The sequence below is a fragment of the Ixodes scapularis genome, unplaced genomic scaffold (genome assembly GCF_016920785.2).
Source record: "Ixodes scapularis isolate PalLabHiFi unplaced genomic scaffold, ASM1692078v2 PGA_scaffold6__148_contigs__length_123643588, whole genome shotgun sequence".
NCBI classification, from domain to species: domain Eukaryota; kingdom Metazoa; phylum Arthropoda; class Arachnida; order Ixodida; family Ixodidae; genus Ixodes; species Ixodes scapularis.
Genome location: NW_024609881.1, coordinates 62,864,760 through 62,932,538, shown reverse-complemented (window position 1 = coordinate 62,932,538; position 67,779 = coordinate 62,864,760). Strand labels below are relative to the sequence as shown.

The following is a 67,779-nucleotide window of genomic DNA, read 5'->3' as shown; positions in this document are numbered from 1 at the left end:
GCCTCGTTGTGCCTCCGCCAGCTGTTCGTAAGGAACTGCAGGTCGTTCCGTGGAGCAGAGGTTGACCCCAACTCTTGAGAGTGCGCCAGCTTCGGCGTTATCCGTGTCCTTAACGAAGCAGATGTCGGTGGTGAATTCCGAAATATATGCCATCTGCCGTATCTCACACGGAGTGTGTGCTGTGCTGTTGGAGGCTAGCGCGTAGGTGAACGGCTTATGGTCTGTCAAGACGAAGAAGCTTCGACCTTCCACGCAGTGGCGAAAGTGCTTGATGGCAAGGTATAATGCCAGCAGCTCACGTCCAAAGGTGCTGTATCGCCGTTCTGTTGGAGTCAGCTTCTTCGAAAGAAGCAAAGTGGTTGCCAGTTGTTTCCGTCTTGTTGTTGTAAAACCGCTCCAACAGCTCCATTCGAGGCGTCGATCATGATGGAGAGGGGTGCGTCGCTTTTGGGGTGGCTGAGAAGGGTGACGTTGGCAATAATATTTTTCACTGTCTCGAAAGCTTGGTTGGCGGTTGGCGTCCATTGGAGTGGCGCTGCCTTTACTTTGGTGGCCGGCAATAGGTCGTAGAGGGGCTCGCAAACTTGAGCGCACCATGGTATAAACCGTCGATAAAAATTCACGAGGACGAGAATGTTCCGAAGTTTCTTCGCCGTCGGGGGTTGTGGAAAGCTTCGGATGACTTCGACTTTCTCGGGTAATGGCTGAATTCCACGGCTATCAACGTGGTGGCCAAGAAATTCAAGTTCGTTGACGCCGAATTCACTCATGGTCGGATTGACGACAAGTCCGTATTCTTGGAAGCGCGAGAAGAGTTGTCGTAGATGTGCGGCGTGCTCTTCCGTAGTGTTGCTGAATACAAGGATATCGTCGATGTACGCGAAGGTGAATGACAAACCTCGGAGGACTGTGTCGAAGAATCGTTGAAAGGTTTGTGCAGCGTTGCGCAGTATAAAGGGCATTCGCAAGAACTCTTACAAACCAAACGGTGTGATGACAGCCGTCTTGGGGATGTCTGCCGGTTCTATGGAAATCTGGTAGAATGCCTTTACGAGGTCCACCTTGCTGAAAACCTTCGCGCCCTGCAGAATTCCACCGAAGTCCTGAGTATGAGGATGGGGTAACGGTTCGGCAGAGTACACTGGTTTAATGATCGGTAGTCCCCACAGGGGCGCCAGTCCCCGGTTTTCTTCGGGGCCATGTGAAGGGCCGAAGACGACGGACTCGAAGATGGCCTGATAAAACCAAGTTCATGCACGTGTTAGAATTCGTTCTTGGCTATCTTCAGGCGGTCGGGAGCGAGTCGACGTGGTCTGGCGAAAACCGGTGCCCCTTTCGTCACGATGTCATGGGTCACGGTGTGTCGGATGGCTCGATCGGGAGCAGGTGGGCGAAACACGGCAGGAAATTCGTCGGCGATGGTTTGCCAAGGAGAAATCGTTTCTGTTCGTGGAAGAGCAAGTTTAAGAGGAGGGGACTTCGACACGATAACTTGGACGCCTAATTGCGTCTCGGTGTCAAGGAGTTGATTTCTCCTCAGGTCCATGGTCAGTGCGAATCGCCGCAGAAAGTCTGCTCCTATGATCGCCGGCCGAACATTCGCAATGATAAAAATCCAATGGAATGTCCGGCGGAGTCCGATGTCCAACGTCAGGGACCTTTCGCCGTACGCTTTTATCGAGGATCTGTTAACAGCATGGAGCGGTGGCGACTCTTGGCGGCACCGGCGGTCCTCCAGCGTAGGAGCTACCACGCTTACCTCAGCCCCAGTATCCGCCAGGAAGCGGACCTCTGTGCTGCGTTCCGTGACGTAGAAAGGCCGGCCTGAAGTTGGGCTTTCGACGCTGGCTCCGTTCAGCGGGTGCCCATGTCGTCTCCCAAGTAGTTACACGGTGGGCGGCATGCTCTGGCTCGGGATCCGTATCTCTGGTGATACCAGCATACTCTTGGAAGGTGGGACCCAGCTCTTGATTCACTTCGGCGCTGGGCAGCGTTAGGTCGTGGATTGACGGTCAAGGATCGGGAAGGTCGTGATTGGAGGTTACAAATCTCACGACTGAGCTCACTCACCCTGGCCTCTATGTTATCGTTGAAGCTGAGGAGTCAAGCGAGCTAGGATCCGATGTCGCTCACAGTAGTGCGCGGCGTTGAGGAGGTCTCTTGACGCACCCCTGAGATGGCAGGAGAGCCTACGTCTATGATTTGGTCGGCCATACGAGCAAGCCTGGAGATTAAGTCGGTGGCAGATGTACTCAAAATCAACCTGACTTGGCTTGGTAGGCGTTGGAGAAAAAGTTATTTAAATATGGATGTTTCCATCGTCGAGGCTTTGTCTCCAAGGAGGTGCTCCATGCGTCGCAATAATTTTGTAGGTTTGCGGTCTCCCAGCTCCTTCGCAGTCAACAGCTACTGGAGACTCCGTTGCTCAGATTCTGTGGTGCGACGAATTAGCTCTTTTCGTAAAGTCTCGTAGGGCTGGTCTGCGGGTGGAGGACGCAGAATGTCGGGAACCACGGATGCGGTTGACTGCGGGAAGGCCGCGACGACGTAGTCAAATTTGATCAGAGATGAAGTTTTCCTGCTCTTCCGGAAAATTGATTCCGCGGTCAGGAATTACAGCTCGGAATCGGACGACCAGAACTCTGGGAACTTGGTGCTGAGAGTCGTCGCCCCCAGTGTCGTCGGGGCTCCGGGAGCGGCGCCATCGTCTCCGAGGCTCATGACGGGGGCACAAAGCTGGACTCACGCAAAGAACCAGGGCTCCAGGGCAGCGTAGCTGTGCGTGGTCGGTGGTGGCTCGATCCGAGGTCACCAGTATGTAGGAGTGGAGGCTCGGCAAATCACACTCTACATATTTATTTACAATATTTACACTGTACGTTTCGACTAGGTCACCGACGGGCCCTTTGCCGTATTCCACATTCCGTGCAGCTCGTGGTCCAGGCACCTCGTGTCCTTAGCTCGTGCCTGTCCCGTGAGCTTGGCGCCGTTCAAGCGCTGGATCGCTGCCGATAGCTGCCGCTACAAGGTAATTATCCAAAAAAGCTTGCGGACATAAATACGAGGGGGTCCTAATTGATCACCCTTGTTATGAATCTGGCGGTTCAGTCGCTTTGCACAAAATAACCGATGGACGTACTCAGATTAATAGTAGAGATTATTTGTCACAGTTAGTGGATTGAGCTACCTCTTGGGTAACCGGTGAAGTATCCTACAATCGATATAATGACCACATATTGTGATTTTGTTGAGAATAACAGCACTACCTCAATACTTTGTTGTTTAAATGAGAACTTGCTGCCTTGTTGCGTCTCCAACGTATTGACGGGTGAGCCGCGGGTTTCTTTCAAATGTTGCTATATTTCCTGACAGCTGAAAGAACACAGGGCTGGGCCTTGGCACTAGCGACACCATGCAGGCATATAATCCGTTGGTATTTCTGCTACATGCAAGTAAACGCCCCCTGTCTTGTAAAACAAAAATTACCAACTACTTTTTGTTTACAGTGCCAAGCTCTCGCGTGTTGTACGGTTTCTTATATGACTGCTTACATGTGCTACATTTGCTTTTTTTTATTTTGAGTGGCGATGTGGAAACAAACCCGGGGTCCACTAATATTTAATTGTGTAAAATGACAAAAAATATGCAAAAATATTTTTTATCCGGCAACATGAATGAAATCATGAGCAACCAGTCCCGTGAAGACGCCGCAATGAATGAAATTTGAAGTAACATAGAAATCGCTGAAAGCGAAATGGCTAAAATAAACGCCGTGTCGGAGAAAGTTGGGGCATGTTATTGCAAAATCTCAAATTTGCGAAATCATGTTGGGAAGCTAAAACAGCGGATTGATATTTTTGATGACAGAGGCCGGCGGAGTAACCACGTACTTTTTTGGTGTAAACGAGGGAACTGACAAGAACGCTAAATAACTTAAGCAAAAAGTTGTAACAATTGTTTTACTTCGACACTCAACATTTTTGTAAGCACTGTTAAACCAATTCATCGCATCGAACAAACAATATTACGTCAGGATTAGCCCTTTCATAGCAAGAGCTTTAGCGAAGAGGCAACACTATTTAGCAAGTTCAACAACTTGAAATGCATTTCAATATCAGAATACGTTTTTCTTATAACACACGCCTAATCAGAGAACGCTCATGACAAGTGCAAATAACTACAAAATCAGCAAATATGAAGTTTCAATCGTGTATGACAAGCTGGAAATCAACGATCCACTTTATGTCTGTAACCAAATGCTGTCAAGTTCATAGCTCCGTATGGAATCGGGAAGGTACCCCTGACTGACGTCTAGACAAAAAACAGAGAACTCTGATTTGTTCATCTCAACGCTCGAAGTATTGTGAACAAAAGCGAAGAACTTAAACAAGTGTTGCATTCCTATGACCCGCACGTGCGAAATTTGGTTTCATGCTAAAATTAAAACGTCGTAGTTTGTACCGCCCACATATACGCAAAAACCGAATATCAAGAGGAGGAGCTGGAGTGGTGATACTGATGAAAAAAAAGAATCAAGTTCACGGTTTTGGTAATCTGACATTTGGTTTAAATAAGTTTCTGATAGGTACCACTTACCGGAAACTCAATAATTCTATTGATTTTATTAAAACGATACACTACCTTCTGGTGGGAGAGACGCAAAATCGTGTGATATTAGGGAGTTTTAGAATAACGTACGCAATTTTAGCGCACGCTAGCGCTAAATTTAGCGCTTGCGTTAGCGCTCGCTAGGCAGGAGAGTTTTAGAATAGCGTTTCCCCACGGCGACGCAAAACGCAACGTCGCGCGCTTGCAGCGCCGCCAAGATGTAGTTGCAGCTAGTAATGCAATTCTCGCATTTCAAAAGGCACGCGAAATGCTGTAAATTAAAAATAAAATAAACATTTTTTTGTCACAACAAACATCTTTAAACGTGTTTTAACGTATGCTTTTGGTCACAGCCAACCTACTTTTTAGTTTAGCAGGTCACAACTAACAGAGCCAAGACAATCCACACGTGCACAATTTCGCGCCAAATTACGAACCTAGGTTGCGCACGCTTTGAGCTCTGTGAAGTGATTTCTTTTTTTCTTCTTCTTTCTAATCATGCCTCCAATACGCCGATCGCGATCCAGTGTGCTGGTTGACCATCTTCTTCATATGAACATGTCGTGGAGCGATTTGGAGGACATGTTCCTCCAATACCGGGAGCCAGAACCGCGTCGATACAAGTCAAGTGGGGGGCTCCTGGATGTCGCCAAACTCGACGACCTGACTTTTCGGCGCATGTTTCGCTTTGAGAAGGACGATTTTGGACTCTTAAATGACGTCCTGCTGATGCCAAAGGTGGTGTACAGCAGCCAAGGGGTTGTTGTTAGCGGGGAGGAGGCCCTCCTTATGTGCCTGCGCCGACTTGCCTACCCAAACCGCTGGTGGGATTTGGAGCCGATCTTCGGCCGTCATTCGTTGGCAATGTCGAGATCGTCGGTCAGGTGCTTAAGCACATCGACGGCACCTTCGGTCACTTGCTGGACGACCTGACCACCCACAGCTGGCTGAGCTTGGGCGACTTGAAACGCTTCGCAAGAGTAAGTCTGCTCGTTAACTGAGCGGCGTTTTTAAACCTTTAAATTTAAGAAAAACGTGCGCAACATTTTACGACATTCCGAAAAAAATTAACTATTAGATGTGTTTTTAAGTTTCGGTGTCCTATCAAAACGCACCTCCGCACCGGCAGTCCTGTTCCCCGAGGTCAAATCGTGCGACTATCTCCTCACCTCCCTCGTAGAAGTAAGCGTAGCGCACATGGTCAAATTACGCATGGTAGTTGCTTAATTTGCCCACGAGGAACAGGACCGCCGACGCAAATATGCGTTCCCATAGAAAACCAGAACCTATATATTCAACCCAATTCCGTTTTGTTTTTTGTTTTTTGGAAAGGGGGGGGGGGGATGTTGCACGCGCCTAATATTTCTGTAAGGTGCACTGGCTTAATGCTATTTTTTTCATATCTAACGGTTTTAATGTTTCCTGATTAAAAAGAATACAAAAGTAATTAAGAACCTAATTAGAACAAAGTTTATTCATCCTCTTAAAGAGACTCTTTGGCAGAGACCAATATGACTTTTTCTCTGTGCGATACACACTTTTTGCTGGAGTAATTTGGCCGGCATTTCATAAAATGCTTTGCAATATTCAATGCTTGGAGTGTCACATAATAATACTTGCCATTATTGGTGTTCAGTAGCCTACCCAAGCAGCACCAGAAAGTGAATTTCGAACGGCCGACGGTTGGCCAGTGTCTGGACAGCTTGGCCACTTTAAGTGCTTGGCCACCGGAGACAATAACAAGGCCGGCAAGGGTCCGGCCAGAAACTTGCTGTTTTTAGCTTGTCCGCCGGAGACATAAACACTGCCGGCAAGCGCCTGGCCAGAAGTGCTCATTTTCAGCTTGGACGCCGGAGACATAAACACGGCCGGCAAGTGTTCGGCCAGCAGTGGTGATTTTTAGCTTGGCCGCCGGGGACATAAACACGGTCGGCAAGTGTTTAGCCGGCAGTGGTGATTTTGAGCTTGGCCGCCGGCGACATAAACACGCCCGGCAAGTATTTGGCCACAAGTGCTGATTTTCAGCTTGGCCGCCGGAGACATAAACACGGCCGGCAAGTGTTTGGCCAGTAGTGCTGATTTTCAGCTTGGCCACCGGAAACATAAACACGGCCGGCGAGTGTTTGGCCAGCAGTGCTGATTTTCAGCTTGGCCGCCGGAGACATAAACACGGCCGGCAAGTGTTTGGCCAGCAGTGCTGATTTCCACCTTGGCCGCCGGAAACATAAACACGGCCGGCGAGTGTTTGGCCAGAAGTGCTGATTCTCAGCTTGGCCGCCGTGGACATAAAAATGGCCGACAAGTGTTCGGCCAAAAGTGCTGATTTTCAGTTTCGCCGCAGGGACACCCATAACCTAAACTTTCATCGCGTTGACGAAAGTTTGGCATAACGACGGGCAGCGAGAGAAGCATCACGAGCGAGTGGTTGGCAGAATATTAGTGCGTGCATCGCGCGAACACTGTTAGCGCAAGCAAACGATCACCGTTTTATTAAGTTTTTTTTTTTTCGTTAGACTTGAAAGGCTATTGTCTTAACTAGCACTGTCGTGTTATATGTTCATTTGGAACATTATACTAGAAGTGAAAAAATATTGTGCCCGTCGTTGTTCTATGAAAATAAAATACGAAAGCAGCGCCGACGTCATCTTCGCGTTAACAATACCGCTCTGTCGCCGCGCCGCACTCTTAGCGCGAATGCCACATCCGCGATTTTTCGGTTACTGCTCCACATATTTACTTCCCAACTGCACTCGAAGAAAAAAAAGTTGTAGTCGGGTGCATCGGGCGCAGATGCTCCCCTTTCCTGGAAGACGCACCCAACGTTACCCAGCCAGTGTACCTGTATACCGACCATAAGCCCCCTTTTCAACCTTAAAAACCTATAGATGTATCAATGCACTCAGCTTAGTAAACCGCCACGCTAGCCATGCACCCCGATCAGCTTGTGCTTGAATCGGATAAGATTGGATATTTCAGGCTTTGTGTTTTGGAAGAGCCTAAACAAGACGTCTCTCATATATTGATTAAACTTAAGCTAGTCTCAGTAATGTTTTAATTAGGTGCTAGGATACTGATTTCCTGAGCCAAGGAAAGCTAACAGCTTCGGTTAAAACCGCAACGGAAACGTTCAAAATCGAACCACACGTAAAAGAAAAAGAAAATGAACATCTCGACCTAGATGTGCAGAACGCTGGTTTTGTTGTTAATAACGTGATTGTTGGCGGGTGGTGGGCAACGCCGTGACGCTAGTGACGCTATCGTGGTGATTGACGCCAGTGATGCTCGGCCGTACTACACAGTAAAAGTTTTTACACCTTTAAGGGTGTAAAAGGGGTGTTGTAGCAACTTACACCCTCGGCTACACCTTTTTAACAACCTAAAACTAGGAATACAACCTCATAATTTTACCGAAAAAGGTGCTGTTTCGTGTTACACCCTACATTTAGTGAAGAATGTGAGAAGGGTGTAGAAGAGGGTGCTAAATAAATAATGTGAAATGGTTTTGGAAAGCTTATATATGGCTCTGTACATAATGTACAGGTAAGATTTCTGCTTGAAAAGCAACAGTTGTTAGCAGTCTAGTTCCTTATAATGTCAGTTGTAATTAGGGATGTCGCGAACCACCCTAGGTTCGATTTCGAAAGGTTTCGATATTTGCGAAGCGAACTGAGGTTCGATTTCGAAAACTTTCGATATTTTCGTACCGACCGAGGTTCGAATTCGAAAAATTCGCAACTTTAAATCACAGTGGAGTTTCCAATTCGAAAAGTTCGAAGCTTTCACGGTTTCTAAAATTTCGAATTCGAATATTTCGAATATTTTTTTTACTTCAGGTTCGATAAATTCGAAGATTTCGAAAATCTTTAGAAATAAAATTCGAAAACTTCGAACGCTTCGAATTTTTGTAGACATGAAGTTAGAACAATTCGGAGATTTCGAATTTATTTCCGCATAAAGTTCGAAAAGTTCGATTCTCTTTTACCGCTAAATTTGAAAAAAAAAAAAAAAAAAAAACTTCGAAGATTTTGAATTCCTTTCTAGTCCAAGTTTTCAAAGTTCGAAGTCCGGTTTTCAAGTTCCTACACAGTTTGTTTCAAATAACGTTTTCACGACTCACAGGTTTTCAGAAAATCAAGTTTAGAAAAGTTAGGGTGTGATATCTAGATTCTGCGAAGTTGGTCAGGCAATTAAATGAGACGATGAGTGTCCCGGATGGGCTGGAATATTCGCCAGTGCAGAGTGACGTGTGACCATAGATCAGTAATTGTGACCGCCAGCCCGGGAGGGGGGAGGGGGAGGGGAGGGTCTTTAACCTGCATCACATAGTAGTGATCACACGAACACACTGTTTTACGAGACTCATCCAGTTCGAAACGGCCAGGGGCGAGCAGGAGGTTGAGGCTCAGAAAAACTTTGAAGCGACCTGGCAAACTACCTCACCACCCCTTGCACGCTGGTAGTAATCCGATCGAACGCCGCCCGAGTGACGCTGGCATATAGTAAGTTAAGTTTGTAATTCTCCTGGAGGTTTATTTTCTTGTAGGAATCGCCTCGCAAAAAGCCGACACAACTCGAGGTCGAGGAGCGTTCTACCATACAAGTGGTGTCGGAAGAGGAAAAATGGGGAGAAAGAGGGTAGCAGAGGGGGGGGGGGGGGGGGGGGAGCTTCAGTTCCCTTCCTCCCTTCCAGATATTTCGGACTGTTAAAGAAAACAATACGGGGAAAGAGGGCGTAGTCGAGCTTATTTTAATCTGAATTTATTTATGCATATGTAGAGCTACTGTCGCTCTTCACTGCATAAAAGATTGCGTAGATGGTCATTGTTAGAAACTCGTCAGAAGGCACTACTCGTCACATGCTTAGTGGTTCGGAAGTTCAAAAGCAATGATATGTACTGTCTGTGGTGTTAATTTAAATGCGATACCTCAAACAACTTAGACGAAAATAAATATCAAGTTTAGGGCATAATTGCATGTAGATACATGTTTGCACATTTCTTCGAAACTCACGTTGAATAACAAAAATCACATCTTAAAACGGTACTTACCTAGGCTATACGTAGATCATTCTTAAAAAAGTATAACATCTCTACCACAAATAGCTTCGGCTACAGCGCGCTTCGAATCTGGCACAAACGATAATCGTCAAAAACCCGTCGTCCTTCCTCGCCCCTTCGGGAATTTATTTCTTTAAAACTAAGCATGCCAGAACATTGAAACAAACGGCATTGTCTTTCGTAAGGAACGCAGCACCGCGTGTAAAAGTTCGAGAGAAATAAATTACGAATGTACCTCACTACTTGAATTCAAATGAAACCGTCCGCTGATCTTTCGAAGTTCGACGAACGTCGATCGTTTACCCTAAAAGGTCGAAGTTCGTCGAACTTCTGACTTTTCAGGATTCAAAAGTTCGAACCTTTTCGAATTCTCTTGATAAATAAGTTCGAAAGTTCGAAATTAATCGAATTTTTTGGTCAGTCAAGTTCGGAAGTTTGAGAAGCATCGAACTTTGCAGCGCAATAAATTCGAAAGTTCGAAAAAGATCGAATTTTTTAGTGTAATAAGTTTGACGGTTCGAAAAGCGTCGTACTTCTTAGCTTAACAAGGTCGAAAATTCGACTTCCATCGAATTTTACGATGTAGACAATTCGAAAAATCGAAATCTTTCGAACCTTTCGAACCGCTTGTTTCGATCATCGAAACTTCGATTCGAAAAAAGTTCGCGGCATCCCTAGTTGTAATTCATGCAAATAGCTGATAATTAAGTGCCTCTTTTGCATACAATTTTTATGTTTGAAAACAAAATTTTATATATGAGTTCATATTTAATTTTCTTACAAATCACTCCATGCTCAGAAATCGGAAAGTAGGGTGAAATGCTCTATACTAGCATTTTTTACAAATATTGATTGATGGAAGTGTACAGTAAGAAAATCAGTTAGTCTCGAGTTTATATCTGGCAACATGAAATCAAAATATTGTGAAAGTGTTTGACAAATATTCATGACATGCTGCTAGAACCTGTCTCATGACCATGTCAACCCGAGTAAAATATTCATTGGAGAATATGGTGACATGCACAAAAACTCACACACATAAAGAGGCAAATCCCATAATAAACCAATCCGAGACATCCCATAAAAAATGGCCTATGGTCGTCTATGGGAAATTCAATGGGAGGCTATCACCCCCTGTAGCTTCGCATGGTCGGCCTTAAAAATTTATAGATACAGCTACAGCCTGCTATAGAAAAGTTAAGGGCCCTGTGTCTAAAGTCTCAGGGCTATGTTTCAGTAACAACAACTGCAATAATAATAATAATAATAATAATCAATAAGTTAGTGTTTTAACAGTGTCCAGGGACATCCAATTGTTCTTCTTGCGGGCGCGGTGCAATAGAACGAACAAACAGACGCTTGCGCGCTCGCAGTCGCACACATACACACGCGCAAACCCACGCCCGCGCGCAGGCGCACACGCACGCACAACCAGAAACGCACACGCGCATGCACGCGGACGCATCCACACGCGTGCGCACAAACACACGCACGCGCATGCACACACGCACACGCAAACAATTACGACGAAGGAAACGTTGCTTGAGCTAGTTTCGGTTTCGGTTTACACAAAAAAGAGACAACCTAAAGTTTAAATAAAACCTAATATTTACTCACTTTTTGTCATGTTTTACATTATTATTTTAGTGAAATTCTTATTGTTACTAATATAATTTATTTTGCTTAGTATAGTTCTAAAATAACAATAAATAAAACAGAAAAGAGACTCTTGAAGACTGCGCAAGACCATCGCTATCGCAATCAGCTTCCGTTGGGCTCGTTTGAATGGTCGTTGAAGTTCCAGAAGCTTCGGAAATATCCTTTTTTTTACGTTTTAGCCGTTTTAGTGGATATTTTAAATATCTTCCTTACGAATACCGTGTTCAAGAATAACAATCGATGACTGAGAGCTGGGAGACGCTGCGTCTTGGCAACGCCCGTAAGTTCAGAACCGCCCATGCACGACTCGTGCAAACGCCGGTTAGCAACTTTCTTTTGTTTCTGCGAAGTGGGCTGCTGTTTCAAACTTTGTTGTGTGACCGTGTGCTTGCTAAGCTATGCTTAATTCTAACTATGCTTCTGCCCTGTGTTATTTCGTTATTTGAAAAGAGCGTATCTTCTTCAAAACCTGTGGCTCGCTCCGCAGTGTGAGAAAGATTTCCGCGCGGCGGAACCTTGGGCATGTTCTTTGCGCCGTTGCCGACGACGCTTGTGCGGAGCGTTCAAGTGCCGTCTGACGGCAGTTCAAGCATTCAGTCGCCGTCCCAAAGTGTTAATCACAGGTCACGCTAGTTCTGACGTCTTGTCCTAACAGCCGCTCGCCACCGATTTGTTTCATAAAGCGGGAGCGAGAAAAAACGTTACAAGAGCGAGCATGCAGCATGATTTTTTGCATATGCTAATGCCTGTGCGTTGAGACGCGCGGTCGCTTCGTCATTATTCCGAGGGTAAAAGCGCTAAAAACAACGGACAAACAATGCCCCGTGTTTGTTTCTTTTACTTGTTGGTTGTTTTTAGAGGTTTCACCCTCGGAAATTAGGTCTCTTCGCGTTTACCGAACCGGCACACTTTTTAAGTTTACGATTGTGTGATGCAAAAAATAAAAGGAGTTTAGATGTCATATTATAATGGAATTAAATGCAAAGGTGCAAGCGAGCTGGACAAGAATGACGAAATTAATCCCTGGAGAAGGGGAACAAGGGGGACAGAGGACAAACATAAATCTCCAAACAACAGCTAGGTGACTGGTGAGCGACCGAAAAAATCCGCCTGGTCCGGGTATTGAACCCGGGACCTCTCCATTACACGTGGAGCGCTCTACCAACTGAGCTAACCAGGGGTTAGACGTCAGTAGAGCAAACGGGTTTTATCAGCTGCCACCAGTCTAACACCAACAGGGGTGAAGCTTGCAAATTTAAGGTTATATTATAATGCAATTAAATGCAAAGGTGCAAGCGAGCTGGACAAGAATGACGAAATTAATCCCTGGAGAAGGGGAACAAGGGGGACAGAGGACAAACATAAATCTCCAAACAACAGCTAGGTGACTGGTGAGCGACCGAAAAAATCCGCCTGGTCCGGGTATTGAACCCGGGACCTCTCCATTACACGTGGAGCGCTCTACCAACTGAGCTAACCAGGGGTTAGACGTCAGTAGAGCAAACGGGTTTTATCAGCTGCCATCAGTCTAACACCAACAGGGGTGAAGCTTGCAAATTTAAGGTTATATTATAATGCAATTAAATGCAAAGGTGCAAGCGAGCTGGACAAGAATGACGAAATTAATCCCTGGAGAAGGGGAACAAGGGGGACAGAGGACAAACATAAATCTCCAAACAACAGCTAGGTGACTGGTGGGCGACCGAAAAAATCCGCCTGGTGCGGGTATTGAACCCGGGACCTCTCCATTACACGTGGAGCGCTCTACCAACTGAGCTAACCACGGGTTAGACGTCAGTAGAGCAAACGGGTTTTATCAGCTGCCACCAGTCTAACACCAACAGGAGTGAAGCTTGCAAATTTAAGGTTATATTATAATGCAATTAAATGCAAAGGTGCCAGCGAGCTGGACAAGAATGACGAAATTAATCCCTGGAGAAGGGGAACAAGGGGGACACAGGACAAACATAAATCTCCAAACAACAGCTAGGTGACTGGTGAGCGACCGAAAAAATCCGCCTGGTCCGGGTATTGAACCCGGGACCTCTCCATTACACGTGGACCCTACTGAAAAAAAACATTTGAAATTCAAACGGATGGCAAACTGGTCGCCCGTTTGAATCAAACCTGTCGATCCGTTTGGATCAAACGTGATTATGGGATACGGGTACCCGTTTGGAAACGGCACCCATTCGAAACGGTACCCGTTTGATACAGGTGCCCGTTTGATACGGGTGCCGTATGGTACGAGTACCCGTTCGAAACGTTACCCGTTTGATACGGGTGCCGTATGGTACGAGTACCCGTTCGACATGGCACGTGACCACACATTTGAACGTGCACTTCGAAATGGCAAATTATGCGCTAGCCCTAAATGGGTATCGTCTGGGAGGTTGGTTATCTTAAACATATTTAAGACGTCCCGAAACTCATAAACGTATTTATTACATGGAGAAAACACGTAGAACAAATGCACTCGTGTAGGTGCTTGTAAGTGGACAGGAAAACCGACACAAAAGATTGTGTTCAATTCTCCTCGAAGTTTATTACCTCTTCTGTAGACAAGCACAAACGTGCAAGCGATCTGTGAACACTATACAGGTAGACTTTCGGGGAAATTATTCTCCTGGCTGCCGCGCGAATAGGCGCTGCATAATTCTTTAGATAATTTAGAAGAGTACGCGTAGAAGAACGGTCAATCGTTGCCAACACGTAGGTTGCAGTGCACTTACCATAACAATAGCGGACTTGAAAGAGGTAATCCGTGATATTTGTCGACACGGTCAAAGCAGGACAACCACACAAACACAAACGAGAGGGAACGGCTCCTTGGAAGTTTCAACACGATGCGGCGCACAAGCTGTCATTTGCCGAACCCAACCAAACCGCGAGAATTTGCGACTTCTTCGAAGAATCGCTCGTTGCCGACATACACGTGGGTCTTTTCGAACACTGCTAGCTTTGGTGCACATCCAATACGTTGTCGAGAGACATCCCAATAAGACCGCAGGGTTAGGCGACAGATTGAAGCAGGTAGGAAGAGCGAACTTCGAGTAGCAACTGACAACAAGCAGACAAAGAAAAAAGCGGCTGCAAGGCGCGCCCTTCCGGATCTCGATGCTTATCAGCGTGTAGCTCGCGCGCTGCTGTGGGTCACGTGACAGGGGTGACAAGAGAGGAGGGAGGGGGCGAGGTCAAGGCGCTGGGACCACCAGGTCCACCGGGACAGCCCCTCTCCCTCTCCCCAGGCATTCCAGGGAGATGCGTTTTTGTAGTCCCGAAGAACAAACGCGCGCGTGCGCGAGCGCTCGAACTTTGGAAATGGCGGCGGGGCTGCCAGAAGCTCGGCTTGCGCCCGAGCGAAGAAAGAACTCAGCGCAAGCTCGTAGTTTGAGTGCTGCAACGGCGGGCGTGCTCTCGCAATGCTCGATGTTCTTGCAGCCGCGTGTACGCGTGCTACCTTCGCTGCGTCTTGAATTAAAGTGAAACGGAGTCTAGACGTACATTCTTTCACGCGGTCGCGTCTTCTGCGAGAGAGATTCGAGCTGAATAAGTAAATTGAGGCAACAAAGATGGACAAAGTATTAAAGGTCTGTCAAAAATATCGGCTCACCAACGTCGCGCGTTTACGTAAAACAACAAAAAAAAAAAAGGTGTTAGTTTTAGTTGCAGTATAATCGAAAATCAGCGCAATTGAAATATAAATATAATTACTTGCATTACGCGGACGATCTGAAATCGATGAACCGGCGCTCCCAACCTTCCGGAAAACATTGGCAGCCACGGCTGAAACGCTAGGCGTGCCCACGCCGCCGATCTGTACGTTCAATATCAAACGGGCTCCGGAGAGCCGTTTGATTAAACCGGTGCAGATTGCAACATGGTCGCCGGTTTGAGCAAACGTGCGACAACTTTGCCCAAACGAGTCGCCCATTTGCCCAGACGAGCGACCCGTTTGCCAAATAGGTGACCGTTATGGCTCATACGGGGGACCCCTTTGAGCCATACGGGCGACCCCTTTGACAAACTGGTGACCAGTATGGTTAAACGGTTACCGGTATGGACCCGTTTATTTTCATATGGGCGCCAAATGGTTTTTTTCAGTAGGGGAGCGCTCTACCAACTGAGCTAACCAGGGGTTAGACGTCAGTAGAGCAAACGGGTTTTATCAGCTGCCACCAGTCTAACACCAACAGGGGTGAAGCTTGCAAATTTAAGGTTATATTATAATGCAATTAAATGCAAAGGTGCGAGCGAGCTGGACAAGAATGACGAAATTAATCCCTGGAGAAGGGGAACAAGGGGGACAGAGGACAAACATAAATCTCCAAACAACAGCTAAATGACTGGTGAGCGACCGAAAAAACCCGCCTGGTCCGGGTATTGAACCGGGACCTCTCCATTACACGTGGAGCGCTCTACCAACTGAGCTAACCAGGGGTTAGACGTCAGTAGAGCAAACGGGTTTTATCAGCTGCCACCAGTCTAACACCAACAGGGGTGAAGCTTGCAAATTTAAGGTTATATTATAATGCAATTAAATGCAAAGGTGCAAGCGAGCTGGACAAGAATGACGAAATTAATCCCTGGAGAAGGGGAACAAGGGGGACAGAGGACAAACATAAATCTCCAAACAACAGCTAGGTGACTGGTGAGCGACCGAAAAAATCCGCCTGGTTCGGGTATTGAACCCGGGACCTCTCCATTACACGTGGAGCGCTCTACCAACTGAGCTAACCAGGGGTTAGACGTCAGTAGAGCAAACGGGTTTTATCAGCTGCCACCAGTCTAACACCAACAGGGGTGAAGCTTGCAAATTTAAGGTTATATTATAATGCAATTAAATGCAAAGGTGCAAGCGAGCTGGACAAGAATGACGAAATTAATCCCTGGAGAAGGGGAACAAGGGGGACAGAGGACAAACATAAATCTCCAAACAACAGCTAGGTGACTGGTGAGCGACCGAAAAAATCGAAAAAAATTTTTGCGATCGTCTGTTTATGTTGTTATATTGCATAGTAGGTGCAAGTTAATATGTATACAAAGTTTTAGATTACAAAACCGTTTATTAAGCAGATGACAGAAGAAATATATCTGGACTATTTCCTCTTGGAAGACGATCCCCCATTCCCTGCCCATCGCTAAAACTTGACCAATGGAAATGCTGCATCTCGCGGTGAATGCGAACGTTATTATTGCAACACTTTTTAAGGTTGTAAATTAGAGTTTGAGAAAAACGTAAACTGATTGTGGTGCGGGAAACATAGTCCGCAATTATCGCTCCAATACCAGCGAACTATGTTTTCTCCCCGCAAGCTTGTTGCTAGTGGGCGATGCGTCGGCGCGTCGGCTCGTCTGCTTCCCGGAACGTCTGCAGGCGTGCGTTTGCGGGACACATGTTCCTCCTTCCCGTGGATCCCGACTCCGAAGCCAGCTTTGCGATCCTTCCACGTCAACGAGTCAAACTTTTCCTTGTCATCTGTGGAATGCGACTGCGTATTGCAGTAGCAGCGCGACGGTGCGGTGCGACGAACGACGACTGCCGAGCACAAAGTCCGGGTTCCTTGACGACGGTCCGCGCGTGTTCAAGAGATTCCTCCGCGGGTCGGCGGTCGGCCGCGTTGGTGACGCGCAGTGACGCCGGAATCCTTCGCTTGCTATTGGCTGACGCGTAAAGATATGCCCCTCCCTTTTTCCGGGCTCATCTCAGAAAGGGGGGCGTGCCGTGGAATTTGATAGCAATTTTAATAGGGAAATCCGCCGCGCATGACCGTAATTTTATGATTTTTAGGATCCTTAGGGCCTGTAGATTGAGTTACCGCCATAAATAGATCATCGCATAACGATCCGGAGGGCCCCTTTAACTAATGTCAAACCTGAATATTTGATGGAGTTCAAAGACTACCACCGTACCAACTCGCCCGGTTATTCTTTCTGTCAAAGAATAATAGCCAATAGTAATAAACAAATAAATGCCAACTATTAATTGGTTACAAAGACGTAATTGGTGCAGTGCAGCCCTACGCTACTCTACTCTTTTAATGATATCAGGTAATGTGTAAATGTATAGGGCAGTTCATAGCAACCATTTATGTCCGACCTATTATATTGAGTTTTTTCTTTATATAAAAGTTATATGAAAAAAGTGCTCTTCCTAAATTAAGCCGCACCACTGAATGTACAATAGCGTGTAACGTTTATGTATGTTCTCAGCGAAAGAAAAGGATGCATTAAAAAAAGTCCAATCATTTTGTTTCCTCTCTGTTAGAGCTTCTTTCACGTACACGCAAAATGTGGGTGTCTACGTCTAAAAGAGTGCAATTGACATTTCCTGCAGGGCTGGAAGGCCTGACTCAGTTTGGCTAGCAGCTTGAAACCTATGGGAACCTGGGGAATTGAGCCACAAGAGTGAGAGTGACACCCGCCTTGCACTTCCTGAGCGATGGCACCATGAGGAAGGGGGAGCTGCCCTAAAGTGAATGCAATAGCAGATGGGTCGTTCCAGTGAGCCCCTATACAGATGATACCAAGCAGAAAATTATTAATAAATGTGTTACTAAAAATATGGAATGCGAATGGCACGGACAAGAAGGAGGAGATCAACACAGCGCTGTGTTGTGTTCAGATCCTCTGTTCCCATATTCTTCATGATTTCTTTTCAATAAATGGCTACTAACTAGTCCAATCATCACCACTAGTCAATAAAAGTATGCTGCTATTTATTAGTATCCATTAACACCTTGCTTGCAGTTGAATCCTACAGTCATTTATTAATGGTCAAAAACAAAAAGGAGGGTGCAAGCTAGCTAAACAGGCTAAACACATAATTTATTAAAGACGGGTTCTCTGAAGGATGACACAAACGCAGAGAAGTATTAAACACAGCTGAGTATTAATTGGCAAAAAATGAATAGGCGACCCAAAAAAGAAAACGCAGGAGAAGACATGAAGTCAGTCTTTACAATTCCTCTTCTGCTAGCCACCACTTTACAAAGGGAATTCCTTCCTGGGCCTTACAGCGTTTTACTGTTCACAACCCCTGACATAGCCAAGGACAGTAAACATAAAAAAGCAACCTACTAACATTTGGGTAAATGTGGTTGAACAAACAACAGAGAATGCCTTGAGCTTTCAACCTAGGAAATAAAAAATATGCACAACATCAAGATTAAAAAAAAAACAGACGGACGCATCACACCTGTTTCTAACAAAAATATAGGCCAAGAAACTTCTTCCACTCAATGGCAAAACACAGGGAAGGCACTAATAGATTTCTAGGTTTCATCATTGTTAGTGATTCTTTCAGTATACCCTTGTGGTCACTCTCTTTAGTCAAAATTGTTTCATCATCATCATTCATTAAATCATCATCACAGTTGTGTTCTTTAAAGGGGTACGGAAACAAAAATCGAAATATTCAAGTTTCGTTTGGAAGTGAATCAAGTATGAGGGATAATAACCGTAAATGATAATCGCACGTTTGTATTTTGAACGGCTGGCTATATTTTGCGTTCCAAACGGTGCACTCCAGCAAGCGCTGGAAGAGAAGCGAACGGAGAGCGCGATGCGTCAGGGGATATCCGGCGCAAACAAAAGCAGAAAGAAAAGATTCCCCGCGTTCGTGGAGTAGCAAGGCAGGCGTGGTTATCAGCTTTGCCCTTGGTGGCGCTGGCAGCGTTGTGGTGGTGTCAATAGCGTGAGCGCGTTACAACCGAGCCGTTCGAAGTACCCGTGGCGTGACGAGCGTGTGGCTGGCCCACGTGGGCTGGCCCAAGGAGCACGTAGCTTCCACAACACTGTCAGCGTAGGCTGAACGGGGTGGGGAAAGCAACTTTTGTTCGAGTTTTAAGCGACGGGCTAATTAATCTTCTAGGGGGAGAATGGCTGTTTCCGGTTGCACGAACGAGGGTCCGAGAATGAGGGGAGTCCTTCCTTTCCGTCTTCTTGGACCGTTTGGTACAATGCGCGATTTGTGAGTTGAGCCAGATGCGCGTAGGAGACAAGTGATAAGCGAAGCGTGGGTTGCCTGCAATCCCCTGAGACAAACAAAACACGTCACTTGATCTCCAAACAGGAAAGCTTTACATGCTTCGTTTGTGGCAGACCATGATATTCACAATGGTTCAACCGTGCAGTGCGATGCTTGGGGCCACTGCTTGCTCACTTAGAGTTCGAGAAAGGGGGGTGCCGTAGCACTTCCCCATTGCCCACGGGGTTATGATGTGGCTTGCAAGGAGCTCTTTTGTATTACTTCATGAAGTGAGTTGTGTTTAGTGTGACTCATTATTTCTTTATCACATGCCTCGTATGTGGTGATGTGGCAATCCCTCTAAGTGAAAAAGTGTAAATGTGTTCAGTAAACATGATAAGCTGTAAATCATGTAATAATAATACAAGAATATGCAATACCATATATGATTTTTGTACGATTTACAAGTTCTGTTATGTGTATTGGACACATTCCAATGAAATGTTCACTGGGGTCTATACTTCATTTCACCCTACGTCCGAGCGCGGCGGACGCTACCAGCCAATCCAGCGTCGGGAGAGCGTCATGTGACTTTGTACTCCACATAACCAAAACGTCGCATGATACCCTCCCGGCGCCAGATTGGCTGGGGTGGCCCAGCATCCACTGGGCCACCCCAGCAGGTGCCCATTTCATGGCAAGCACCCTTTACCAAGGGTGTTAGAGAGCACCCTTTATGAAGGGTGCTTGCCTGAACGCCATAAGGGTGTTAGCCCAGGGACAAACTGATTTACACCCTTAAGTGTGTAAAAACTTTTACTGTGTACTCAAGGCTTCTCTTTCCCATTAGTGCCAGTAAGCTTGTGTAAACTGAAAAAGATTGTAACTGAAGAGTAGAGAGTTTTAGTAGATCGCTCCCATGACTCCGATAACGATACCCGATACTCCGCCACCGCCTCCCTTGCGCATGCGTAGTATCGTTATCGGGGCTATCGGAGGTATCGGAACGATCTACTAAAACTCTCTATTGTTGCACTGTCCCTTCACCTAAAGTTACTTCTTTTTTTATTTTTTTTTACTGCTGCACTACCGGGGGATCTTAATGGTGGGACAACATGCCATCCCTGAACCCACGACGACTGGAATGGTGGTCGCAACCAGCGTCGTAAGACTTAGTACTCAAAAAGGTCCAATAAATATTGAACAGACTTGCAGCAGCTTCGCGTGTCATTACTATGTAAACGTTTCTGGGGTTGAGTTCTCAAACTTGACCTCCCGAAACTCTTGACAGTCTTCTGAGGAACACCCAAATTTTCTGGCAGTCTGTGATAAATTATGTATTAAGTGTATAACTACAGCCACCTTCGGCCAGTGACTGGCCGGAAGTCAATGGCTAGTGGCTGGCCAAACGTGAATGGCCAGTGGCTGGCCGAAAGTGACTGGCCAAAGCTGAATGGCGATTCTCTGGCCTAAAGTGAATGGCCAGCCACTGGACAAAGGTGAATGGCCAGTCACTGGCCTAAATTGAATGGCCAGTCACTGGCCTAAAGTGAATGGCCAGCGACTGGCATAAAGTGAATGGCAAGTCACCAGACGAGGACGAAAACACTGCTATTGCCGAGCACTTTGGCCAAGCTTGGGCCATCGAACATCTGGTTGGCCATAGTACACTTGCCAGCGATGGCCCATTCACAACGTGCTGCTTGGGCTAGTCATAAGCTTTAAGCCCCCCTCCCTCCTCCCCAATATCTAGTCAACCATATAATATACACATGCCTTTTGACTCCCCTCCCCTCTTTACACCACAAGTCATAGCAATCCTAGCCCCCCCCCCTTCCCTCTCTTCCTCCCAGCCTCAGACCTCTTCTCCCTCCCCCTCCCCCCAAAAGAAATTTGTGCCTACTGTTGTCATTTCCAATTAAGGAGGTCAAATATGTTACCCAGAACTGCTAAACAGAACTAATTTAGAAAAAACATACAGCTTAAAGAGGGATGTTTGTTTAGTAATTGATATTATTTCATGACACATTTGTATACTACAAAAAACAACACTTCCTGTGCATGGGAGAAAGTACACTGATGAGGTCTTGGTATATGGTCGTTATTCAATTGATATTAATAAATATGCTACATATGCAAACTTCGGTAACACAACTAGAACAAAACATAACAAATTTAATGAGCCTTATCGCTTCAATATGGACTCTTTTAAAATCCTTTCTGTTAAATGTATTGAAGAATAGAACTGCCTATCCACAGAAGCTCTAAATAGTGAAACTGTGCATGCTTTTCTTGATAACATTTTTAATAGTTAAGTGTGCCTAGCAACCTGCTTTGGCCTCATAGCTGGCAAGATGTTAAAATAAAAAAAATAAAAAGCTGCATTTAAACTCATCAATACTACAAATAAGGAATACTGACACCAAGCAGTTGGGGAATAAAATTAAATATAAAAACTAGACACTTGATCAAAGCAAATCATGTTTTAGATACCAGGAAGGTCTCGCTAAGAATGTACCATTATTGCAGGCCGTTCATGCCCGAGGTGCACCCCTCCCAAACTGCTGGGGTTTCGTGGATGGGACGGCGAGGCCCATCTGCCGCCCTTCCACCAACCAGCGGATCTACTTTTCTGGACACAAGAGGCTGCACGCATTGAAGTACCAGTCAATAATGTGTGCAAACGGCATCATTTGCCAACTTGATGGTCCCTATCCGGGACACAGGCATGACGCTGGTGGGTGCAGCTGTTCTGGACCTGCATGCTTCCACGTTTGATATTAACACTTCCCATTAATCAGCATTTCAACTCTGTAGCAACACTGAATAAGCAGTTTTGCTATAGAGGTAGCACCGAACCAAATACAAATCACGAAGGAAATCATGTGTTCAATACAATTATTAATGCGATTCTTTCAAATGAGCTAGTCCAGTCGCTGAGCTTAAATAACAAGCCTTGAAATGCTGTTTTGTGCTTCATTTTTGGTTAAGATGCAGTGGCATGTTCCGATTTAACTATATCTCTTCCAATTTATGCAGCCCTTGCTTTCTTCGAGGTTCGCTGCAAAAATATTTACTTAGCTCTGAAAGAGTGTGCTGTTCTACAGAGGACAAAGTATTGTAATGCAGCATTCACACTGCATTGCAAAACGGAGCATGCCAAATGAGCACACTGGCCAATCAATACCATGCAACTTCTGTTTTTAAAAGTGGTAAAAAGTACAGTGCCTTCTTGTTTCTCTGTTTTATGCAGGCATTTTGCGCGAAAGTGGCCTCTACGGAAAGTTGGAAAAGCTTGTGCAGGGCCGCTCTTACACCATCTACGGCGACCCAGCGTACCCATTACGGCGGCTTCTGATGAGGGCGTACGGAGGTGCCACCCTCACTCAACAGCAAGTGCTCTTCAACAGTGGCATGAGTACTGTGCGACAAGCTGTTGAGTGGGGGTTCGGTAAAATAGTATCCGAGTTCGCATTCCTGGACTTCAAGAAAAACCAGAAGCTGTACTTGCAGGATGTGGGGAGAATGTATCGGGTGGGGGCAATTTTTACTAACTGTCATACATGCCTGTACGGTAGCCAGACTGGTATGTTCTTTGGCCTCCGTGCACCCAACTTGGGGCAATACTTGAAACCCTCTGTACGGGACAGACACAACCTTTAAGATAGTCTTGGTACAGTGCTCAGCAAACTTATATGAAACACTCAAACTGTGTCTTATCTCGTAAGATCAGTGCTCCATTACATAGCGCTCAATAGAACAGCTTGAGCAGGGAAGGTACGCTTGCTCAAGGCCGAAATTGTAGCTAGGCCAAGGAAAACAACAGTTTTGCTGGCAATCTACACTTATCACCACCCTTTCGTATTAAGGTGCTTAGGTGACTGCCTAAACCGTCGGTGATTAGATGACTCAATCAGTGGGCGTTTCATGTTTTTACTGAATGAGCCCTTCAATAACTGACGATTTCAGCAGTCACCTTTGGCCGCCACCTGCATCAAGCAGAATTGCCATGTTGTCCCCGGCCCAGCCACCACTTCGACTTTGAGCGAGCAACCTCCCCTGGTTGGGCCATTCTACTGAGCACTACTTTTGGGGATTCTACGTGCCAAACCGACAAAGTGTATCTGGCGTGGCCCAGTGCAGGACTGAGGATTAATTTCATCCATCTGGAGATGTTCCGACGTACAAGAGAAAGTTCAATATCATGGCACCTTCTTTGCAATAAGCCTCCGTCAAACTGCGGGCAGCTCTACAAACATTCAAACCAACTGGGTATCCGTAGGCTGGTGCTTTGCCTCCATGAAACCTTGGCAGTTAGCATTCTTATAAGATAAGACACAGTTTGCATGTCTCGTATAGGCTTGGTGGGTCCTGTAAATTTTCCTAAACGTGGTCTTTCTAGTCTTTTTTAAGTGTTGCACATTAAGTGCTATTTCATGCAGAACTTCTTTAGCTGCTGTCAAGATATTGTACAGTTCGCATGTTCTACATAATTTTGGTGACACTGTTTATTTATACCATAAAGTGGCCTTTCTAGTCATTTTCTGATTGCCGAGTTAAAAGACGCTGTTATTTTCTTTTGAACAAGTTTTCTTTGGCTATAGTAATCTTTATTGGAGCTTCCATTTCTACATTTGTACTTGCAAGATGTGTGGAAGAATATAAAAATATTTATGTTATGGTAATTAAACAAATAAAAGTGAAAACTCAAAGCCTGCTGTCTATTTGAACTTATTAGCAATCATTGATTGCACGAGCTCCAGCATGGCTTGCTGCTGTGTGAGAAAAAAGTGTCTTTCCTGTGCACGATCCCTTTCTCTTTCTGCCCTTTCTTGAGCTCTCTCCTCTTTTTCCTCCTTCCACTCACGAACTTGTTGCTGGAGCTTGTCTCTGTCGAGGGCCAGGCGCTTCTCCTCGAGGATGAGGCGCTTCACTTCAAGTGAAATCCGCCGCTCCTCCAGCTTGTTCTCCCTCTCTCGGGTGTCCTGTTCAAACTGTAATCTTTTTTCAAAGAATATTAGATTCTCATTTTCTCTTTTTTTTTTCCTGTAAGAAAAACATATGGAATACATGTTAGACAAATGTTTCTCCAGAAATGTGCACAAACTTTTCCTGGAGGTCTACACTGTGGTCACTTTGCCCAGCTACATATCTGATCCGAAAGAATAACATAGGGCAAGGATATCATGAAGTTGCAAATTGACATGAATATATTCAGCAACTTCATTTACTCTGCTGCAGCCTCCTTAGCTTCCTACAAGAAAAGAAGCCCCAGAACGACATACGCAGGCACAGGAAACATGATAGAGTCATGAAATAGTCTGGAACGCACCAATACAAAGCACATGAACGAGCACAGAGTGATCGTAGGAAGCACAAAGGCAACAGGAATGTCAGGCAACCTAGGCGTTGAAGAACAGAGGTGAGATCAAGGTGCCCAGATTGTGAAATGAATTACCGTAGTAGATTTTCTTTTACTGCATGTGAATTACATTAAGTGTTCACAACTAATATTCAACTTCTCTTCTTAGATGCAGATATTAAGATAGACTTGTCTTCTATGTAACAGGATACCCCTGAGGTACTTTGGTAAAAACTGTAAAAAAGGTATATCAATATACAAACATACAGAGCAAGAATGTTTTTTCCGAACGATGTCAGGCACTGTGGGTTTCAGTTCGTGGCGACTGCAAATGGTAGTGCTTATGTTTCTCTCTTTGTGTTGGTTCATGCACCTCCCCTTACCTCAAGCCCTTCACCTAATCACAAGGGATGTTCTGAGGAGGTTTATAGAACATTTCAGCTGCTTGGGAAGCCTGGAGCTTACCCCTCTGCACCTGACGGCTAGCTTCAGGTTCCACGGTCTGCTCGGGTGAAGCTGCAGGTGCATGGCCTCAAACATCGATCGAAGGGGTGCCCGTGGCAGTGCAGGTAACTCTCTGCTCACGTCAAGACCAACAATTTCATATGTGTCGCCTGCATCTGCCGCCGAGAGGAGCTCTGCCGTATCCACAACACAAGTGGTCCCTGAAAAAAATATCAAAAACAGCACCTCTGAAGAAATTAACTCTTAAATATTATGTTTCCCATTGGTGCTTCCATTGGTGGTTCAAGTATGCAGGACTGGCCACAGCATCTATGATAATGAAAAGCGTAGGCATATGTTTTGTCTCGCCCTATGATAAACTAAAGCCGAAAACCTATGGGCCTTCAATCGGCAAAATACAAAAAAATGGATAGCATAAAATGCAGCTGTACCATGCATTAAAGCTAACAGCTCGAGCTTAAAAGCTCTTCCACATTAGCGGTGCTGTGATCGCTAGCGGCAGTGATTTTGGCCGCAGAATTGGTGACTCCAGCGAAATCAACGCTGCATAGCGGCCACGCTGAGAAGCGCAAGAGAGGAGGTCACTTCGACTCTGTCGTTTGCTATCGCTGCTTGGTTCTCGCAGGCAGCCTAGAAACATTCATCGTTTCCAGTAGTCATATTTATGCTTCCACCGTGTCATTTTTACGCACTGAGCAGACGAAAGTTTCTACTGTCGATAATCGCTTTGCTTTCAGATGTAACACCGATTTTATGCTGCAGTGCAAGAAATTTATGATGGTCCACGTGCTGAAGAACGAAAACTACCTCCTTTCGCTCGACCACCGCGCCCCCTATAGTTCGCTGGAGCCGCTAATTGCACCATGTGAAACATGCTTAAAGGGCAACTTCAATCAATATTTTTTTTTATTTGGAATTACAACTGCTTTTACCTAAAGCAGTGTCTCCGAATTCCAAGGTATAAATTTTTTTTCTCGATATTGTGTGTAGTTTTATAAATATCACGGCTCAAAGTTTGGTTTCGGGCGTCTACGGAAAAACCAAAACTATCCGCCAGAGGGATGGCAACGCTGATCATCAGCCTACGGTCGCGACGTGACGTCAACGGCGCTGCGGTGAGAGGAACAACCAATCAACCGCAGCTCCACCGCGATCCGATGTCACAAGGGTGCTGTGCCAGTGTTCCTTGGCTAAAAGCTAACCCGCTCGCCCCCTGCTAAAGAGCAACTGGTCACATCACTAAAATCGGTCCTAGTGGAATATGCATTTTCACTTTGACGTAAAATTTCGGCTGTAATATATTTGAAGTTACTAAAGCGATACCCGTCATTTATTTTGGTTTGGTTTTCGACCGGAGTTGCCCTTTAAGACAAACAGATATGCATTAAGACGCCCTGATCCCACTTACATATGTTGCCAGCACTTTCCGGTACCTCGACGACCGAAGAGGTTGCCACGTACGCTGCAGCAGCAGCATCAGTAGAAGTGGAGGCACGGCATGCGTCCGCAGTTGCGCTGCCATTCTGCGAAAGTCCTCCAGATGTTGTAAATGATGCTAAATTCTTTTTTCTTTTAAACCTTTTGTTTAAGTTTTTGCAGCAAGTGCGACATGTTTGATACTTGGTTTACATTCTTCTTCTGTAACCATCTTGAAAGAAATTAACAGTAGGCTTGTTTGATTCACCTACATCTCCTGCACCAGCTTCACTCGGTGAACACATAGATGCTAGTTAACCCTTTCCCTACCATGGACGACCTGGGTCCGTCCACACTGTTTGTACCGCTCCTCACGAAGACGGGCTGGGCTCGTCCACATTGATTCGGGCTCCAATACGCTACCATGGACGAACTGGGCTAGTCCACGTGTTTCTAGTGATCTTTGCTGTGGACAGATGGCACTTCACGGAAAACAAAAACCTGGTAAATTCCTGAATTTGGCACAAAATTGTTCCAACGCAGACAACAGGGGATTTAAAAAATGGCAGCGTCAACTTCTGGTCGCTGCGTTCGTAGTGACAATCTTGCCTCAAAACTGGAGCGAAAACGAAGATATTGTAACGTCTCTTCAAATTCAGAAGACGAGGAAATGAATCTTTCATTGAACAGCGAGAGTGATGCAGCTGAGTTATTGGATTTTAGCTCAGACGACTCCGATTTCAATGAGGACACCATGTCGGGGTATCGGCATTGGACTAGAATCAATGTAGAAAATCCTCCTCCAGTTCCTCCACGTTTTGCGTTCACTTCGCGTGCAAGCTGATGTGAACTGTCTGCAGTACTGCTACGCCCAGCCTGGACGTCCATGTGCAAGGTGACGTGAACTGTCTGCGGTAATGCAGTGAAGCCGAACTTTAATCCCCTTTTCTTTTGCAGTCTGTTCAAAGTTTTCTCATAGAATAAATATTTTGGCATTTGTTTTTGGCCTGTGTATTGCATACTAAATTTATAAGGCACATAAAGAAATTCAGTATTTTCAAATCGTTTTTCTTTTTCAAAAATTTTGCGGTAGGCAAAGGGTTAAGAGTGCACCCTATCTTAAAATACAAGCTGGGAACACTGCCTTGCACGTTTCTGCATCGAACCTTTTCTGCACCGGTGTGGGCTGGTGCAGGTAAATCGAACGAGCCCAGCATTAATAAATAAAAAGAAAAAATAAAGAAAAAGCTGACGTACCGTGGAATATGCTAAGTTGGTTGCGGCGGCGGTGTCCCGTAACGCAGACGCGTCGCTTCGTTCGGCGGCTGTGAGCTTCGGGCGTGACGGGGCCGCTCTCCGGACGGCCGCCGCCTTGTACTTGTAGTGAAATTCTCTTGTCAGATCGGCGATCTCTTGGAGGAGGTGTTCCTTTTCGCTATATTGCTCCTCGGTGCCTGACCTGCGACAGAGTAGCAACTGAGCTCGACCTGCTGCTCAGATCAAAGCACACACTTTAACGCCGCATTGCTTTAAATAATCTTTAGCAGTAAATGAAGCAGCACACTCACCTTCTTAAGTTGGCGCGATCCTCTGCAGCAAACTGTGCGAGCAGCAGGTCGAGGCGGTCACGTACCGCTCGCGTGCTAAAACCTTTGCCGGTGGCTGAAAGAAGGTTGCTTGCGATTTGGGCCCATCGCGATGGGTCCTCAAACGGGTTGAGGGCGTGAACTTCTTGTAACAGCGAAATGTCATCTTGCGCAGAAAAGCGCAATCGCGAGGAGGCTCCTGCCGCTGCTGCTGCCTTCTGAGCCGCCATTTGCCTATTCCCGCCGGATTAGAAGACGGATCGTCTTGGCCTGGGGTCTTGGCTTTAGCCCTCTCGCAACTTATCGCGCAGCACGAGAACGACGCAAAGACCCTTTGCGTCGTCGGAAATAGCGCGCGCTACTTCCGAGAAATAGCGAGCGCTAAAATTGCGCACGCAAAGCGCAAAACCTGGTTTGCGTTCGGAGCATGCGCAGTGGCGACGACGCTATTCTTTGCGTGCGCAAAGCTTTAGAGTGCGCTATTTTAAAACTCCCTATTTATTATTGCAACTCACTTTAACTTTTCAAATATAGACGTGTGGGGAGACAACGGGAATCCCTATTTTTCATTCAACAGAAATCCTAAGTGCAGCATTCAGTGCCGGCCTTGAACAGGTCATGACTGAGACAACTAGGGGTCGAAAATGGTGGCTTCAGACGTGACCTTATATTCCTTGATTTCGATGTTCTTCAATACAATATGATGCAAGGTATCTCGGAATATAAATTCGAGTTTCTTTCTTGTTTAGTTCCCGACAACGAAAGTAAACGTGTTGTGCACAATGTTGTTTTTAAGTATTTTTTTCCGCAGCGAGGTTGAATCTGTAACTCTTTATCTAAAAACGTTTCAAGAGACCCCTTCGCCAAATGTAATAAATTCAATGGCTTGTGTAGCAATTTGATCACAAAATCATAGTGTGAGGACAACTCTGCGCCAACAAAAGTTAAAACTACAAAATCGGTGGTTAACTCGAGAGGTTATACAATCATAAAGTAAGCTGAACCGTAAGCGTTCAAATGAAACAACAGTATAGAGGTTGTACAACTAGCCAATAAGTTAAAATATAGAGTAAAGGAACATAAAGGGATATATTTTTCTCAAACTCTTCTAGGTTAAATTAAGAATTAACTACAAAGTTTTTGGCTCTATGCACAATTCCAAGAAAATCTCGATCCCAGGGAAAAAAAATAATTTGTGAAAAGCGTCATTGGTTTCGAGAGTAGGTTTTCCGGGATTCCCCTTGGCATCCAAACTAACCCTAAATCAACGGAGTGTGATGCTGGGTACCTGTACGTGTGGCCCGCTATATTGGATATTGTTTTTTGACCTTTTGGGAGCTCTTGGTTGTAACTTTTTACAGCGTATTCTCACCCGGGTTCTTCTGGGCAGCATTGCGTCATCTATGACTGCAACAACAACCAGCGTAAACGAAAACTCGCTGCTGACAGCGTGTGGGTGAAGCACAACATTCCGCAGAGAAAACGTGGCTGCAACATGTTTTACCCCACTGATTTCCTGCGGACGGTGATTTGCGTCGGCAGTGGTCAACTGCCGTTAACCGAAAGGGGTTTTCACCGTCCGAGTCTTCTCGTGTGTGCTCTCGTCATTTCGTAGACGGTATGCGGACGACCGAGAACCCGTCGCCCATGCTCGCCCTCGGATACAATCGAAAGGTTCGTGCGTTTTGTGTGAACCTTTGCTGCTAGGTACTTCATGCTTGTCCAGCAGCATTCTATCTTAAAGTCATCAGAATGACACGGAGCACGAATCTCCTTTTCATTTGCCTTTTCGTATTGGCTGTGTCTAGAGTGCCGTCCGACGACATTCCACACTCTAAGAAAAAAGGGTAGACAAATGGAGGAAATTTTGTTTTTCCTCCCTATAACCGGTGAAGAGGGAGGAAATCGGTGCTGTTCCTCCCTTTCACTGATTTTAGAAGGCGCGCCCTCTACCGGGAGCCGGGAAAGGGAGGAAATTTCCTCCATGTCCACGATTACCTTCGTTCGCGAATGAGCTGTGCGCCGGGTGAGGCAGCAATTGAATATGACTCTGCAAAGTATTCGTGTGATCGACGGTGCGATCGCTACTGAACTACGTTCACTTTACTGTGGGTGACGCAACCAGCACGAGAGGTATACTCCGCTGCCACATCAACAATATTTCTGTTCGCTCGGGGACGTAGCCACGTAGCCAACGTAGTCGTTAAGCATCTAAAAGTGTATAGATGTGGGAAAGATTGGACACATCGCTGAAATATTATTACGTTTTTGTAAGTCTCTTATAACCGCCAAGGCGCTTCATCTTCCTTAGGACATGATAGTGCTTGATATGTCGCTAGCGTGTGCGTGCCGGTCATGGAATAACAGGGAGGTCTACCATTTTTTAGACCACCTGAGACTGGGTGGAAGAAACAAGACGACGTCTCAATTCTGTTGTTTGTAGCGGTCATATATGGGTTTTGGGCAATTGCCGCTACAATATGTGTGGCAGCAATTCTAAACTGTTAATTTTTTTTTATTAATGCAGTACCGTATTTTTATTGAAACTAAATATATTTTCCCTTGTTGTGATATTGAGCGCCGCGTCTACGGCGGAAGAGAGTCGAACACCTGCGCCGTTATCTTCGGCGGCTACGCGACGCCAACTTAGTAAAATAAAAAAAAAAAAAATAAAAAACATTATTTTTCGCAGTCGGAGCCCGTGTGCTCCGGTTTCCGCTCAACTTCTGTACCGAAGGCAAGACGGACGCGGTTCTGCTCGGCGCCTTTAGCGCTCTCGTAATTCTTCTTGCTGACGTTGAAACACGAAGCTGTTTCTGAGCTACAACCGAATCGCCATTAAACTGTATCACACAAATACGTCGTTTCTCATCCACTTCAACTCTGCGCGGTTGAAAATAAAAATGAAAATACAGCTGCCATTTTTTTAACGTTGGTCCTATTATTTATGCAGCACCCACCAATTTTTCACAGATTGACTGGGATCATGAATCAATATTTGTTAGCTGAATATTGACTTTGATCAGATACAAATATAGTGAGCTAAGTCATACCAACTGGTATGGGCCTCTAGCCTTTCTGCTCTTTTCCCGACTCTCCCGAGCCAAATGAAGTGAAATGAATCTTAAAAGCAACTAACAAAAGGATTGACCACAGAAAGAATAAAACGACAAACATTTCTTAAAGAATAAAAATAGATAAAAGTAAAGAAAGAAATGTTTTTTGTCCTTCGTCCCCATTTTTTGTTTTTTTCTGTTGTCAGTTAATTTTATCAACACGCTCTTCAGTTTTTAATTATAACAAAAGGATGACTGCACTAATGTCACAGCCATGTGAAAAATAGTGAATATTGAACAAACATTTTTGAACATTAGAAAGTCGGCCTGTCATGTATGTACTGTACATTCAGAGCAGGATGTGCTGAATATTCTGCTGACCAAAGAAATTGATGTCATATTTCTCATCCAAAATAATTACTAAAAAAAAAAGCTACACTATATTGATGTGCAGAATCCAAACCAGTATCTGAGATCGACCACAAAAATAAAGCGTATAAAAAAACGCATTAATTCAGGAAGAGCTTGAAAAAGACTTGTCAATTAGTCCAACTTCTACGTATCACAGAAAATTGGCTTAAGTGAAATGTGGATTGCAGAAAAAGCCACAAGGTAGGTGAATCAGGTTTATTAGAGTTTGCATGCTCAGTTAGTGAGATGCCTGTTCTCTTAAAACAAACAGAAGAAATGTCTACAGTTATCCATCTGTGTTTCTATCTAATCAGAACGGTAGCATTCCCATATTTCCAGACAAAGTCAGTTTTCGAAAACCAATTTGATGTATGCCATCTCACCGAGTTACTTGCCAAAGAAAACAACTTGTACAAGAGGCGATTTGTTGAGCAGTATTTGGTCATGCAGGTGAATTGATGCACTTATTTTTATATTTACTAACAATAAATTAGTATTATTGAGCAGAGATTTCATTCTTTTCACGAAGTATTGGAAGAAAGTATGAATCTATATGTCAAATGCATGATCTAACACTGGTGCCCCTTTCATGGTGCCCCTCTCACCAATAAAAAGAGAACTACAAGTTTCATTACGCTCACTTATCAGCAAGTTTCTAAAAACATGCATAGTTGCTGGCACAACAAGGTAAAAGTTAAACATCCTTTATCAGTCAGCAGATACATCTATTTGTGTTCTCTCTCCCAAATAGTAACTCTTTCTTGTTTGTTTTTGTTCATTAGCAGAGTAGAATAATCTTGACCTATTCTGGGGCTAATTTCATGTTTATAGATTCGATGCGTGAAAACTGATGAGCACCAAGAACGATGTAGCTGAACAGAGAGCAGTAATGATGGCCCAAAAGAAGAATCTACACGTTGTACATAACGATCCTCAATTATTACGTGGTCATGTGGCCTAGTACATAGTAAATTTTTTGTAAAATTGTTTAAGTAAATGTTTGCTGCAATCTAACAATGACCAAGCAAAAGTTCTGCCAACATAGTTTCACAAATAACTTGTGTGAGCACAATGATAAGTGTAATGAGCTAGGAAAAATTACAAATTGTTCAATGATAAGCATTATTTTATTCTTAACCCGGTTTCTCAGAAACAAAAAGACTTTCTGAACAAAGCGATGTTGAAGAATTTTTAAGACTGTGATGCCTCGTGTGAAGATTCCCTTGCACACCACTATCCAAGAAATTACACAATGTCAATCAATCAATTTCCTACACCTTACAACACTGAACTTTGAGTAAAAGATTTGTCTGAAGGTGACAATAACTGTCAACAATGAACTTGAGAATAACAAAACCCATAAAGTGTTAATTTTCACATGAAAATGCAATCTCCAGCAGATCCTAGGACTATGAGATGTTGCAGTGGTCTATCAACTTAGTAGCTCAAGCATAAAATAAACCGGACCTGTCCACCTAGGGTCAGAGTCAGTCACACAAACTTTTCTGTCCTCCAACATTGAACACGCTACAAATCGGTGGCACGGATATGATGAACGACTCTGAGCACCTGCTACCCAAGTAAACATTCTCCAAGGCCCGGAACACAAAAATGACTGCTTTCGAATGAATATCCAGGAGACATGTCTTCTACTTCCATGGCCTCTGCTACCACTACTACCCTGTCGCATCTGCCGCCGGCATTTTCATCAGTAAGCAGTATCCACTTATCCGCTTCGCCAGCTCGAACAGACTGACAATCGAGCTGGATCGTTGTCTCCACTGCTGTGGTTAAAGACTCGGGTGTCACATGACTATCATGCCTACCCATACAGCGTCCTACATACCTGGCAAGATTATGTGCCGCAACGTGCGAGATGTGCTTCACCTCGGCACTCTGCTGCATAACGAGTGGGAGGCTCTCTTACCAGATCAATGGTGAATCACTGGCTTTCACTAACACTTCCAACTTTCAAATTTTTCCACAATGAAATTGGCTGCGAAGTGCTAAGGAGTGGTACGAATATGGTAAACGCCTAGGAGTCTGGATAAGTTGTTGAAGATGGGTGACTGGAACTGCCTGTCTTGGTCGCCTGTTACTGCTGAGGGCACTTGTTAACAGCAAACCGTTACCGATCCATCACATAAAGCGGTGAATGCACATAAGGAGATAGTGGCAATTTTCAAATGGAGGAAGGGGTCAGACTAAATCAAGATGAACATGGTCAAAGCGAGCGTTAGGGGCTGCGAAGGCAGCTAATGCTGTGACGACCAACCTTAGAACATCGGCGGCTCACGCTTGATTGGACCCGGACATTCGCATTCATCTTTGGCCACACATAGCGTGTTGAAATCAATTGTGGTGATCCGAGCTACACCACTACTAAATTAATTAGCAAGGTCGAGGCACAGGCCCAGAAACATTACAGATGAGGGGTTTTGAGCCATATAGTGAAGATAATTCTTGATGGACTAGAGACGAAGAACCATTCAGCTCTACTCGTGCAAAAGCTGCAAAGTCGATGAAAGGGCATTCAGGTGCCTAGGCATTGACCGGAATCGGTGAAAAAGCATCGGCCACTCTATTTTTCTGATTGTAAATTCCAGGATGTAGCACGTAACGGGATGCCGTGCTGCACTGACTGGAGAAGAATGGATGCTGACAGCTTCTAAATGGGGAACGCCGAGGGTGACAGAGGACCAAAACTTTTATGGAGTGCTGATCAACTTGGGCACATATGGTATGAACAACTCCCCCAGCGCAGCCACTTCTCAGTGATGGGTGGGGTGCCCAAGCTCCGATGGGTGGACAACACCACTGGTGCCACCACTTCCAAAATCTTGTCAGCTGTGCGAGTGATAAATCGATGAAGCACACACCGACAGCAGGCAATATCGCTCCAACATGGTCAGGGAGACGCTGCATAAACGACTCTATGGCTGGAGATATCTAATGTGCCTGCCTTTTCTCCGGGTAGTTCTTGCATTTTTCTAAACAATTTAGACAACTCGCATCCTTTCAGTCCTCCGGTCCTGAGGAGCTGTTAGCCTGCATTGCTCCGAAGTGGTGATGCGGCAGAAGAGCTTGCCCTTGAGTTCGATACAGGGCCTCCGGGGTATGTGAACAGAGAAGGTCACGGATAATGGCCGCAGTAGATGTAGCAACGCTCGACAACAGCAGTACTTGGTTTTCTGAGCTGTGATCCTGTTCGATTGAAGGAGTGCTTCACAACATGGAAAAACCATAATTCACAGTCCGAGGGCCAAAAATCGGGAAGCTAAAGTGTCATTGCAGCACTACCATGAGCACAAAACAATCCCCGAGTGGATCCGCAAGGTTCTGCTCACCAGAGGTGAAAGTTTGATTTTACATCTGTCCCCTAAAAGGGCACCATCGAAATTCATGGTTGCCTGCTTCATTCTTCTGACCGGGCCACCAGTTTGTGGGGGTAACCTGCTCATTGTCGTAGACGATAACCTCAGTGTCTGTCGTTGTCGAGGTTGGAAATCGTTCTGTGGCTCATGTCCCAAGCCAGCAGTGTTCAAGTTAACAGCGTGCATTTAGTGTACTACCCATCCCTGTTATCATCTTACTATAAAATCTAGCAAGCTGCTACAGTAGTAATAGCGTACCGTGAGGCTGCACTAGATATTGTCACGAGTGGCTAGGTGACGAAACAGAGAATAACTGAGTAAACTTAAACATTTAATGGGGCGAACTTATGCTGAAAACAAAAAGGTAACAGAAGATAACAACAAAGCATCGCGGGCATCGAAGTTGGTGTAACAGCAGGATCGAACGCTGGGGCGAGACTGACTGCAGATCGCCACGCAGAGCCCCTTATGCACACGCGCTGGCTTCTGGAACAATCGACCTAGAAGGTTCGGCGAATGGAAAATTCGTACCTCGAACAAGCAACAGAGTTCTCAAATGTACCAGAACATTAAACTGAAAGAATAAATAAAACATGCATCGCTCCCGGGAATCGAACCCTGGCTCTTTGCGTGGGAGGCAAGCACAATAACCATGAGGCCACGGCCGCACTGCCTACCTGGCCAGCTGCGCGCGTGGCAGTATGAAGATATGGCATGTGGAATGGAGTTTTAAATGCAATTCATGTAGTGCAAAGGAACAAAACACACGGGCGGGCGAAAATGAACGACGACGTTGAGAGGATGACACACCAGGCGAAGGCGGTACCTCAATCTGAGCCCTGAGCCTCGGTTCCTCGAAGGCGGCAGCTTCTACTTTGACTGGGCTACCTCCCTGGAGCCTGATGCTTCGACCCTAGTGGACCCCAGTGAGCAACAGCGCCATCAAGCACCTGGGGCTCCTTCATGCACCAATCAGACGGCGTGCCAGATCCCCACGGCTCGCTGCTGACCCGCCCAACCACCCTCCACGAAATCTGGACTTCTGCGAATCGGACTGTCACCCTCCCCAATACCAACAATCCATGTCGTCGTCATCATGCATGTATACACTCATCACATTATCATGTTCACTAGACGCAGCACCGCGGACCTCCATGGTACAAGCTGCTGTCTTTCTGCGGTGCCGCAGCTCTCCAGAGCCAAAAAATAAAGACTAAAGACTACATACAAACAATATGCAAAAGGACCCAACTGATGAGACATAAAGTAATTAACTCCCTGAAAACCAGCAACGAAAAAAATTCACCAAAATGGTTGCAACTAGCCTTGGAATCCAGCACAAAACATGTAAATGCAAATGACACAAGAAAAGCCAAATCGCACATCACACTCACACAACCACTCCTAAAGAAGACTTAACACAAGCAGAAAGAACAAAAACCAAAGGCAACCAGCACAAAAGAACCACACTTCTTAAGTTACCTATTAAGACATCTAAACTGCATAACCGAATTATACGGAGACCAATTTTTATATAATGGGACACAGCTTCACCAAAGACAGCATGGCCAGCACATCATTCTAAACACAGGTAAGTAAGTCGTGTAAAGGGAAAAAATATATACAAACAATACATAGAACTAAGTGATCTGACACAAAGTAATAAACTTCCTTAACCATGGAAACCAGTAACAAAAATATAAATTCACCAAAATGGTTGTGACCAGTCTTAAGGCCTAAAACAAAAAAAAACATACACACAACACAAAAAAGGCCAAACCATGCAGCACACTGACACCACTCGTAGAGAAAACCACTACACAAGCAGGCGGGGGAAAAAACAAAACAAAAAACACCAGCAAACAAGGGGAAACAAAAATCTGTTGTTTAGCCCCAAAAATACCAAGACAGTTCTTAGAATTAATCTAAAATGGCATAATGGGGCACAACCTCGCAAAAGTCCGCACAGCGGTAAAGGTCAAGTGGATAAAAGTTTGCCACATGATCTGGCAATACTGCAACGATGTCGTCGCATTCCTTCACAATGCAGGAACATCTGTGCTCGCTACAACGCAATGTGGTAAGACGCTGGCACAGGAGGATTAGCAGCGAACCACCGACAAGAAGTTTTTCAATCTTCAAGAATTGGGGAATGTCGTGCTCCACCTCATGAACAAACACATCGCCAAGGCGATAGCGAGAACTGTGGAGACTCGCAGACTTCACGGTGGAGAGCACCACGTCTGCTGTCACTTCGGCGATGGCAGCCTGTTCGTCTCCTGGCAGCTCTACCACCTCCACTGGCTTGGCTCCAGTTGTCTCGAGAGGTGAGTCAAGGAGGTTCCCTGAAAGCTCGTAGGCCTGGAGGAGCTGGTGGCGTGTCGCAAGAGTGAGGCAAATGTTTCTGAAGTTCTTAACTTTGGAGGCAATGCTCTTGAAGTACGAGTGCTTCGCCTCAAACCGCATGCCCCAGAAGCGGCGAGGTGGCCCAAACTTCAGGATGTACTTTGGATAGTGCAGCAGGTAATGAAGCTTGGGCGTAACCGCTGCATTCGGATACTGTCTGGTGTACAGCTCCAAGAACTCCTGCACCTTCACTAGAAGATAAGGAATGCAGTCCTTCGGAATCCTTTCGGCCAGGATGATGTCAACAACGTGACGATAAGCCAGGTACACCTTCCAGTGGGGGTTGCCTTCGGGGATGGAGTTTCCATACAACTGTGGAAGCAGTCGAAAGAGGCAGCACTTCTGACTAGCTGTTCCTCTGAGGCTTGCCTTACCGGTGAGGAATGTGTCCCTGACTGCCACAGGTGCCGACTTCTTATCATGGAACCCATATCCAAAAGCTGTAACTCTCTCAAGGTCCTGCTTCCGGAGCACTCTGTCTTGAATAAGGCCACCCGGGACTTGTCGAAGGACGCAACCGACACCACCCTCGAGTATGTCGTGCATGGCGTCGGGTGGCAGCTGGTCGGTGACCTCAAAGTCGTTCAAACTTTGAAGAGGGGACACATTGGAAATGCCGTACAGGGGCCCATTTACTGAGGGATCGAGCGCAAAGGCATCGAGGTGGCTCTTGTGCATTGCGCTCGTCCTTTCGATGCAGCCTTCTACAGTATGCAGTTGCTTTAGGTCCTCATGCCGAGCTAAGCAGAATCGGGAGATCCGGCCCTTGCTGAAGGAGCACTGCAGTCCTGCTATGCGGTGCATAGACAAGTTGTCCCCGGTGAAAGCCACTGTTACTACACTAAAGTGCATGTTCTTGGCATCAATGCCATGTGCTTGAATGATGTTCAAGTCTTGCACCAGGGGAGCCAGCACTTTATCCAGGCCGTGATGCACAGCGACCGGGTACTCCACAAGTAGCAACAGGTGGATGGCATTCAGTTTCGACCGGTGCCGAGGGTGAAGATTGAGTATAGAAAAATACACTGCTAAAATCTTGTGTCGTCCAGCAGCACTGCCGAGGGGGTTCGTGATTTCCAGCTCATCGGTGTACAGAAGGAGGAATATAGTGTTATGGCTGGCATCTTGTGCAACTTGAAGGTGTTGATGAACAAAGTCACCATCGGTAAAGTCGGAAAGTACATCTGACGACGTCGAAAGAGGCTGCATAAGACATTCCAGCATGTCTTCCGACTGTAGGAAACTTATCAAAAGCTTTTGCACCGGAATGTAGCAGACTGAGTCGTTACTGCTCGCATCAAGCGGCACCTCGGTGACTTCAGTATGCGGAAAATTTTCCGCAACATACTTTTTTCTTAGGTGGATGGTGCCCAGCCCTGAGAACATGTCTTCAACCATCTCCGCCGCATTTAGACGTGATTGCAGTTTCTTCATGACGGATGATGCGACTTTTTCCTCCCCAAGAAGCTTCATTGTTTGCTGGGTGTGATCTTGAAGGATTTGGTGGATGAGTGATCTCACTACAGCAAATATTTCGTCCGCTGTACTGAAGACAAGCTTCAACTTCTCGGTGATCCGAAGATAGAACAGTACAAGCTGCTCCCGGATGCCACTAATCGCACCGCCTCTTGACGGGTCCTCACTGTCAGCGTTTCTTTCATTCGGTGCGGGAGACGAGGAGCGTTCTTCGCTTCCGTCAGCGCAATCGGTTCAAGTAGCACGTCCATTTGGAGTCGGAATTATCCCCGCTACTGCTCCGTGCGCACGGTAAACGTGCTGCACTGTAGGCAAAGTAACGGCGGAACGATGCCGCACAGCTTCCGATCCCGCATATCACGCGAAAGTCCGACTCACAGCTGTGGACGCTCATGTGATTCACCACTCGTCTGACGGACGTCCCTTTAAAAGCACATCTCGGGCAGTAAACAGCAGGCATCGTAAAAAAAAAAAAAAAACGAACAAAAGTCACGCAAAAAGATACAACAGCAGAGCAGTAATGGCAGTCACAAATCGTCGCGTCACAGCGTTACAGGTGAGTCGCGCCACTGAGCAGCACTAACCGAGTTGATCCAGCCGGCGAGGCAAATCACTGAGCCGACTGAGCAGCGATTTGAAGTATCGAATCGTTGAAAAAGAAGAAAACAAAAGAACAAAAGTCACGCAAGATACAACAGCAGAGCAATCATGGCAGGCATGGCAGTCGCAAATTGTCGCGTCACAGCGTTACAGGTGGGCCGCGCCACTGAGCGACTGAGCACTAACCGAGTTGATCCAGCCGCCGAGGCACACCACTGAGCCGACTGAGCAACGATTCGAAGTATCGAAGGAGAGCAATGTTGGTATGTAATTATTTAGCAATTACAAATTGTATCTCTAAAACTTAAAAAATAACGCAAGGACATCAAATGCAGATACATATACAATTTATTTATCCGGCACCGAGCCAAATGAGCCACTGTTATCCACTGGCTTGAGGAGCCGACTTGAGCTACTGGGCCGCGTCTTTCTCTTGCTTTTCTTGCACATGTTTGTCAGTTTTTGTTCTACTCTCGAGTTTCTATCCCCGCTGCCGTTTGTTCTACGAACGAAATGTTAAGGTGTGTTGGTTTCTACGAGAAGTTCTGTCGGCCTTTATCCATTCCGCTGGACTACACGCTGGAGACCACCAAGGATGCATTTTTGCTGAAGTTTCCAGAAGTTAAAACAATGGACAGGATACTGATCCAGGTACGTCAAATATTGCCAGTATCTATGCGTTTCTTTTTGCTTCCAATTACAGTCACAAACGGTGTGAGAACGGCAGGGTGGGATCTTCATGGTTTCAGTTGTCCCGCCTCGAGCGCGAATTTCCTACGATAACGCTCCGGCGTCTCTGCCTCACGCATGCACGCCCAGCCAAAGCACGCCAGAAGGCGGCGAGCGCGCGCTGGAGACCGGGCATTCGAAAGAGACGCTCTGCCGTTCTCACCTTGTCGCTAAGCATACCTGTCCGCACTAGTAATGGCAATCCATTTTCTATCGCTTGTCGGACGCATTTTACGATGTAAATAATTCAAACCGTAAGAAAAAAAAAAAAAAAAACCAGGAACGTGCACAGATTGCAGGCATCAGTAACTTCTGAAGTTTTCCCTTTAGGTCCAGCAGTGGCAACTCTACATTCAACCGTGCTCAACTTGCGCGTGGAAAGACGCATTCCCAAAGAGGCCAGAAAGTCCGCATTAAAGTTTTTTTTTTCTTTCCTATATTTAAAACAAAACAAAACAAACGCATTTGGATTGAACGATGGCGCTCGACAACGCGCATGCGCCCAGGGTCATTGGGTGAACTCAGTTGTGTAACTTCGCTACATTATGATTTTCGTCGGCCACCCTGCGTGCTTGCAAATGACAGTATTTTCAAATTGTATGAGGCTGTTATTTGCATTGTCATGTTTTAAAACAATTACTCGTTTTCTTTATAACACATTACCATTTTTATTCCTGTGGGCATAAAAACATATTTAAATCCTCACCTGTCTAAGTTGGAAGTGCCTTTGCACGCACTATGCATTTGCAATTGATTTAACCAGTCGCCGGCAAAAACATTTTTATGGTTTTCACTATGTTTTACCCCTTAACCGATTTTAGTTATGGGAAACTACTGACCTTCAACTGCTTAATTGTTCTCTTCAAAATTACATTTGTTGCCTTTAAAATCAAATTTATAGCAAAAAAAAAAATTGGAGCAACATTAAAAGAAAATTAAGCTGCCATTTCTCGGCAGAGCCTCAAATTAAAGCATGAGCGAGCCTGATTTGTTTAAAGCGGTTGAGTGCAAGAACCGGGGAAATCAGACAAGTTATTCGCAACTCCAGCCCACCACTCGCCCTCTCGCGGACGAACAAAGAACCAGAGGTGCAGGGAAGGTGGCGGAGACGGCGGCAGGGTTCGTCGCTCTTGGCGCTGCTGTTCTGGTCAGCATGTTCGTGCATCATGCAGTTTTCACAAAAAACAAACAAATGTGTTATAATAGGAATTGTTATGGTCCACTACGCAACAGTGTTGTGCAAAGTGACTGGGATATGTCATTCCTTAGGAACTTTTTGTAGATTGCATATGCTATGGATTTCGGGTCGTGCGGTCGCCAGCACAATCTGTGCTCAACGTGACGGCGAAGAGCTCCCCTTAGTATAGCACAAAGCTCTTACGTGTGATCTACAAAGAGTTTATTCTTTCCAGAAAGTAGGAAAGAACTGCTTGTTTAACGGTGTATCGAGCAATAGACATCGGGGATGGGTTCCAATTTTATGCGCTGAAAGGCCGTGACAAGAAACATGGCATTGGCTCCAAGCACTTTCAAAAGGTAGACTATGCATATCTGCTTTCAGTTAGCTACGAAGGCAAATGAAGAAATGCTTGTAGCATTTTTTAGCATTTCTGTGTGCCGACCATGAGGTGTGCTTAGAATGGGCAGTTTTGACGATGCCTGTCTTGAGGATGTGAATAACACAATACTTGAATGTTTCTTTTGGCAGAGCAATAAATAAACAAAGTGTCTAGCGTTACGTCCGACGTAACCCCAAAGTACGTCCAAATCTCCGCCTTCCTTAGTTTATTGAGGGAGAGAAAGAGAGGAGGGCGGGGGGAGGGTTAGGTTTGCATGTTTCAGTGCTCCGTCCAGACGTAACACCAGCCACAGTGATAAAAAAGGCCTAAACATGCCAATGGCATTGTTATGCCGTTCTTGCATTGCATTACCGCAGGCTACCGTAAGTACGGCAATGACCCTGGCGTGCGTTGAAAGTCATGCATAAGAGGTGCAGCACAAACTTCTCGTAGCAATGCCTCACTGCACGGTAGCCTGTGGCCACACTATGCTAAAGCTGCTTATTAGTAACCACGGTGCAAGTTGATCATGTGTTGCAATGCACTAAAGCCGTGATGATGTGCAGTGAGCTGTAAGCCTCTGACACAAGAGGCATTAATACTGTGAACGCTGCTCTACCGGAGCTTGATGGTCACTATGTGTGACTCACATTTTAGGACACTGGTGACCAGGCACAGCGCAAACACCACAGTACTTTCACCCACCCACAAAGCTATTTTGCCACACATAATGTTGTGACCGGTGCTCAAAACACGCACGGCTTCCACAAAGCATTACAAGATCTGTGATGTTTCTGCAGCTTCTAAAAAGCAAGTTGCTGGTTTTCCTAATCTATGCCAACATGTTTGTCACTTGTGATGCATTCATGCTTGACCATTTCGCATTTCCAGCCAAATAAATTATTTTGAGTACACTGATCAACGTCAGTGAGCAGGTGCATGGAAAATCTGTTCCCATCTCTTCTGCCATCTTGGAACTACAGCCCCACGTTCTATGGGGCATTGGAGTTGCGAATACTCGTCTTGAACGGTTTGGGAATGGCTCCACGTCGAGGAGCTAGGCTTGTCCAAAACTGTCAAAAGTGTTAAAGCATAGTGCTGGCAATATGTGGCTTTTGTCCCAAGCTTGTAGCTGACAGACGACATGTGCTGGCAGTGCCACCGGCAGCCATTACAAAATATTGGGCATGGCTTTGAATGTTGTATGTTGTTCAGTGTTTATGGAAAGCTCCCCAACTGAAGTGATCTGTGCTTGACATCAAATATTTTGTGCTGCATTGTCAAGTCCAGTATAGTTTCTGCAGTGGCTTAAAGATCTTAAAGTTACCGGTGCAAACACATTGGCTTCCTTCACTGTCTCTTTCACACAGGACAGCATGCAGATGTGACACAAAAGGAAACTGCATGCTCTCACAGCAATGTGAGGCAGCAGCACTGGAAGCTATGCTAGCCTTGACAATGTTGACAATGGGCTCCTTCAGTTTACCTGCACTAACCTGCACCGGTGCAGGGAAATGCAGGGCAATGTACTTATGGCTGTGTTTTGAAATAGGCTGTTTCCGAATCGAACGTGCTTGTGCTAAACTTGCACAGGTAAATATATTGCAGCAATCGACTGAGCCTACTGGTCAATGCTTGGTCCCAATGTCTCCACCAACAGTCTGGCTTTGGGCAAATCGGTGAACGACTAGACACGAGATACATAATTGTTATCTGGTATTAACTCTCTTGCTGTTTTTGCGTGACTTTTTTTACATTACATTGCTCAACGGTTTGAGGTAGGAACATGAGGGGATGCGGTAGGACATTGGGGCTGGTAAAGTGTCAAACGTGCTTCAAAGCATTCTGTTGTAGTTTTAGAAAGCAAGGTTGATTGAAACACCTGATTTCAAGCAATGTTTGCTGTATGTGTGGGATCCTCATACGTACCTTTGTTACACAAACTGTTTCAACTGCCGTTGGGGCAATGGCAGGTATCCACGCTATTTGAGATTTGACTGAATCGAATAGACCCTTTGAAAAAATCCTGCAATGAATAATGGGAATCCTCGGTACGCCCCTCTCATCGTCTTTCTTCCCGCTACCACGTGACATAGGCAAGCAGGCGCAGGTTGCCAAGGCAACAACGATCGAGCAGCCGATTTGGTCGAGTGCTTGGAGATAGGGGAAAGGGTATCGCGTTAGCTAGCTTGCGAGGCTGCTCCTTTCTCGTCCCCCTAGGGCAATGGAGTTAGTGCTTGAAGCAACAGGGAGGAGGTGAGCAATTGGAGGCCGGCTTTATAATGGCAGCATGGAAGGACTAACAATACTGGACATAAAAATTTACCTCATATAGTTGAACCTCGATTTAATGAAACCGGATTTTGCGAATTTCCCGATTGAACAAACAAATTCAGATTTCCCGCGCAGCCTGTGTGCGGAAAAATGCCTTTCTTGATTTTATGAAGTTCCCAATTTAACAAAATAATTAGCGAGTCCCAGTGATTTCATTAAATCGAGGTTCAGCTGTATTACGAAACTTGCATCCTTCGGCTCTAGTGAAAATTCGTCTTCTTCTGCATGACAAGATTGCTCGGCCGCTCGAGCGGTTTTTCAATCAACCTTGCTTCCTACAGCAGTAGCGGAACGCTTCCACGCTCATTTGATGCTTCACCAGCCCAACCGCCCGACTGCATTCCTAGCTCAAGCTGGTGCATCCTAAAAAGTGCAAAAAGGGCTTGCAAACAAACACCAACTGGAAAATGGTGACATGCTTATGCCCTCTTATTCACTGATTTGCCCAGTGCCAGCTGAGAAATCGGTCTTGAGCACGTCGTCGCCAATGGAAGATTCTGTTAAACGCTGTCTAAAGATACGTCGGACGTACCCCAATCCCAGAGTCTAAAGATATGTCTGATGTACCCGGAATTGGAGTCTAAAGATAGTTGGACGTATCAGGATCCCAGAGTCTAAAGATACGTCGGATGTAGTCGGTAAATGGCCACTGGACCGTCGAACGCATCCGCTCTACGCTTGGGAGTCGCGCTTTCTCGTACTTGCATTTACGGCTAGGATAAAAAAAGGTTCAGTCAACTCAAGCTTGTTACAAATCAGTTGATTCCAATCCCGTTCGAGTAGCCGCAAGCCGTAATCATCATCGCCCACAACAAAAAGTGTTAAGATCACAAAGAGGGTGCATGTGCTTTGCACATGTGACCAATACTCCCACTGATCCCTATGACAATTGCTGGATTGCGCTTCCCGCTCCCGCGAGTGAGGCCTATCTTGCTTGCAGACAATTTGCGGTTTTGCTAGCGTTGCACAGGCTGCCGGCAGCGTGCTGAAGACACATTTTCTACTCGTTCATCGTCCTTCACCGAAGAAGATTTTTAAGACCCTGTGTAAGCACTGAGACTTGCCGTTGAAGAGACGGGGAAATTTTACGAAAGCGCAGTGCTGCAGGAAAAAAGCTGAACTTGTAGAAAGCAAGTTTCGCTGCGTCTCTGCGTTCACACGCTTGGATACCGATCAAAAATAGGTGCCTTGGCAAAGTTTTGAAAAAGTGTTGTGTGTCTTTGCATCATATATCGGCCACGGAGTTCTGAATCGTCCACCTGTTCCGGCAATTTCTTATCAATAAAGGGGGGAAAGCAATCTGTACGGTTGCTCTTATGGACTATTAACCATGGATATGTTCTAAATCTACTCTAATTGATCACATGGCAGCACAAATAGAGCAACGCTGCAGAGGTCTTCGAAGGCAAAAGTACAAGACGGCGAGATTGAAAATTTGATGTGTGGCCCATATGGTCATGTGCAATCGGTTGACCAATCACAATTAGGCGAGCTGCGCTGAAATTTGATGTCACGTGCGATGGTTGATAATGAGCCAGACCACTGGTAAGTGATGAGGAGCTGTGTGCGCGGTACTCTGTAAACTGTCTAACAACTTAAAAAAAGCCGTACCTTCTCCCCCTCTCTTCCGTCGCCACTGGACGCTGGATCAAGCTCTTTTCTGGACTGCGAGTGCCGCAAGTTACAAATACAGTCGTCAGAGTAAGGTATATAAAACGCTGCTTCATTGGCACATGAGGCTTCACGCACATTGCACTCGCAAAACACATCCACACGGCGTTGAATCTTCATCGGTATTCAAGCACGCGAAAGCACAGAGATGCAGCACTTCTCCATGCCAAGGAAGCTATGATGATGCCGCAAGACCAGCGAAACTTGCTTTCAACGATTTTTTCCTTTTTTCTGCGGCACAGTGCTTTCATAAAAATTTCCATTTGTTTTAAACGGCAAGTCTCAACGCTTATGGCGCGTTCACACTGGAAGCGGATCCTCAAACGCGAAGCGGATCCGCGCATTCTCAACTGCAAAGCGGCTAGGATCGAGCGGTTGGAGCGAATTTTTGCCAACCGCTTCGGGACAGATTTCTCTTAACCACTTTCACGAACCGCAAAGCGGCAACCAATCACAACACAACGCTGACTTTCGTCAGTGACTTTCGAAACAAGATGGCAGCTGTCGCTAATGAGGTGTTCAAGGCGCTGTAGTCCTAGCGTTACAGCAGACAAATCAACGGAGGAACTTAATGTTCACGTCCGTCACTTGAATCTGCTGCGAAAAGAATTGACTCGTAATTTTAACGGGCTTCGCACCGGTGATTTGGTTCGGGTAAGAGTTTGTTTATTATTCCTGGTGCCACAGCCTGGAGCTCGCTGCCTTGTTTAGTCTTTGTCCGTATGACGTCGGAACCCGCCACTGATCGACCGAAACGTCAGCTTTTCTACCCACCACAGCAGCGTGAACTATTGAAAGCTTTCGACACCGTGCGTGACCAAAACGAAGGCAGATAGAGACGTCGTGAGCCTGATTACGTAGCCAACGCACTACCGCGGAGCGGGGAGGGTACCTGCGCTAGCTTGACCTGTAACGTTTACTACTAACAAAAGAAAATAAAGGAAACATACTCAAGGAATAAAGTGTACGTACCAGACGATGCAGAGGTAATCCATATGGCGTTTATTTGAGCTTAATGTCAAACAAACAGTAGACTTGACCGACGTGCGAGTGACGAGAGGAGTCTGCCACTAATGAAGCCACGACCGGCTAGCACCGAACACGTTCCCCCGCACCACGGTTCGCTCCACCGCTCACAACGTCGAAAATGATATGAGCGAACAAGGGGGGAAAACTGGCCCTCTGTCCGGGAAAACAATGTCAGCTATTCATGCGGGAAGGGTTCACTTCGAAAAAAAAAGAGTGGGCGAGGCATCCTGTCTTGAGTCAGCAAGGCGCGCCTAGCTGGGCTTTGCTTGTGGGCAACGTCGAGGGAATCACAGGCGAGTTTGGCGGGTCCATGCCTCTTTTTTTTGCTGCCTAACCTCGAGATGCGTGGAATGTTTCGGAGAAAAATCTTCAGAGTGCCAGAATGGCAAAATTTTGGCTTTGGATTGTCGATTAAAGTGGATTTTGGATTGTAAAAGAGGGTTGCCAAACGCGAGTCTCAAAAGATCACGCGTGATCGCCGAGAAACCGCCAACCGCCTCTTGGCGCGTCTGAACGGGGTCGCTCGCGAACTGCAACCACTTTGCGAACGCGGATCCGCTTCCAGTGTGAATGCGCCATTACACAGGGTTTTAAAATACTTTCTCAGCAAATGACGACGAAGGAGTGGAAAACGTGTCTTCAGCATGCTGCCGCCACCCTCTGCAACGCTAGCATAACTGAAATTTGCCTATGAGCAAGATGACCGGTAGCTTCACTTGCGCTGCAGCAACCAAGCGGGGAAGCGTGATCCAGCAATTGTCATAGAGATCAGTGAATACTCTCATGGGAAATTATTATTCTATATGTAGCAGACCTACAATAGGGTAGTTTAGTCTGGTATGCATGGCTTGCACGTGACGCCAAAGCAGTCCTCCTCGCTGGTGGTAGAATGCACTGAAAGCTGAGGTGACTCGTTTCCAGTTTGTAGTGCTCGCTCTTTGTCGGTTTTTTACGTCAGCAGATGCATGTAAAGGAACGTTGCATCATACAAGCGCAAAGATTGTTAGGCAGGAGTCATGAACCGCTGTTTTTTTTTCACACACTGCATGCTTTCCACGTCTTTATGAAACGAAACTTCGGCCGCCAGTGAAGGAAACGGCACACGACGGCTCGTGTTTTGTCACTTTTGCACTCTCTCTTGAACATTGCTCTCAAAACTCGACACTTGAGTTGGTTGAGTCCGTTGAGGGGTCGGCGACGTATCTGTCATGCTCCCCCGAACACATTCTTGGTGCTCCAAACACATTCTTTTCAGAAAACATCTGTTGCCCTTGGTTTTTGTTTAAAATTCAAGCTACTTGGTGCCTCTGCAGGTCCTTGATGCAGACCTTGGAGAGTTTCTGGATTGGGATGAGGAGACAAGACTGGTGGCAGGCTCAAAAATCAAAGCCTCCCAGCTGACACCTCATGAACAAACCCCACCTCCTGTGGCCAGTACACCAGAAGTGTAAGATTGAATGGTCATAGCTTTTACAAATGTTTTAAGGTATTGCAGAAGTGCAATCTGCCAAGATGCTGTCTAAAGTTTATGCTGCTGGTGGTTTTATAGGTGTATCGGTTTTATGTTTTTCTGCCCATTTTCAGGCCTGAACCGCCACCGGTGGTGCAGGATAGTTCGAGCTCTATGCTTGATCCAAGGAACTATGTTTTTCCCCCGACGCCTAAAGATATACTACACAACTCGTCGAAAGTGCAGACGAAGTCTGGGGTTTCTGCGAAACTCCGGCATCGCATCACAGAATGGATGTGTTTTGATTTGTTTCGATACACACTGTGAGTATGCCTCTGGTTCTGCAATGTGACACGTAGTGCTGTTCATACTATTATGTAAATTAGGGCATTCCCTGCTGTACTTGTCCCCTTGTACCATTTTTGTTGAAATTATCTGGAACATCAGAAGGAAAAACAAAACTACATAATGCAATGACTGTAAAGGCATCAAACTTGTTTTGGCCTGTAAGTGATGAATAGCTGTGTATAAGTTTGGCTGTCATAAACCTCTCTCATACTTTATTGTAAAGGACATGCACACTGTTTCTTATGATCGATTCTTGGTAATTCAAGGTCTATATATTCAATTTTTTTATTAATTCAAGGTATAAGTGTGTCCTGGCAATTTTATATACGTTAAACCCGAATGAAATGAAATGAGGGAGTGTGTCGCTTTCGATACGTGCTATGCCACCTGGATACCCCTAGATACTGACAAAACTGCGAAGGTGTACATCCTGCTCAAAGTTGTTTGACTCGTGAAACATCGGCTAAATTCTTTCTGTGAAAACTATAGGTCACACGAGAAAAAGTTGGTGTCATATTGGTTTCTGTCACAGGGCTTATGCAGGAAAAGTAATAGCATTTGTGATAAATATTTTATTAATTATTTACAAATGATTACCTGTTTACCTATGATCTGTTAAAAGTTGGTGAACATTGTCGAAAATAACTAAACTTAATAACTAAATAACCTTAGATATAGAAGTCACATGCAGGATGTATTGGCATTCTGAAAAAGCACCTAATATGGTCGTACTTTTAGGTTTGTTTTTTTATCAGAACTGCATCTTTGCACCAGTGGTCTTACTGCCCGTCGCTAAAGTGTGTAATAAAATGCATCGTCACATATTCTTCATGTGACGGAGGGCATTCTTACAATGCCCTCCGTCACAATTCAAATGGCATTCTTACAATGCCATTTGAATTGCAGAGTTCTATTTCACCGGCGTGTGTCACACTTCGTTCTCTTTTAAGAGGGAGACAAGCTGGTATTGCACGCTTTAGCCACATGTACCAGGAGTGCTGGCGTGGAAATGCATTTTGATGGGAAGCCAAAAATTTATGATGCATCCAAATAGTGCCTTTTCAGGATGTCATGAAATGCTGTCCATGCTTTATATTATTGTGAAGTAGGTTGATTTAGTAATTTTCAATGGCGTCCATGAAGTTTCTAATTGAAACAATACTTAAAAATTACTCTTTTAAAATTCAATTACTCAAAAGTAGTGAATAAACTACTTATGCATAACATTATTTATTTGCCTGAACAGGCTCTTGTTAAAGACAAATAAGAGGTCAACTTGTTTTTGTCTGATGCATGCTTTTCGCAGGAGTAATTTGGCTGGCACTCTGAAGCTCCCTATTCATACAACCTGGCCACGACACAAATGCAAGTACAGTGCGCCCCAAACTTAACGCCGCCACTCGAACAGCCGACTTTTGCAGAGCCGTGCTATCCTAGCGGCAGCCGTTTCAACTAGTCTGTCACGTGAAGGCCATTCCTAATCTACGGACCGGGGGAAGGGGAGGTAGTACGGCCGCCGCTAGGGTGCCTGACTCTGCGAATCACAAACTCATATCGTCAGACTCGCGTTTTGTTTTGCGTTTTGTTTACACCTTTAAGATTGAAAACAAAGAAATTTTGATAATGCATCGTTGAGGAGAAAGCTTGAAGGCGCTGCTAAAATGCAGACAAAGTGTAAAAAAAAAAAGTGATTTTGACGATATGAGTTTGTGATTAGCAGAGTCAGGTGCCCTGAGCGCAGGCTCTGCTACCTCCCCTTCTCCCTGTCCGGAGATTGGGAATGGCCTTCACATGACCGACTAGTTGAAATGGCTACCGCTAGGATAGCGCGGCTCTGCAAAAGTCGGCCGTTCGAGTGGCGGCGTTAAGTTTGGGGCGCACTGTAGATTAGCACTATTTTGCCTTTTTTTTTCTATCTAGTTGTGATGGGACTTCCCTCTTGCAAAGAACCACAGCATCGGAACTGGTGGTACACTACATAGAATCCACGTGACTCAGAGTAACATTTCAACGAAGTTAGCACGTCATTAGCTTTTTAAATTTAGTTGGCAATGGCGCAGTAGAGAAATGCAAGACAAATGCTTACCGTAAAATACCGGGCAAGCGCCCACTCAAAATTTAGAGATAATCGCGAAAAAATGGGGGATGGGCGCTTTTCCAGTCATCAATTTTACATATCAATGTACTGTGCATATGTTCTCAGACCTTACAAATTCAGGTATGGGCGCTTAGTGTGGTATGGGCGGATGCACGGTATTCTACGGTACTTTGCTTTCGTTAAGATGCATTGCACATTCAAAATGCTTTGTGCGGGCTGGCCTGGCATTGATATACCTGACAACACAATCCCATTAGGGTATGCATTTAATTTGTTGACACTTTCATGTCTTGTGTTTTAATTTGCAGGTATCCTGCCAAGCTGTACGAGCACGCTGCCAGACAGCTTGTCTTGCACCACACCATCCTGCAAGACTCAATTGGAAATGGCCATGTATGTTGCAGTTCAACAACACTTCTAGTTCCATTTATATATGGACTAAAAAAATTGTATTTTTTACGAAAAGCATGAAGCCATAAATGGCAAACAAACGTTCACCAAGCAATTTTCTCGAAATAGGACTCTACCATTTACTAGATGTAACTGTGTGGAGAGGCAGGTCATTTCATGCTCGGGAGCTTTTGTTTGAGCCAGCACTATGATACATGAGCCTATTGCATAAACATATAGCAACGGTCATGCTTAGAATAATTCTCTCAACACTTTTAGCAACTTGTAATCATTGCTACCATTAGTGCTCTTGCCATGTCTCGCCAATATATAACGATGAACCCAGGTAAAGTCTTGTGGGTAACAAAGCCGCAATATTAAGAAATAAAAATAACCTAGTGCGTGGTGAAAGTGATGGAGTAAAACAATAGAAATGTAGGCTAGTTGGTTGTACTATCGGGTTCAACTAAAATGTGAACAGCGGAGCGCGTGGTCGTCAGTACATGCTGCGCCTCCTCGAGGCCTCCTGAAACTGATTAAACTGGGTTGGAGAGTAGGGCACTGCAACTGTGCGTCCTACTCCGATGTATTTGACCCTCACCAACACAACCCAAGCTTCTACGCTGCGCCGGTAATGCGCTGGAAGTTCCGTTCCAGCCACTTCTGTTGGCTTGGCGTGAGCCATGCGAGGCCGCTCGCAACAGGAGCAGGCTGCTTGCGTGCGTGCACTCGTGGAGCGTTTTTGCAACACATGCTCCCTCCTAACTTGTGATTTTTTTTTTTCTGTTCTTAATACACATTATTATGGTGGTTGAAGCCGAGTGCGAGCGGAAGCAAGCTTTGGACCTGGTATCCTTGCTGATGGATGGCCGCTGTTGCAGACGCTGAAGGTGGCTTCACAAAATATTAACTGGCTTCTCACTAAGACCAGCTTAGGGAAATGTATAACGACGAACGCAAGCCGGCCCAGACAGCTACTGCTGTGGTGCTGCTTGAGGTGTCAGCCTTTGCCGGTTGCAGCATTCGTGTTACCTTGTTCATTATTTCTGGTTGCACAAATGCTCTCTGGCAATAAACATGTAATTTCCTGTCCACGCTGTTTCGCTATTTTGCAAAAGTCGTGTGCTCATGTGCTCTAGGTACTTCATGAGGACGTCTGCTTTTGTTATGATAACTGACGTCAATCAAGCTCCACAGGTGTTTTGTGCACGAATGAAGTGCTTTAACTTCCATTTCACACCTCTGGCACACAGCCCATGAAGGTGGCTGTGACGAAACTTTCGACGCACCACCGACGCAGCGTCAAAGCTTGGGTTGTGGTGGGCAAGGGTCAAACACAGCAGAGTAGGACACACATCCTTGCTGTGCTCTACTCTCCAACCCGCAGTTTTATCAGTTTCAAGAGGCCTCCAGGAGGTGCAGCATGTACTGACGGCCATGTGCTCTGCTGTTCACATTTCGTTTGAACCCGATAGTACGTAGTTTCTATGTATTAACAGGGCAAAAAAAATGCAAGGGACCAAGAGTGACATATACACAAACATCCACTGTGTCTGTGTATATCTCGTTCCTGGACTTGTATATATTCTAGAGAACAGTGATTGCAAAAAGGGGTTAGAATCAAAAAGTGGCAGTCACGTCTTGCAATGTTTCACTTGGCTGCCAAAGTTTCACTGGCTCTGTTAGCAGAAGGCAACAGTGTGTGTGCTTTCTCTATACACAGCCAACTCATTGGCACCCAGGTAGCAGAGTGGGGCCCATTGGGCAAAGTGTGTTGGGGCAGTCCCTACAATACCCCCTGTGTCCCATGTTGGTGTGACATAAACGTCCCCAGTTTGGGCTGCCCATGCAATACCCCCTGTAAGTCGTTGCATAGATGTTGATAAAGTGAGGACATGCCCATTTGGGCTGCCCAAACATAACTCCGTGGGTCCCTTCTCGTCTACACAAGGGCATGCCCAACTTGGGCTTCCCGTGCAATACCCCCGTCGTTACCACATCAGCTTTGTGGGGCAGAGTGACGATGTGGGCATGTTCAGCTTGGGCTGCCTACACAACGTCTCTATGGGTCCCACCTCAACTTTCAGGGGCAAGGCTAGGATAGAGGTGGGCTCCAGGGGGGCAACGTGTGGGCTGCCCCACCATAACTTGGGCTGCCCGTGCAGTGTCCCTATGGGTCCCACAACTATGTGGGGGCAGAGTTAGCATGGAGATGTGCTCCAAAAGGGCAAAGCATGGGCATGTTCAACTTGGGCTGCTCATGCAATTCCCAAAATAACACTTGAGTGGATATTTTTGAAATTTAACATAGGAGATCAGTTCAATTTGATGCCAATTCACCGAGAAATGTAATTTAATGTGTGCAAGAGAAATATCTAGTTTACTACAAACTCGCTACCCAGTGTGTATGTAGCAAGGACTCGCAGGAAAAGTGTGATGAAGGCTTAATTTCGGATGTGCTGCATTACCGCAGATCGTAGGGAATAATGATATGATAGATCCTACATTGTCTAGAGAATGAGATGACGCAGAATAGGCTGAAGTTGAGCCTCGTGTGGGCTGTCCGCGTAGTCCCACTATGGCCCCTCCTGGATCACACAGGAGGGGGGGGGGCATGCCCACCTAGGCCTCCTGTGGGTCTGCTAAATGCTGCCCATGGGCCCTATGCTACACGGCGGGACAAAGCAGAACCAAAAGACCGAGTTCTGAATGGTTTTAATTGGAACCAATTGGTTTTAGTGGGTTCCAATTGGAAGCACACTGGCCAATGGGTCTCGCCAGTTGGAAAAAATTTTCCAGTTGGAAACTTAATGGGTTTCAAATGGTTCCCATTGGTTCCCATTACAGTGACCGATTGGTTGTCCGAAAACCTAACTGGTACCAATTAGAAATTTCAATTGGAATCTAATGAGATTTTTCGACGTGGCGACCAATCGTAGCCGATGACGTCTCAGTTCCTTGGTCCCACCGTGTAGCATAGGGCCCCTGGTGGGCTGCCCAAGTGGGCCCCATGTGGGCCCCCCCTTACATAGCCCACCTTCTGCTACAGGGGTGTGGTAATTTGTGTAAAACTGGGAATTCTACAGCAGGGCGATCCTTCAGTACTTGGTCTAGCTTTCGCAGTGAGATGTGCCACACCGCCACTTGAATTAGATTGTTGCTCAATCTCTGCAAGTGTTACTGTTCCTTCTCTACACTAGCTCTCAATCAATGAATGTGCATGTCAATGCCATTCTACTTTGCAAACAAAAGTATATACAGTTTTGCCAGGCACACCTCAAGCCATGTTTTAAGCCTTCACTATTATATTAATATGGATTATTACCAAGATTTCTCCAACAGCTGTGTAACAAAGGGATTGGCTCCGGCATAAATCTGAAGTAACTTGCGCTCAGGTTCTCTTCGTTTGGTTTCCTTCTGCCTCTAAAGGTGGGTTTTATGGAGGCACCCTTACCGTATTTACTCACATAATGAATGCACTTGCATAATAAATGCACCCCCCAAAACGAGCACCAATATTTGGCCTTTTTTTTCCCCTCGCTTAATGAACGCACTTCCAATTTTCGGCTCCGAGAGTCTCGAATTGCGTCCAATTTAGCTAGCTACTAAGTCAATTTTCTTTTGCCACCAAGCGGTCAGAACAAGTCAAACCAAGCCCAGCCGCTCTCGTAATGGCTGCATGCGGCCGCAAGTGCGTAGTTGCGGAAGTGATGAACCGTGAAACCGAGCGGCGCGCACATTTGACGAAGCTTGGGTCGAGGAATCTCCCAGCCCCGGACATTCTTCGCCTATCAAATGCATTGATGTCAACAAACACGCTGTCGTCTCTGGTCTGCTTTCGGCCACTGAGTGGAAGTGGTTAGGCCTAAGAACGGTCGCTTTGCTCTCCGTGCTGAGTGAGTTATAGGGTGCATTTTCTTCCAAAAAAGCCACACCATAAGCTCCTTAAAAAAAAGTTTGTAATTTATAAAGCATGATTACTCTGGCGCACCCATGACCATGCAGCCATGGGCGCGCCTCCGTCAGTGGAGACGTGCCACAGTTCCCTGCCATGTCATATTGGCACCTAAAACGACATTGCGCAAAGTGTGTAAATGTAAAAATTTCACCCCTCGTAACGAATTCCAAATACGTATGGGTCAGTTTTTTGGGAAAAAAAGTGTGTTCATTATGCGAGTAAATACGGTATTGTCTGCAACAATGTAAATTTGTGTAGGGAAAATTATTGAAGTGATGTCCAAAAGTCTATTAAGAAAATCTTCACCGTACAATGTTTTCTTAAAAAAACCACACAAACAAATTTTTTTAAACAATCTGTCACGAGCACGCATATAAAAAAACATTAATTTTATATGAAAAAAAAAAACAATTTAGAGCAATAGTGATGGCATAAGGCGCAATCTAATCGGTAGTCACCTCCTCCCCCTTGTTTTATTTCTTGGCATTTCGGTTACATGGAGGGGAGGTGGATTGGCTTGGCCATCACGTTAAGGTAGAGAGAGTGCATGACCATATTGTTGAGGCGGAAAGAGCGTATGACCATTCTGTGATGTCATGGACTTTGCGCACAAAATTTAAAATAAATCTAGCGCCGTCAATATTGCTGTAACAAATTTTTTTTACGTAAAATTCAGTTTTTGACACGCGTGTCTCTAGCAGTCTGCTTAAAAAAAATCATAGTTTTTCTTTTCAGTAATTCTTTAAAGCTTCAAAATCATTTTTAATCTGTTAAAATATGCAGGATTAATGGCAGCGTGCATTGCGCTTTAAGTGCAAGTTCGAGCGATCCAAGTTTGTAAACGACGGCGAGATCGCATCTACCCGAAAGAAGTTTGGGAGGCACGCAGCCATGCAAGACGCTGCGAATGGGTTGGAGTCGGCGAAGAGAGTCTGCCGCCAGGTCAATTAACATTTTTTTTTCCTTCTTTCTGAGTACCACAAGGTAGTTGAAGGGCCTGAGGAAGATAGGTGTGTCCCTCTCAAGATGAATTTTCAGGGAGGAACATTTCTATGGTCCTTTTACCCTTCTGACTAGAGGCCAATGCAAAGAACTATATTTAACTATAGTCAGTTACTGGTTACGAAAAGTTTTTGAGGGAAAGGAGTGCAGGGGAGGAGGAAGCAGATGGAATGCTGGAGAGGAGAGGAGGAAACCTCCCCTCTTCAGCATTTTGTCTGCTTCCTCCTCCCCAGCCAAAAAATTTTTCTTAACCTGTCACTGACTATAGAAGCATGCATATGAATGTGCTTGATCCGTGTTCATATCTCCACTGGCTTTCCAGGCATGGAAGACATTTTGCTCTGCTCTAGTTTTTCAAACATGACTTGCTCAATCATGCTGCTGGTGTCATGTTTGGCAGTTGAACTGCTTATTTTAGTGGGTTCAATAGAGATAATGAAACCTGGCTTTTCAGCCTATAGACCTTTTCTGTGTACTCTCGTCCCCACGCACCTAATAGGCGTAACCGGTATGGGCGACGAAAAAATACTAAAACGTTTCAACCTGCAAATAGTAAGAAAATAAAGGGGAGGCAAAACGAGAAAATGTGACGGTTACGCTTATATCCTAAATGCTTTCTATTGGCGTGGCAAAGGCAAAACAATGCTTTCGCCCATACTGGAAGTGACGTCAATTCAAGATGGCGGCGCACTTGCAGAAAAGGTCTAATGAATAAACAATACATCGTAAAATATTGAAACTTTGTGAAAATGTGACGCCAGCATTGATGATAAAATTCAAAGTTTGAGGACGAGACGTTTCCTGGATGAAAAAAGAAAAACTAAATTTCTATGTGTACCGATGTCCACCCAAGTCTAAATTTGTGAAAACAGAAACTAACAATGTGGTTTGCGTATGGTATTTATTCCAGCGAAACAAATTTATCAAGGAGAGATAATATTCTTTTCTCTCTCGCTTACAAGTTTGTTGTGATTTTCTAAAAACACTTGCATTTTATCATCACCCCTAGTGTCGCATTTTTCGTTTAAACGTTCTGTGATGCAGAGTTTATTGATACAGGCCAAAAGGGTGTGTTGCATTTTCTCGATTGAACCTGGTAGTTAATTCTTTACATCTAATTCAAAATATGCTATATTTGCCATGTAGTCAACCTTTTCAAGCAAAGAGGCTGCTCAAACCTGTCATTTAGTTATTTGCAGAAGCATCTCCTAAGCCTTCCTCAAGGACATACGAGAGAACAAAATGTCTAATTGGAATGTGCTTTAATTTCTTGCTCAACCAGCCTGAAAAGCTAGTCGACTCTACGGAGGATGACTACAGCATCGAAGGCCATATAAAGTCTATGCAAAGAGAGATGAGGAAAGAGAGCCCAGACACAGGCAAGCTCTTGGATGGGATGACCCGAACGTTTGCTGCCCGTCGGCATTGGATTGCAAAGGAGCGCCCCTCCGCCCAGGAGATCCTCCAGCGCTTTCCAGCTCTCGAGAGAGCAGAAGAAGTAAGTGTTAATGTCGCATTCACTATGCCTTCCATCAGTTTCATTACAATCCCCTATATGTATTTCAGATCTTCCTAGAATTCCAAAGATTCGGGGGCAAGTCACCTGTCCAAACCATCACTGCGGTGGCCCAACAGGAAATGGACACAGCGCTGGACATGGCTTCGAAGAAGGTGGACAAGATCACGTACGAGATCTTGGAGAGGGCTGACACGTGTAGTGAGGAGGATCGGCAGTGTGAGAGAACTTTCATATCTATAAAAGAAAACAACGCTTATGTCATTCCACAGCTTTCCCTAATTTGTTCTTTGCTACTTCGTTTCCATTGCTGTGGTGACCACCCTGGCCATGCTAGTCACTCTTCCACGTGCTGTGAGGGAGAAGTCCTCTTCATTTCTCCAGAACACGGTAATTCAAACCCGTGGTGGTGCTCTCATAACTACCTTATTTTTCTGTCCTAATGGAATCACAGAGCCGCATGGTACAACTTTAAGTTTTATCGATTTGTGTGGTGCCTGGGTTAACGGTAATCCATCAGACATACCATTCACATGTCTAGAATTTTGGATTGCACGACGCTCAAAACACAAATCCTGCATCTTACAACAACTCCAGCCATCCTTTTTTTTTTTTTTTGCTTTAGCGTTGCATTTTTGTTAAGAACAAGCCTTTCTCAAAAATGAAACTGCGCACTGCGTCGCATTGCATTGCGGCTGCGTCAGAACAACAGGCTATTGTCGCTGACATTGGTGGTCTCAAAATGGTCCTGCTCCCGATGGGCCCCTATCACAGGTGATGCTTTAATATAGGCAAAAAAGCAGGAAAACAACACTAGCAAGGTTGGTATTTAGTGTTTTTCTAGCTTTGTTTTGCAGAAAAACACCTTTGTTGCGCATTATATAAAAATAAATGAAGTTGACTAGCGCTCGAGCAACTTAAAGTCGTTGCAGCAAAATAAACACACCAAACCTATCGTCTACTTTTTGTTTCCGCTCTCTGTCGCTCTCTTTCTCGTTCTGTATCTCGGGACCACCGAGGTCGGTGCTCACGATTTATGGCCACCTCAGCTCTCATTGTTCCGTCTCTTTCGCCCTATACACCTTCCAATCGCGCGTTTCATCGCTTTCCCTTGACATACGCGTCCCGCATTGCTGTCATACTTCGCGGCTTTCTTTCTTTCTCTGCACCCCGTAACACTGCTGGCGTCGATGCGTCGGGTTGTGCTGCACTTTAAGAAAGCGAAAAGGCGTCGAGTATCGGTGTATTTTCTATGATTTCCGCGTGCTCTGCCGAAGTTTACGTGCGGAGCACGAGGCGTGCTGTGCCCACATGGAGTTATCGTCAAAAAGGGAACTACCCGATGCCGATGATTCTGACGAAGATGACAGCGTCTCAGGCACTAAGCTGTGTGTGCCAACATATGCGGAAATGTCATGTTTAATGGCATTCGGTGATTTGCATACGCCCAAAATGGCATTGCTGACTTGCTTCTAAAGGTTGTGGCCCACGAAAGGAAACGACTGATCAACTTTCTGAAAGGAAGGTGAAATGAAAATACAATTTTATCAGTGCTTTTGCTGCACCAGCTTTTATTTTATTTACATTCTTTTAATAGTTTTCTTTCCTTTTGACCCAGCAGGCTATTAGCTTAGAAGTAATTAAAGAAGTTACACATTCTTTTCTCATGCAGGGTTATGCCCCAAAGTTGTAAATATTGTTGTTTTGGATTATACGACTCGTGGATAATGCAACACTCTTTTACGGTCCCCTGAAAATCGTATAATTCGAATTTAGGCATTAAATTCCATAATTTAGGCATTAAATTCCACATCATGAACATGCGAATCGGAAATAGGATTTTAGTACTCATGGCCCGTGGCAGGTGACGCAAGAAACAAATGAAAAATGGTGATGTATGGAGATTTTGGGGTTTTGTCAAGTGTTAAAGAAGTGTGAGCATCACCGTTTTCATTTGAGGGCAATAAGAAAACAGATTTCTGTAGAAATAGATTTTAATGCAGGTTTGATTTAGTTCCAGCAGAGACCTGCGAGGACTAGGTGGCACTACGGAAAGCATTTTTGGATAAGCCCAGATTCTGTCCAGCATTACTGATATTCTGTGTCAAATTATTTGAAAACTTGAATGTTAGGAATGCAAAAGTCAGATTAAATTATTGTGTGAATCACTATTTGATTTGAATTTGAAACATTCACACACACACCTAATAAATACACAACAGGGATGGCACAATCTTTCCTCATTTTCAGAACGTCCTAATCTTACTTGTTTAGAAGGTGTGTCATTCCACACCAAACCACACAACAAATTTTCTCAACCTTTTCACATCCTTACGGAGGAATACAGAGTGGTGGTCACCTGGCCTGTGAGCATTATATACAGGGTGTTTTTTTGTGTTTTTTGTTAGCTGCACTAAATTTCCCCCTTAAAAAAGGAACTTACATTGGGGTTCTTTGAGTCTCTGAGTTAAGTTGGGGACCCTTAAGTCCCCAACTTAACCCAACTCATAAGTCATGAGTTGGTTGACTAATTACTTAAAAGGCTTCAACTAATTTTAAATTATAGTCTAACCGCAATGTGAAATTTTTATTGAAAAATTTGCCTTCGGTGCTACAGTGAGAGTAACAAAATTTTTGTACAGAGTGCGAAGTCGAACCTGACTTTCCACAGATGCATCTGTGACATCGACCCCCCCCCCCCCCCCCCCGCTCTGTGCCGCGGCTCTGTTACCCACGTGTGTGCTGTGGGCAACATGAGCAATGCGAGGCAAGCGCAGAGCGGTAGGATCAGAGTCACAGATGCTCCTCGGCGGCGAGGACAAATGTTTCAATAAAACTTTTACATCACGGCTACACTATAATGAGGTTTAGCATCAAACCTCCAGTTGCATTATCCCTGGAAAAGCTTCAATTAAAATGTTAGTGAAAGCATTTTAGTTCATTAGCCATCTAATTAACCAATATCCAATAACCCCGGGAGCTAAAAGAGCCCTAACATAAGTTCCCTTTTATTTGAAAATTTGGTGCAGCTAAAGCAAAACACTGTATTTTGCCCGAAGATTCATTTGTTTTGCAGTGGGCATTTTTTTAATTTTTAGGAAAATCTTTACTATTGGGCATTGCAACATTGCTGCAACAATGTCAATATGCAAGAAAAAAACTAATTATGATGGCAGTAAAGTACTTCCAGCATATTGCCTGTCAAGTACTTTAATTGTGATATTTATGTATGGCAGTATATTTTTAATATGTTTAGGCTTAACAAAGTTAACACACATTGCACCATATTTCTTTATATAGTTCACTAAAATTAAAAAAATGGGTCTCAACATTGTTTTTACAGAAAATAACATATATGTAAAAGAGTGAGAAAATATTACACCTGATCTGTGAATATTAATGTCTATAGGTGGTATTCACTGAGTCTGGAGGTTCGATTTTGCCAGGGAGCGCCACCGTCAATCCGCCATCTTCGAGGTCGCGGTTTGACTGACTTGGGTACGCGGTCGACCGTTGGTAGTGTGTGCTAATTTTAAACAGTTGAAGAAGCTTCGTTGAACAAAAGAAAGAAAAAGGTTTATCTCGAGGCGCGGGCCGGTTTAGTTTTCTTATTGCCGCCGAGTACCGTGTGTAAAGGCTGAATCAGATGTAAACAATTTAGCGAGCAACGGCGACCGCAACGAGACAAGCGACGACGACCCGCTTCACTGTCGCTCGGTCACTCGCGAGACGAGGCAAGCCGCATGAAATTGACGGGAGCAAGCGACCAAGGCAATTAGCGACGTTTTCTAGAAATCCAAAAACCGAGCGACGCGACGACCAACCGTGAGAAATCTGTCGCTCGTCGCCCAGTCCAGTCGCTGTCGCTTGCTAAATCGCTTACATGCGGTTCACCCTTCACTGTCGCTCGTCGCGTAGCTCGGTTTCGGGATTTCTAGAAAACTTAGCGCTCATCGCCTTGGTCGTGTGCTCCCGTCACTTTCATGCGGTTTGCCTTGTCGTGCGAGTGACCGAACGGCAGCAAAGCGGGTCGCCGTCGCTTATCTCGCCGCTCGCCAAATCGCTTACATGCGGTTTTTAAATCGCTTGGGCAAATGAAAAATGCGCTGCATTTTTCATAAGCTGAGCACTCTATGAGCCGCACTCTATGTTTCTGCACAGGGTCGAACACCGAAGGCACGACGTATTTAAGACACAGAGGCGATGGAGCCACACGGTTACACGGCCGTAGTGCAGAAAATCCACTAGAGAAAAAAACAATAAAGAAACTAGCGAAACAAAGTGCAATCACACCTTGGTACAAAAGCACCAGTGTAGAAAAATCAGTTCTTGCAAGAGCTACCGCCGTGGGCACGGCGCTAAAGCACTCTAAACGGCACGCGACACGGATTGCTGCATGGAGCCGAGGGAGCAATGCGGCCACGGTGAACGAGTCTGAGAGCGACAAAAACAAACTAAAACACACAAAAAATATTCCTACAGCGCTTCAAAAGCACCAAAGTAAAAGAATAACCCCTAGTTTCGGTCAAAAAGACCCTTTAAAGTTGTAAAATGCTGCTAAACCACTCTCAAGAGGTTCGGCCAGACGACACTCGCAATAGAACGAGACCTCGAAGATGGCGACCGTGGTGGGCGATGCCAGCGAACGTAGCGAGTGATGTCAAGTGAATGTCACCTAAAGTGAAATATGTACAAGATGGCCCTTTTCACAAATTGGCAATGTTTGGTGCAATAAAAGCAAATGTTATCCCTTACTCTCAAACGAGGCATACATGTCAAAATACAGCTCCACTCAGCTAAAAGAAATTGTAAAAAAAGAATTCCATAAAAAATGCTTGGCTTTTTGTTAGAAACATTTTATTCACACTGTCAACACTGCTGTTTAGTGCAGTTGGAAAGTGAAGGTGCTGAACAGGAGCCACATCAGGTGGTGAAGAAGAACAAAATATTTTTATGAATCTCAAAAATGTTTTTCAAATTTTTTCTATTTTTATTTATTTTATTGTAGTAGTGGAGCTGTATTTGGTTATGCATATAGTTCCCCAGACTGGGGAATAACGCTTGTTTTTATCACACAAAGCATTGCCAATTGGTGAGAAGGGCCATTTTTCATGTGTTTTTAATATTAGAATAACCACTGCTCATGTGTAATATTTGACTACTCGTTTATGGCAAGGTTATTGTCTGCAAAAAACGTTTTGAGGCCCATTTCTATGAATTAATTTAACTATATAAACAAATATGGTGTGATGTATGTTAACTTTCTTAAGCCTAAATGCATTGAAAAATATATTATGTAAATGCAATAGTTAAAGTATTTGACAAGCAGCGTGTTGAAAGCCCTCTACTGCTATCAATTATTCTTTTACACTGACTCGTCTACAGAAGGGCTGCGATGTCTTATAGTAAAGAGAAAGAGACTTGTCGAATCGTGGCAGCAAAACAAAAATTATTTAGGCAAAATATTCTAGGCAATTACTTACGGAACAAGTAGCCATGACTGAATTTTTTTCATAAGGATCTGTGGAGGCCGATCCCCCTCGTCGTGCAGTTTGGCGTGGAATGACCCAGGTAGAAAAACGGTTGCAGTCATTAAAGAAAATACTTCAATCTTCTTCGAATCTTGATGAAGAGCTCAGGTGCAAATATTTTGTGTTTCAATATTTTGAATGGGGTGGATTTAAATTGTAAGACTAGCTTTTGCTGCATGGATGTGCCAAGCTGCATTCTGAACAGAAATGAAAATGCCTCTGCCTTTCTTTTTATCTCTTAAATACTTCAAACTTGGTTCTAAATGCTACGCTTTGAGCAGTTTAACTTCCTTATAAGTTTAGCCTTGGCCACCATTTAGTTTATTTAGATTGTAAACTGTGATGATTCACTGGTTTGGTGCATCTGTCATCGCTGGCAGCGATTTATACAGACCCCCCAGCCTCACCTAGCACACCCCGGAGCCCCTCACAAAAGTAGCAACACCCCCAGGCTTACAATCCTAGATATACCCCTGAGCCCTGGAGCATTTGGAGATTGCCTTTTATTGAGAGGCAGCTTTCAAGTCTGATATCTGTGAAATATTTTTACATTCATTGCCTACGGCAGTGGTTCTCAAACTTTTGGTATAGAGCCTATCGAATTGAGAAGGTACAACCACGATTGGGTAGAACGGGATGAGAGGCTGCCTGGCTGCTGTGATCGGATGGAACTTGATTTGATGGGCTGCAGTCGATTCTATGTAGACCCAGCATATAACACGAAAGCACACCAAGAAAAAGGTGCACCAATCAAAGTCAAAAAAACTTTTCATATATGTAGCTGGCCAGATTACGATTTAAGTGTTTGATATGAAGTGGTTCTTGCAGTTCACGATCGAGGAAAATGGTGGTGTTGCACGCCGTACACCAAAGAATGTCAAAAGTCGTCAGTCCAGTTTAATCGACATGCAGCAAGGCAGGCGAGTGTGTGCTGAAGAGGACCTCTCGTTTTGTACAGTACTGTTTTTCCCTGTGCAATGGACTCAGCAGGCCTTGAAAACAGTTCTGCTCGCCTTTTCGATATTTGATGCTCGTCTATGGTGCGTCTTTAGAGCGGTCCTTATGTCAGGGCGGAACCTCCTAAATGCTCCGGGGACCCCTGGGCGTCCCCAGACCACAGTTTGAGAACTGCTGGCCGACAAGCTTTATATTTTCTCAAAAGTTATGAAGCTGTGGGCCATCAATTTTAACTTTAATTCATTAACTGCCATGTGAATTATAGAAACATTTGAATATTGCTGAGATTTTCGGTGCTGATAATTTTTTTTTTTTACATCGGGTTTCAGGCACCATGGTTCTCGACGCATCCAGCTGTCATCTGGGATGGGGACCTGGACAATCTGGGACCATGCATGGTACAGATTGAAGACCAGCTCCTGAAGGCCGATCACCCAGTGCATGCGATTCTAGTCGCATTCTGCCTGCACTGGGTGGTCGACATATGCTACCAACCAGCAGCAAAAGGATTCTATACCCTTGTTGAACACCTGCTGGGGTTGAACGTCACAAAGGCGACCGGAATGGTCCTGACGACCCTGTCGGCCGTAAAAAAATAAAATGGCTTTGCCTGAGTATAGGCAGCTTGACCTAACATTGTTTGTTTATTTAGTGAGAATATCGCAGGCATTATTTAAACATGTGACACCTCTTCCATGTCACCCCTTTTGAGTGTCAACCTCCTCTTGAGAGTGGGAAATCGCCTACTTCCCCAGAGAAAGTATCTTTTTCCGTCGGCTGAAATGGGAGAAATGTTCTCCAGTTGAGGGAGCAGTTTTTCTCCAGTATCGGAAATGGGTGGGAAATTTTCTCCTGTGGTTAGGGCAATTATTTCTCCAGTGGTTAAAATGGCTGGTAAATTTCCTCCGCTGAAAGGGTTGCAAATATTTCTCCAGTGGTCAAAACATGTAAATTTTCTCCACTAAAGGGGGAGCAAATATTTCTCCAGCCACAAAAAATTGGTGGCAAATTTTTTCCCTTTCTGGGGGACAAAGTATCCTCCATTGGTCAAAATGGGTGGCAAATTTCCTACCCTTGTGCGGGACAAAAATTCCTCCCTTTGCGCAAATGGGCAGCAAATTTCCTCCCCTTCTGGGGGACAAAGTATTCTCCATTTGTCAAAATGGGTGGCGAATTTCCCACGTTTGCGGGGGACAAAATTTCCTCCCCCTACAAAAATGGGTGGCAAATTTCCTACCTTTGTGGGGGACAAAATTTCCTCCCTCTGCAAAAATGGGTAGCGAATTTCCTACCTTTGCGGGGGACAAAATTTCCTCCCTCTGCGAAAATGGGTGGCAAATTTCCTACCCTTGCGGGGGACAAAATTTCCTCCCTCTGCAAAAATGGGTGGAAAATTTCCTACCCTTGCGGGGGACAAAATTTCCTCCCTTTGCAAAAATAGGTGGCAAATTTCCTACCTTTGCGGGGGACAAAATTTCCTCCCTCTGCAACAATGGGTAGCAAATTTCGTCCCCTTCTGGGGGACAAAGTTTTCCTCCATTTGCAAAAAGAAGTGGCAAATTTCCTCCTTCCTGAGGAGAGTGAATTTCCTCCTTTTCTCTGGGAGCAAACTTTCCTCCATTTGTAGAGCAATATATGATACATCCCGTTTCGTCCTTTTAGGGAGGAAGTACTACTCCTTTTTTTTTTAGAGTGCACTCGCCCACTCGCGCCAAAGGCCGTCCGAAAGAAAATCGGACGGCGCGTCCTCCCCCTCGGCTGCTTTCACGCCGCTTCGCAGCGACAGTCTGCGGCTGCTAATTACAAATTATTATTCAACTTCGCCGTGTCGCACACGCGGCGCCCAGCCGGCAACCGGGAAAAAGTACCAGTAGACTCAACCAAATTGCGACGACCTTTTAAATATGTAAAAAAAAAAAAAAGGAACTCAGCCCTCTGCGCATGATGCGGACACCTTTCCTCTGAGCTATGCTGCAGCTTCGTAAAACCTGCTTTTCGGGCGGCTTTTGAATGCGCGAGTGGGGGTACCGTCATTTTGGGTAAGATGGTCCAGAAACACTTCCTTTGATTTTATGTTTCTCAATGCTCTGGTTGACTTGACTGCCGTCATTTGAACGCTCTGAACGAGGGCTGTCAGACGGCGCTCTAGACTACGTTTTTATTTTCAAGCTCGCGCTCGCCTCTATGGTTCAAGATCCATGTCGAAAGATCAACACCCGCGATGAGCCATACCGTGCTACGCCTCCTTGGCGCATCATGCTCGGCGTTTTTGCCGGCTATTACAGGGCACGCCGGGCAAAGCGGGCGTCGGCGCGTATTCACTTATCGTATTTCATTGCACTGCAGCGTTAACAAATATTTTTCTACAGGTGGGTTTTGGACGGCGACGTCTGTGCCGTCAGAAAAGGGCATCCACCTTCAGAAAAAAAGGTAACTCTGATATAAAAACTTAATACCGATCGTAACACCTTGTATATTTATGTTACAGAAAAAGAAAGCCCCCGATGGTACCCATCACAACAATACACAGGTGAACGCTTGAAAAAGCACCTTACATCCGTCCTGCTAATGGAGATTATAGGCCAATAGCACACCATTTAAAAAATCTTATTAACATCCCAATATCTACCCGTCAACATGGCAGTTCAACTCATTTTAATTGCTCATATCAGCACCTCCTGCCTATTTATTGCATTGTTTCATTCAAATGCAATGATGGACCAATAATTGCATTGGTCCAGCTTACAGACACCCTCGTCATGCAACCAGATATCTTCTCGAACACTGACAAAATCCTTGTTGTTGGCCTCTATCTATGACATGTTGCAGTTGCTGTATTAATGCTATGGTACAACAAGTCTTCCTGCCGACGCCACAGATGTGCTAAGTGCACTATGTTGGCCTCTCTTTCACTGGTCCGGTGTTTTTAGCTCTTTTACCCTTTTACTGTACAAAGCTAATAAAGAGGCTGCCAGCCATGCGCAGCGTTGGCATGAGGTATCGTGTTAATAATTACAACGTGTATTTTTTAGTCTGACACTTCGAGTAGCGGCCAAGCTGCTAAGGCAGGCGCGACACAGGTAAAGGAAGATTTCGTGTTTACTTGTATGACTATTGATCGCTGCATGCAGTCGAGAGCGTAGCAGAAAATGCCACAACGTGTTTTTCTCCAGCCCCCAGATCTGACAGAGACTGGCAGCCTCCCTGCCCTGGCCACAAATCTGGTAAGCTCATTTTGAGGCTGCCAGCCAAGCACAGCAATGGCAAGAGGTATCGTGTTAAAGATTACGATGTGTACTTTTTAGTTTGAGAACCCTTCAACGTGCAGCCACGCTGCCACGGCAGGCGCGACACAGGTAAAGAAAGATTTCGTGTTTACCCTCATGACTATTGATCGCTGCATGCAGTCGAGAGTGTAGCAGAAAATGCCATAACCTGTTTTTCTCCAGCCCCCAGGTCTCACAGAGACTGGCAGTCTCCCTGCCCTGGCCACAGACGTCGTAACCTCTATTTGAGGCTGCCAGCCATGCGCAGCAATGGCAAGAGGTGTCGTGTTAATGATTACGATATGTATTTTTTTAGTCTGAGGACACTTCAACGTGCAGCCACGCTGCCACAGCCGGCGCGACAGAGATAAACAAAGATTTCGTGTTTACTCTCATGACTATTGATCGCTGTATGCAGTCGAGAGCGCAACAGAAAATGCCATAACCTGTTTTTGTCCAGCCCCCAGGTCTGACAGAGACTGGCAGTCTCCTTGCC

At 45.3% G+C, this 67,779-nt stretch overlaps 2 protein-coding genes, 1 long non-coding RNA gene and 1 pseudogene across 3 annotated transcripts; 2 read left to right on the top strand and 2 right to left on the bottom strand.

Moving 5' to 3' along the window:
• Positions 1–21,715: 21,715 nt before the first annotated feature.
• On the top strand, positions 21,716–24,140 carry LOC120841362. Its single transcript, XM_040212244.2, has 2 exons — positions 21,716–22,030; positions 22,547–24,140. Exons 1-2 carry the CDS (start codon positions 21,967–21,969, stop codon positions 22,954–22,956), a joined length of 474 nt encoding a protein of 157 aa, XP_040068178.1. The 5' UTR covers positions 21,716–21,966; the 3' UTR covers positions 22,957–24,140.
• A 1,086-nt stretch (positions 24,141–25,226) lies between these two features.
• Positions 25,227–27,875, bottom strand: LOC115316696. Its single transcript, XR_003917916.2, has 3 exons — positions 27,794–27,875; positions 26,529–26,643; positions 25,227–25,320 (listed from the first exon to the last, which is right to left on the bottom strand). It is a non-coding gene; the product is annotated as an uncharacterized LOC115316696 (long non-coding RNA).
• A 9,008-nt stretch (positions 27,876–36,883) lies between these two features.
• On the bottom strand, positions 36,884–38,842 carry LOC120841378. Its single transcript, XM_042294785.1, has one exon. It carries the CDS (start codon positions 38,840–38,842, stop codon positions 36,884–36,886), a length of 1,959 nt encoding a protein of 652 aa, XP_042150719.1.
• A 1,116-nt stretch (positions 38,843–39,958) lies between these two features.
• Positions 39,959–64,651, top strand: LOC120841377 (annotated as a pseudogene).
• Positions 64,652–67,779: the final 3,128 nt, after the last annotated feature.

What these genes read in the sequence shown, in the direction of transcription:
- LOC120841362 (XM_040212244.2), top strand. Translation starts at nt 21,967, where the DNA reads ATGTGTGCAAACGGCATCATTTGCCAACTTGATGGTCCCTATCCGGGA. An exon ending in GGGACACAGGCATGACGCTG is followed by an intron (nt 22,031 to 22,546) that starts GTGGGTGCAGCT and finishes TGTTTTATGCAG; the next exon opens with GCATTTTGCGCGAAAGTGGC.
- LOC120841378 (XM_042294785.1), bottom strand. Translation starts at nt 38,842, where the DNA reads ATGAAGCTTCTTGGGGAGGAAAAAGTCGCATCATCCGTCATGAAGAAA.